This window comes from Lycium ferocissimum, unplaced genomic scaffold (genome assembly GCF_029784015.1).
Source record: "Lycium ferocissimum isolate CSIRO_LF1 unplaced genomic scaffold, AGI_CSIRO_Lferr_CH_V1 ctg3695, whole genome shotgun sequence".
NCBI lineage: Eukaryota > Viridiplantae > Streptophyta > Magnoliopsida > Solanales > Solanaceae > Lycium > Lycium ferocissimum.
The window spans coordinates 66370-137994 of record NW_026725465.1 but is presented as its reverse complement, the minus strand read 5'-3'; the positions used below and the strand labels follow the sequence as shown (position 1 = coordinate 137994).

The 71625-nt window shown below is 35.0% G+C and overlaps 2 protein-coding genes and 1 long non-coding RNA gene across 10 annotated transcripts; all 3 read left to right on the top strand.

Annotated features, from left to right (window-relative positions):
- Positions 1 to 15797: 15797 nt before the first annotated feature.
- LOC132044136 (mitochondrial import inner membrane translocase subunit PAM16 like 2-like) lies at positions 15798 to 32211 on the top strand. Of its 8 annotated transcripts, none has more exons than XM_059434631.1 (6): positions 15798 to 15919; positions 28737 to 28787; positions 29224 to 29320; positions 30704 to 30791; positions 31095 to 31225; positions 31310 to 32211. In XM_059434631.1, exons 4-6 carry the CDS (start codon positions 30734 to 30736, stop codon positions 31430 to 31432), a joined length of 312 nt encoding a protein of 103 aa, XP_059290614.1. In that variant the 5' UTR covers positions 15798 to 15919; positions 28737 to 28787; positions 29224 to 29320; positions 30704 to 30733; the 3' UTR covers positions 31433 to 32211. The 8 variants fall into 8 exon arrangements, with proteins under 8 accessions (XP_059290614.1, XP_059290608.1, XP_059290613.1 ...); XM_059434632.1 differs by lacking the exon at positions 15798 to 15919 and adding an exon at positions 17612 to 17851; XM_059434625.1 differs by lacking the exon at positions 29224 to 29320.
- A 24975-nt stretch (positions 32212 to 57186) lies between these two features.
- On the top strand, positions 57187 to 64922 carry LOC132044131 (basic leucine zipper 9). Its single transcript, XM_059434621.1, has 6 exons — positions 57187 to 57535; positions 60478 to 60595; positions 61574 to 61730; positions 62615 to 62690; positions 63370 to 63495; positions 64360 to 64922. Exons 1-6 carry the CDS (start codon positions 57284 to 57286, stop codon positions 64684 to 64686), a joined length of 1056 nt encoding a protein of 351 aa, XP_059290604.1. The 5' UTR covers positions 57187 to 57283; the 3' UTR covers positions 64687 to 64922.
- Positions 64923 to 69964: 5042 nt separating this feature from the next.
- Positions 69965 to 71526, top strand: LOC132044135 (uncharacterized). Its single transcript, XR_009412040.1, has 3 exons — positions 69965 to 70056; positions 70328 to 71003; positions 71172 to 71526. It is a non-coding gene; the product is annotated as an uncharacterized LOC132044135 (long non-coding RNA).
- The last annotated feature ends 99 nt before the right edge of the window (positions 71527 to 71625 follow it).

Genomic DNA, 71625 nt, shown 5'->3' with positions numbered 1-71625 from the left:
ATTTTACCAATTAGATTTTTAAGGATTTTCCCTTAAATCCAGAATTCTAGGGCCTTCTAAGGGAATTTTCCATATATCTCTAGAATCTTTCCATACTATCAAGTCTTCCCATATTATCAAGTCTTCCTTTTATGTAACCATTCCACATGCCAAATATGTGTATCAAGTGGCACCTATGTGGTATGATGAAATGGTGGGTCATCATACTGAGATTTTCTTAGGACACATAGTTGCTCAAAGGATATAAACAGGCTGAAGCTTTGAAGGGTATAAAGTAGTCATACATCCAGATGGGAGGTTTACTAGCTCTAGAGGATTTTCTGGTTTCAGGATCAGGACTAAGACTTGGTAGTTAAGAAAAAGTGGGAGTAGAAGAAGAATCTTGTTCAGATGTTGAGGTGATACACGAGTTTGGAGAAGGCTCACACACATCAGAGATCACTGTAGTAGGCTGAGTAGAAGTAAAACGAGCTAGAATCTCATATTCAGGCAAGTTAATAACAGGAAAAACTGGAGAAGGAGTAGTATGAATATGTTTAAAAGGAAACACATCCTCTTGGAAAACAGTGTTTTTGCTTACAAAAAACACTTAGGTACATAATTCGTAGAGAATGTAGCCTTTTTTAGTAGAGGAGTTAGTAAGATGGAAAGCATGAATTGCTCTAGGACTGAATTTATCATGTTTTCTTAAGGAAGTTGGATGACACAAGCTACCAAACACCCTGAGATGGTGAAGAGATGGAGATCTAGAAATAGTTTTTCAAATGAAGAAATATCTTTCAACGGAGGAGTAGGTAACCTATTGAGAAGATAGACTACAATGGATACACATTCACCCCAAAACCTCAGAGGAACACCAGCCTGAAACCTTAGAGCCCTGGCCATATCTAGGATAGATCTATGTCTCCTCTATACCACTCCATTTTATTAAGGAGTATATACACATGAGCTTTGATGTAAAATACCTTTATACTTGAGTAAACATCAAACATTCTCATTCAAAAACTCAGTGCCATTATCAGTCCTTAGACACTTAACTTCCGTACCAAACTGAGTCCTGACAGACAGCAGGAATTCTTTCAAGACAACAATCACATCAGCTTTAGTAGTGAGTAAAAAGATCCAAATGTATTTAGAACAATCATCAAGTAGTGTAAAAAAATACCTCATTCCATTATGAGTAGGGACTCTATAAGGTCCCTATACATCAGCATGAACTAGGTCAAACACACAAGTAGAAACATTATGACTCATTGGAAAAGGACTCTTAGTTTGTTTAGCAATAGGACACACATTACAAACATCAGTAAACTTCTCATTTTTTAGATAAGGAATACATCTGACAACTCTCAGAGGAGCATGTCCTAACCTCTTATGCCATAAGGAACTAGTATTATACAGCTTAGTAATGCTAAAACTAGTGCTAGCATGCACAGTATTAGAACTAGCCTGCTATGAAGTTTTATTCCTGGCTGTTTGTTGATGAACCTTATTCCTGATTATATATGTATTGGTCAGTCTGCACTATCAGCTTTGAGAGTATTGGTCGATGCACTATCATCTTTGAGAATGTAGAGGCCATCTTTCTCTCTACGAATCCCCATCACCTTCCCACTTGAGAGTTCCTGAAACACACAAAAATAAGGAAAGAATAGAACTGCACAATCTAATTCCTTTGCGATTTTTGACACTAATAGCAGGATGTACTTGACTCCTGGTATATAGAGTACATTCTGAACATATTTTCTCCCTTTTGACTAATTTGCACTTGTTCTCCTATAGGTAACTGTACCTTATGTTTATTCAGTCCAGTCAATTCTTCTAGTTTACTGAGAAGGTTAATATTGTGAACCATATGATTTGATTCCCCAGTATCAACTATCAGGTTTTTTTCAACTAGATTAGACATAAGAGCAATGATAGTACCTGATGTACCAAATGTTCTTGCAGAATCAAACTTAGCTGTGTTTGCTACTGCATCAACCATCTTTCCTTTTCCTTTGCCTAGCATGTTGAGGATTTGAGAGTGCTATTCTGAGGTAAATGGTGGAACTGATGGAAGTGTTGTGTTATACTGGGAAGGCAGAGGAGCATTGTTGACCTGAGGAGGATACTGAGCTGCATATCCCTGATCATCTAAGGATAGGTTACCAGTATTGGTAACATTGTTAGCATAGGTGTTGAAGTGCCCTCCTTTCTTTGTGTATTTGTTGTCTGATGGAGAACCATGTAATTAGTAACAATTATCCTTGGTATGACCCCTAAACTTGCAATGCTCACAGTATAGAGATGACTTTCCAAAGTTGTTTCTAGACCTGAAACCACTATTATCTCCTCTATTATTTGACATTTTGTTACTCAGCATAGCAAACTCATTCAAACTTCCATAACTACCACCATGATTGGTATAGCCTCCAACGTTTTGAATCTTGTTACTTATCAAGGCAGATTCACTACTCTCACCTTGAGAGAACATGTTGTTTCCCTGTAGATTCTTTCTTTGACTTTCAACATTTATGATCATGGTATAGGCTTGATTGATATTAAGTAAAGGAGAAGTCATCAGAACTAGTGTTTTAAAAGGTGGGGCATTTTACATATGCCTCGACGAGGCGTAAGTCCCGAGGCACGAGGCGTAAGCCCCATGGGTATTTAATTTTTAGTATTTCAAAATGTCACGACCCAACCCGCCATGATTGGCACTCACGCTAACTCCTAGTGGGCGAACCAATACGTCTAACCAACCATCTACTCTTTCAAGTCCATTTTTATTTAACCAATTCATAACAGTTAAACACAAGATAAATTAAAAATAGTCATGCCATAAAATAATAACGTAAATGCGGAAGTCCTAACTATTACAATCCCAAAATTTGAAAGTCACCGTACAAGGACTCTAATCCAAAACATATCTAAGGAGTTCAAACTATCTAAAACAAATAAACATCAATGTATGGAATGGAATAGACATTAGATAAAGAAGATCTTCGGGCGGCCTGGCATGGATAGAAGCTCACCCTCAACTCATCGGCAAATGGCCTCGGCCAAACGCGAGGTCGGGCAGCGATCTTTGGATCCGCGTCGCACTCAAAAGAATGCGACAGGTAGTATCGGACAAACACTATGTACCGGTAAATATCATAGGCCGACTAAGATTAGTATCATGTATGAATCATAAAATCAATAAAATAGAAAGACCAGTCAACAACACATAATCAAATAGCCCAACAACAAGTCAACCAATGATATTAACAATCAAGTCACCCAATGATATCAAAATCAAGTTAACGAAAGCAAACCGAAATAGGTCTCCAACACATTCTCACTACTCAGTCACTGATCACTCGTGTACATACATGTTAATTGGTGTCATTGCCCAATAGTCATGACCTGCAGGGGACCTATGGTGTCCATGTACCACTCATTCCGGAACGAACCTAGAACCATGAGCTCACAACTAGGCCACATCCTCACCCCCGATCAAATGTGCCTTTTCATATCTATACATATCTATTGTCACATCGCTTTCAATAATCGATTTATCAATTTGTACACCTCATTTCGCAGAAGATCATATTAGCTTCTCACCACAAATATCATAAGCCCGTAGGTCACAACATATCGAATAAAGGGCACTAAGCCCATTATAATCACTCAATCAATAACATATAGGAATTTCAACCACACACATTATGTTCGGACTAGACATGTTTTCTCCTATCAATTTCATAGTACATACAATCAACTAATTAAAGTCTAACTTAAGTAAACTGTAACCTACCTCAACTGCAGAGCCGGAATAATGCGAATCACTCTGCTATAGCCTTTCCCTTCCGTAAAGCCTCGAAATGCTCAAAGTCTAGAAATAAAATGCTAAATAAGTTACAAACACTCTAGTCAACAATATCAATACAATAAACACCCTTCCACCTTACCCCTTTCTAATGGGTGAATGATCAATAGGCGTAAATCATCCAAACATTGGCCTTAGTAGTCACAAACTGTCAATTCATAAGGTTATTTAATCGAGTTATCTCTTACAAGCAGTTTCTATGGTTAAGCTACCATTTTTATGAAACCCGAAGTCTCAATTCACTTAGTTCATATCTCTAATGGTTCAATTCTTGATTAGAAAGTGATAACCCAAGCCTTTAGATGATAATTCCATAATAACAATCATAACCCACCAACTACTGAAAGTCTATTAAGTTCTAGGGTTACTATTCCCAATTAACCACTGTAGACCCATTAGAAGGATGATAGTCTTAGAGATGAGCGCATAATGAAAGAAGGAATGGTTGAGAATTATCTCTCAAGAATATTCTTGCCCTAGCTTAGAATTTTGCCCTAAGTGCTCCTTGGAAACTGTGTTGGAGTTTTATGAATAAAGAATTCGGAACTAAATGTTTAAAAATTGGGATTCTGTCCCCGTCGACTGCTGCGGTGATCAAACCGTAGCTGCAGCGGTCCCGTTATAGCGGGCAAGTGCCCGCTGTAGCAAATCAAATCTAAAACTCTCCTCCGCTGTGGCGGGCGTGGTTTCGCTACATGTGCCTGACACACCCAAAACCCGACTGACCATTGCGGAGAGATGTCTATCGCTACAGCGGTACCACTAAACTAGTGAGCTCGCTAATTTTCACAGTTTTTCACTCTACCACACAACACTTCCCCCGAGGCCTCACAACATAACAAAACGTGCACATTAATGTAAAAACATGATATAGACTCACTCATGGCCTCGGAATTCCCAACGGAGGTCTAATTTCCTACATCACTTCCCAATAGACTCAACACAACCAAACAATAATCACAACAAGCCAAATTTTCAGTTCTTAGACTTCTGCCTTTGAGTTCTATTAGCTCATTCTATCCTTGGTTGTATTTGGTGAGGCGATCCTAGATTTTCCATAATGACCAGGAGGGTCGTTACATCAGATACCAATTAAAGCACCGTTCGTTCCTGAACGGAAAAGGATGAGGAATCTAGGGAAAAGGTACCTGTCTAGGCGAAAAGTTGAGGATACTTGCTATGCATATCCGATTCTGTTTCCCAAGTAGCTTCCTCAATCGAGCGAATCTTCCACTGAACTTTTACAGAGTCTATTTCCTTCGATCTCAACTTACGAACGTCTCTATCTAAAATAGCAATCGGCTCTTCCTCATATGTCAAGTTCTCATCTAGTAATACTGAATCCCAACAGATTATATACGAACCATCACCATGATACCTCTTCAACATCGAAACATGAAATACCGGATGAACGCCTGATAAGCCCGGAGGTAAAGCCAACTCATAAGCTACCTCCCCTACACGCTTGAGAATCTCAAATGGCCCAATGAATCTCGGGCTAAGCTTGCCCCTCTTCCCAAACCTCATAACACCCTTTATGGGTGAGACTTTCAACAACACTTTCTCTCCCTCCCCAAACTCAAGATCTCGGATCTTTCGATCCACATACTCCTTTTGCCTACTCTGTGCTGCCAAAAGCTTAGCTTAAATCACCTTCACCTTCTCTAAGGGCTCTCTCATAAAGTCCGTACTCCATGGTCTCACCTCAAACGCATCGAACCAATCAATAGGAGACCTACATCTCCTCCCATACAACGCCTTAAATGGAGCCATATCGATGCTCGAGTGGTAACTATTGTTATACGCGAACTCTGCCAATGGTAAGAATTGATCCCAATGACCACCGAAGTCTATCACACAAGCCCGAAGCATATCCTCAAGAACCTGAATAGTCCACTCAGACTACCTGTCAGTCTGAGGGTGGAAAGATGTACTAAAGTCCAATATGGCACCCAATTCCTCATGCATATGCTTCCAAAACCGAGATGTTAACGTTGTGCCTTAGTCTGACACGATGAAAATAGGAACCCCATGTAACTTAACAACCTCATGAATGTAGATCTTGGCTAATTTCTCTGCGTCATAAGTTACTCGGACCGAAATAAAGTGAGCAGACTTAGTTAACCTGTCGACAATAACCAGTATAGAATCAAACTTCCCCAACGTCTTTGGAAGACCAACCATGAAATCCATTGTTATTCTTTCCCACTTTCACTCAGGAATGGGCATCCTCTGAAGTATACCCCTAGGTTTCTGATGTTCATACTTCACCTATTGGCAGTTCAAACACTGAGCAATAAACTCCACTATGTTACGCTTCATCCTAGCCCACCAGTAATGTTGTCTCAGATCTCGGTACATCTTAGTAGCGCCAGGATGAACGGAATACCTCAAATTGTGAGCCTCTGCTACCTTTGAGTTTCTATTAGCTCATTCTACCCTTGGGAAGGTTCTATTTGGTAAGGCGATCCTAGATTTTCCATAAGGACCGAGAGGGTCGTTACATATAAAATAATATAATTACAATAAATATTTTTAAATAGGTAAAATTACATAAAAAAATAAAAGAAAACTATAAATAAATGAAAAAATAATATATATTATATATATAGATATGTTTGATCCTCACGAAATACTAATTAAAGTAATCGATTATACACCACTTACAATTTGTAATTATATATAACATAATTTTACAAGTATAAACGATGCAATGAAATAAAAGCTATTATGAACTGCAAATTCCTCTTTCTCATAAGTAGTGCCTCTCCTTCTCTACTACCGTAGCTGTCGGAAATAGCGAATTTGACTTAACTTTAACATCTTAACTTTCAAACAATGAAAAAATCTTAACTTCTTAAAACAATATTACTATCAAACTATTCATTTTATCTCCCTATAAGCAAACAATCAATAAAGCTTTATCAGTATTATAATTAAAACGTAATTCCCTCATGAATAAAATAAAATTACTTTCAAATAGCGAAATAATAAAATATGACAATTTTGATACATAGGACAAAAGACCAATGATAAGTGAAAATGTACAATTCGGCTATGTATTTTTAAAAGAAATATTAAGTGATATTCACCCTCACGATGTTCTCGAATAGTAAATATGCAATATTACGACTTGTTATTTGATTTACACCCCCCAATCTTCTTATTTCTATAGATGAAAAACTATTAAGTATCATTCATTTATTAAAGAATTATGAGGGTCAACGATTTTAATTAAAGAATCTAACATAAAGTTTGTGTAAGAACTGTTAGGCGAGCCCCGAACGTTGGGCATTAGGCATGTTTAGGGCATCCAGTCGGGCGCTTAGGGCATAAGCCTCACATGAACTAAGCCTCGCACGTGAGCTCGGGGCGTTTTGCCAGTGCCCCGCCCCAAGACGAGCCCCGAGACGAGTCCTGAAACTGTCTTTTAAAATGCTGATCAATACTTGACTTCTAGCATGATCATAAGACTCATTCAGTCCCATGAGAAACTGCCACAACTTGTGTAGTTGAAAATGTTCACCGTACTGTTTGGACTCTGGACAAGGACATGAGGGAGGAGGAACCAATGCACCAAACTCATCCCATAACTCCCTAAGTCTAGTGAAGTATACTGATACAGAGGAAGTACCTTGAGCGAAAGCCACAATCTCCCTATGCAAATAGAACGCACTAGAAGCATTAACCTTATCGAATCTCTCTCTCGGATCTTCCCACACAGTGTGAGCATCAGAACCGTAAATCACAGCACTAACCAAATTCTTTGAAATTGTGTTTGTTGACACCCGATTTTGTCCCGCCTTTTCCCAAAATTTTATTTGCGAATAGTCATGTATATTTCACCACAATTATTTGCTCCTATTAATATAGTCGTTTTTCACTGTCCAACTATAGCCATCACTTGTTATCGTTGTTGTTGTTATTATTATTATTTTCATCATATCACCCTCGTTTAATATTATGATTGTCGTGATCACTTTTAACTTTCCTATTTATCATCTTACGCGAAAATGCATCGCATTTTTTTTAATTACTGTCGGACTTTATAAAGGTATCGCACAACTATTACGATATCATTAAATCCCTCTTTATTAGGCAATATTTTAGTACGCGTTAATATATAATTGACTAAGGAGTGACTATCCTTTAAATTTGCAAGTCAAAGAATTGAAGGGAGGAAAGAAGGTCCACGATCGAGGCCCATATGTTCAGTTATCTATGGCCCAAATCTGCTTTAATATTCAGCCCAAACCAAGCCAAATTCGGATCAGCCCAAAAGTCCTCCAAAGCCACTATTCAAGAATTAATCTGGACCATTCAATAAAAAACGATCGGACGGTCACTATTAGGTCCCATGTTTTAACTCAGTTAGGGTTCTTTGATGAGAGACCTGCGGCGCCCCTCATCTTCTCCCTCTCTCTCATTTTCCTCTTTCAAAGCCTTGCCAAACATCATCCATTGAAAATGAAATTTTGTCTTGCCATTTTCGTGTAAAAGACTGCTTTCCCAGACGCCTCTCTGACTCATGTTTCCATTTTCACGCTTCAAGGTGCTTGGAATCTCTTCGTTCCAGTCAAAGTACCACCTTTCCGGGAAATACTGAATCGATCACATGGTGGTCCGCGAGTCCGTCCAAATAGGTCAACGTTCACTTTGAACAGATTTTGAATGGATTTCAAAAAGGGTCTCAAATCCCGCCCAAGCTTAAACCCTAGTCCCATTCTATAAATACCAAGTTTAAGAACCATTTTCGAGAGAGGTTTTTTTGGGAACGGCGAGGATCTGACTCCCTAAAAAGAGTTATAGTTGTAGCTTTTACAAAGAAAAGAAAAGAAAAGAGCAAAATAGTCAATCAATTACTCCATTTCCATTCTGCGTTTGAGATTTATTTAGAGGATTCGGGTTCGTCGCGTTCGAGCATAAATCCAAGACCGGGAAACCCCAGTTTCACTGCACCTGAAGAAGGTGATTTTCCCTCCTTTAAGTCATTTTCTTCAATTTTCCGATGTGTTTTTGTGTTTTATTTAGTTCAAATATGTGTTACTTAGTTTATTTTGGGTCATTAGCAGGCTGGGTAGTTTAATCCATTAGTCATGTAAATACTTAACATCCGTTGAAGTGTCTGTACGTCTATCGTGGTTTAGTCAAATTTTGCTATGACATGTTTAGGCAGTTCAGTTTAGTTTAGTTGCATCATTCTTGTTTGGATGATTTGAAGTTTAATTAGTTTGTCGGCTAAGACGTGCTAATGATTGGTTTTGATTGGTATGTATAGCAAAACATGTTTTATATTGACCAGCTTCAGTTTGTTTATTTAGGCGTACGAATGGTTTAATCAGATAACCATACGTATATGAAGATTAACCTGGATTTATTTGTTCAAAGCAAGCTCTGTTTGTGATCTGTTTAGTTTATATGGATTAAGTCAACAGGAATGGATAGTTTCAATACATCGTTGGTTCTGAATTTGTTCTAAGTGTGTGTTAGCTTGACCCTGTCTGCTGTCCTGTTGTGGAGGAATAAGTAATAAAGTTTGTTGGGCATTCACGATGAGAAATGTAGCCTCATGGTCTAAAAGGTGATATTAGGAACATAATCTCTGATGTCTTTGTCGCCATCGGTTGATTTCTGGTGTGATTGTCCATATGTAAACAGTCTTTCAAAACATGATCAGTTTATCAAGCTGTCCAATTTCAGTCTGGTTTGTAGGATATTTAGGTGCTTCCTAGGCTTTAATGGTTGTTGGGATGTTCTTCTGAATGTAGCTGAGTGTTTGATGGTCCTAACAATATGTGTTAAAAACGAGTAAATGGTTGCTGTCTGGATTTGCTTTGAATAAACAAACCATACACCTCTTGTTTCTACTTCTTTAATACTGTTTTCTCTTGGGCATGCAGTTGAAGTTCCAATTTCTGTCTGCTTTCTTCACTAAAGATTGGTTATTAATGTAGCATAATAGTTTTGAGGGTTTCAAATGTTCGGTTTCTCATCAGTTGTATGTGAAGTATGAACTATTGCCTTTTAGCCATTCTAGTTCATTAGATGATAAAATACTGCCCTTGGACAGATGCATTATGTTCTGGTTAATAACTATACTGTTTCAGAACTTAGGAGCATGTGTATCTGTCCTGTCTTGATTCAACTTAGTAAATTCCTTGAAGCGTCGATCATTATTGTCCTGTAATGTCCATGGTTTGATGAATATCTTAAGTGTATTGCATTCCAGCATGTTAAGTTCATGATAGATGTTTAAGTTTAGAAGGTGTACGGTTAAAAGTCTATATGCTATTCTCAAATTTCAATGTGGTAGTGCAGTCTTATCAGAACCTGGTTGAGCCTAAAGTCCAGTCTTTTTTTTTAGATTTGGTCATGATGTGGAGCTTGAAAACAGGCTATACTTAGGGGAATATGCCTCTGCAAACCAATGAAATATTTGAATACGCCAAAAGCTAGCTGGAATATCGCATGTGTTCTCATGAAATGATTTATGCTAAGATAGGTTTTAACTGACGGCTGTTCATAATTTATGTCCTCTGGTAATCCCATACATGTTTAAATATATCGTATTTTGGTAGAATGCGTGTTTAGATGTTTAAACTTGCCAAGAAGGTCGAGTATTGGTACTTTGTCCAAAGATTTATGCGAGAATGATAACATCGTATCATATCACTTAAGAAATGCATGCCTTTAGGAACAGTTGAAGTAGAAATGCTCGTCATAAGTTGTCTAAAATTCACCATAAAATCTGATGCACTGTATTAAATCTAAAGACATATCACAGACATCTATCTGTTTGGTTTACTTTATTATCATGGGGAACATTATAGTTGTGATTTTCGTATAAAGGTATGGCATCTCCGGAATATATTGTTTGACTTAAGTAGAATATCCACGCTTACTACAATAGCACCATTATTGCATATCATCTTTTAGAATGAGGTGTTTAATAACATTTTTTTTCGGTAACCCTGCCTCTCTTTTATTTATTCAGATATACATGGTATATACACAATCTACTGATTTACTTTGAGTTTGTATTTTTGTATGTTTGACCTTATTCCTTGATTATATGCTAATCCTTTTCCTTTTCTTTTTATGCATGACCACCGCATACGAGTCCGAGGGACTCGCTCTTCTCCCGAATTCGGTGTTGGGCTAAAAGCCCAACGCAATCTGTCATCTCTGCTCGAACCTCTGTCCACAGCAAAATGGAAAATAAAATTCTGGGCCGAGGCCCAATAGCGGAAACAGTCCACAGCAGTTATTAAAGTTGTTATTGGGCCGAAGCCCAGCAGCAGCCCTTGAATGCAGCATTTTAACCAAAAAAAAAAACGTGGGCATAGCCCACTCCCACCAGCAGCACAATCAGCTGAGCCCATTTTGATATCATTTGCTCCTTGGTTTCGTTTTTATGTATTTGTGCAGCTAACCTTTTACTTGTTTGTTTCCTTAGCTAAATGAACCCTAGTAGACTAGTATGGAATTTAGCTCTAGTTAAAGGGTAGTTAATTTAAGAAAGACCGATTAATTCCATAAGCTTCATTTTCCTTTTATGTCAAAACTATTTATAGCATCTAATAATTATTTTACTTATTAATTTGCAAATAGCGTAACTATGTACTTGAGTCAATGGAATCATATTTTATTCTTACTATCTTAAAATTTCAAAACGCTAATAATACACAAATATAAATTCAAGAACTTTTTATAAATAATTTCTTCAAGATTTATCAAATTATACATATTTTAGCCGAATACAACTAAATAAAGTCAGAGGAAGAAAACTCATTACTTTTATGCATTTTATTTAAAAAATAAGTCTAGATTTTCTATACCACTTACTCATATAATATAATTCATCTCAAGTTTAAATTGGCTAGTCTTTTTTCTTAAAAGCTTCTAATTATGTGAAATTTATTCATATTTTGCAAGTTTCAATGGAATTATTATTCCAAAACTTAGCAACATTTGTAAGTTTATTTTTGGCATCTGAAGTTTCTTTTTACGTAAGATTATTACATTTGGTACAAGCTTCTCTCTAAATAGCATTTTTAAAGCCTTAGCAATATTTATGAGTATTATTTAAACAGCATCATTATATTCTTTCTCCAAAACTTTAACAACCTTTATAAGTCTTGTTTTGAAATAATATTTAAAATCCTCTTTTATGCAAATTATTATATTTTTTTCTAAGATCTTATTTTAAGCAACATTCTTATATTTCCCCTAAATACTCTTAGCAACACTTCTTAGCCTTTTTTTTGAAATTTAAAGCACCTTATTTAGCATTAATTAATTAACCTAAGTTTGGCCGGTAAACCGTGATTAACGGATTCTAGAGGATGCCTAACCATTTCCCTTTAGGATAATTAGAACCCTTACCTAGAATTGAAAATTAAGCAGATCATTAACGGAGGTTTAGTTAGATTCACCTTAGTTAATAATTAGGTGCCCTAATTCACCTTAAAATCAATTAGGTGGCGACTCCTTAAAATAAAGCAAAATAGGAATCACCAAAATGTTATACTCATATTTTAACCCGTCTAAATGGGGTATAACAGTGTTCATAATCCATGATAACACAATCGCATTACATCTATTCCAAAGCTCATGGAAACGAGCATCATAATTTTCCTTGCGACAGGTTCGCAAAATAAAACCTAGTTTATTTTTGCCTAACAGTGCAATTTTCAGAGATTTACTCCATAACGAGTAGTTTTCAGAACCTTGAAGCTTTATAGAGATGAGAACTGAACCTTGTGTATCCGAAGGAAGAATGTAAAGAGGATGATTGTGGTGTACGTCATCAGTTTGCTATGAATTTTGATTCCGAGTTTGACTTATAACTCCAATTGCGCCATTGGTGGATTCATCTACTGGTGCCATTGTTAAACCTTGATTTGAAATAATCTAACACAAACAACAATCAAATCAACTGAAAATTGATGAAGAAACTTGAATTTAAATCGATTGAACTGAGATCGCAAATCACGAGTTTTCTACGAATTAAATCGCACGGAAATTTCTTACGAACAGAGAGTTCATCTCAACTTCAACTATACTGAGCTAATAGCAGGTTTAACTTGGATGCTCTGATACCATGTTAAGGAGCTCAGATATGGAAGCATTAATGGAGATGAAATCTTAGAGAGGAAGAAAGGAGAGAAAATATCTCATTATGTGTATTGATGAAAATGAAAATGTACAACTGTATATCCTAACTGCCTAGTATATATATATATATATATATATATATATATATATATATATATATATACAAACTTAAGGGACATACTCACTAAAATATCTAGCCAACTAATCAAGTGTAACTAACTCAACTAATTCTAACTAATTACATTAGTGATTTCACTTAAGTTACATCACTGGGCACACAGTCTCCTACAGAAAGTTTTGGAATAATTACATATTGAAGACAGTACATTAAAAAAGAAGAACCTGGAGAAAATTCATGCTCATAGAGAAATTTTAAAAAAAATGAAGAGTAAAAAAGGTGCCTTCTAGCTCCACTGCCAAAGAATGATCAACATGCTAATTTTTCAAATAACGGTTGGAGGCTTGGAGCCCTACCAAAACTTAATGGGTGCACGAATATTCAAAACGGGAATTTGGCATAAATAATTTCCATCAAGGAATTAGATCAAGTGAGATGCATCGGGGCATCAACATATTAGTAGAATTGTCTGATATCAAGGTTTTATGATTCAAGCTTGTAAAATTAAGATCTCTTGAGAATAAACATACATTAGAACTAATTAGATAAAAGGCAATTTCAATATAATGTCTTGATGTTTGTAGTAGTGGGGTTATTTAAATGATATTCAATACTCCTACATCCTATTATGTGACATCATTTGACTTGGCATAATTTATTTATTTATTTAAAAAAAAAGACTTTTGAAATGAATGGTTTATAATAAATCTTAGATATTTGTGTGGCTATAAATAATTTCATTAAGGGTAAAAGGGTAATTTTAAAATTAAGTTGTTTTTAATTATAAAAAGGTGACATTTGCATCAAACTTAAGTATTTGCAAATTTCATACTAAAACAAGGTTGATCAAATATAATAATTTCAACTTTCATAACACGGGCCATTACTCTCTAGTTATTTTTTTTTGTTAATAGAAGCCAATATAGGATTACATGAGTCAGTTGTAAAATTTCATTACACTCATTGCTCATCTGTGACAATAGGTACAAACTTAGTACTTATAAATACTTTTAAGGGAAAAGGGTCAAATATACCCCTCTACTTTGGTTTATTGGTCAGATATACCCTCCGTTAGCAAAAGTAATCAAATATACCCCTCTGTTAGCCAAAGTACACAAATATACCCCTGAATGGATGGAAAATCTCAAATCGCCCAAATTACCCATTTAACAAAAATCACCCATGCCCCATCACTTAGACCCGACTAGGACCCACAAAAAAAAAAAAAAAAAAAAAAAAATAATAATAATAATAATAATAATAATAATAAATAAATAAATAAAAAAACATTTGAAGCAAAAATAAGAAAATAAAATATCAAATACTTTTGAAAATATTTTAATTACTAAATCTTGTACTAATATATGTTGTTATAACATTTTTGAGATCACCATTTCTCCTTGTCAACAATTCTTTTTCTCTCTCATTTGCAAAACCCATTTTGAGAACCCAATAATTTGAATCAATTCAGATTTGGTATTATAATTTATTCCTTTTTCAAGTTATCTTTTTCATTATATTTTTTGGGTGTCTGCTATTTTTTTGTCCCAATTAACCAGTTTTTTCAAATCATAATGTTGTTGCAGAAATTATCAAAATGGTGAGATTAGAAAGAAAATGGGGTTTGTGATGACAAGTTTTATAGTTGCAGTGGGACTTATTGCATCCTTTGGTGCTGGAATATGATGTAACAAAGGACCATCCACTAACCAGATTAGGTCGCATAGAGGGGTATATTAGGGTGGGGGTAAATAATTTTGTGGGTCGGGTCAGATCTAAGTGATGGGGCATGGGTAATTTTTATTAAATAGGTAATTTGGGATGATTACTTAAGAAAAAAGTACTCTTGAAAAGACTAAAGGCTCAGGATGAGTGTTTGGGTAACAAAGCCGAGGAGGGTGTAGTCAAGGAGAGAACTCCCGAGGAGAGTGATTTGGCTCATAGAAGCGAGGATCTGGAAGAGAGGGTCAACTATGGCAGTGACTGAGGGGGACTTGTTCTGTGATAAACAAATGACTGCTCCCCCCCCAAAAAAAGAAGAGAGACTTGCTAGAAATGTGCTTGGTTGTTGACCAAGAAAGAAAGAAATGGGAGTTTCGACTACTTTAGCTAACGGAGAGTATATTTGACCAATAAACTAAAGTAGAGGGTATATTTGACCCTTTTCCCTACTTTTAAAGTATTTTTCAACTTGTATGCATAATTTGAGCCAAAAATAGTGAGAAACTGCTAATCAGATAAGTTGAATCGACATAGAGTTTAAGAAATAATTGGAAATTTTTAAAATTTGTGGTTTAAAACATATCATAACATTTGTTTAGTTATAAAACTTTAGAACTTATAACCTTAAATATGCCTAATAATTGTATAATTATAAAAAAAAATCTCAATATAGTAAAATAAAAAGAAATAATTTCGATAATATACAATACAACATAAAATATTACATTCATGTAGCCATATTTTAAATTTACATCCGCATAATCATTTTTTTTTTTTGCAAAGATAGTTTATACATACGATATATAACACTACACACTATACACTTACAGTAGACAGTGTATAAACCTTATATAAAAGTGTATAAAAGGGCAATTTCAGGTAATTGTAGAAATATGGACCATTTCGGATAAGTATTTTCTCTAAACAGACATAGGTGTTATTTTTCCAAATAAAAAATTAATTTTTTTTTTTTTTTTTTTTTTTTTAAATTTTGAAGTGTATCATTCATCCTAAAATGGGTAAAGGAAAACAAAAAACACACAAATAAGTCTGGTTCGTGAAGCAAGAAATATAAATTGGAATTTTCATTCAATTACAACAATCTCAAGGTATGTTTCGAATTGAGTTGTGGGTGACATTCTTGATTTCTCAATTGTATGTTTGGTTTTTTTTTTTTCCTTTAATTTTTATGTTCTCAATTGTGGCTATTGATTAATGAAATGATTTAAGCAAATATTTCAATAGAAATTAAAAAATGATTTCAAGGAGGATGAAACACATATATAGTACTAAGAACTGAACCCCCAAAACCCAACATCTGTTTCCTTTTTTTTTTTTTTTTTTTTTTTTTTTTTGTATACTTGAAAATTGTCTAATTATGATTGCAATCTAATTATGATTGCACAATACTCCGTCCGGTTCAAAAAGAGTGTCCACTTAGCCTTTATTTTTTGGTTAAAAAAGAGTGTCCACTTACCAAATCAAAAAACAATTAACCTTATTCTTTCAGATTTTCCTTTATTAAGTGTTAAGTGACCAAATCCCAATACACATTTAATTAGGGGCAGTTTAGTCAAATTATCTATTTTTGCCTAATCTTTGTAGTTCCTTGCTTGTTGAGTTCCTGTTACTTTCTGTTGTCTCTTGTACTTCGATTACCATATTAGATTGCTGCATTTATTGTTACTTATCTTCATAATGCTTATTTATAGTATTTTGCCATGGCTCCTTTACTTTCATCAATTCTTGTTTGGCCTTTTTCTCCTACTGTCTCTTGAGCCGAGGGTCTTTCAGAAACAGTCTCCGCACCTTTCAAGGTAGAGATAAGGTATGCGTTCATTCTACCAGACCCCACTTCGTGGACTACACTGTGTGTTGTTTTTGTATCTATTTTTGCTTAGGAGTTAGTATTTTCTTAAGGGGTGTGCAAATGGCTAAGTGGACACTCTTTTTGAAATGGAGGGAGTAGCAACTTTGTATATGGAGACTAGTGTTTCTTTTGATAATCGTGGTGTTCGGGCCAGCTTGAGCGCACGTCGACTTATTTCACTGGTTACCTGCTAGCTTTGTCCACCGACATAGGTACCGAGTATCTCTGTAGCTCTATCCACTAAGGCTTGGACAAAAAAGAAGAAATCACCTAGTGTTTTTGCATCCATTTGGATTTTAACCTGAGACTTCATGATCCTCAGTTCTTTATTGACCATTAGGTCACATCCTTGGTGCTAGATGAAGATTAGTTTCTTGTTGTAAGTGGATAGATAGATTGGACCTCAAGGGTCGAGTCTAAAGAAACTTCTAAATGAATGCTCAATTCATAACATAAAATTTCAAGAGTTTGACTGCATATTATGAGCATTGTGTTTCTAGGTACAGGTTGGTGATAAATGAGATGATTAATCGTATTTTTCAGTTCGCCAAAGTTTCAACCATTTGTTATATTTGATCCCAAATCTGATGCCTAAATCTGTTGAATCTCGAAATTTATGTGGACTTATTTGAGGAGCTATTATACAAAGTCATTCTATGTCACTTACCTTAAATCACATAGAATCAGTTTTTTGTGTAACAGAATATTATTGTAGAGGACAAGAAATTGGGATTTAGGAGTAGTATGTATTGCAGATGCTTTATTTTTCTACATTTTGAGATCAGACGTAATTTCTTGTTTTTCCAAAAATGAAAATTTGGCAATGTTTCACAGATGTCTACTCTTCTATGTGGTTGATTACTTGTTCTGTAACCCCTTTCCTCTCGTTTGAGGTGTTAGAACTTAGAACCAAGATAGTAAAATCTTGAAGTTTGTAAAACTGAAGTATCTTCAAAAAAATTCAAAACAGATATATAACATCAAATTGTTGGAACTGGATATAATATCTTCTATTGTTGGACTATCTACGAAATTGTTATAACAACAACAATAATCATTTCATGCTTAGAGGCACGTAAATATGCTTTTCGAAGGTAGCTGAAGTCTCCTCTTCGGGCAGAGGGAAGAATAATGACAACAGATTTCCGCGATTGAACTAAACCACACCAAGGTAGCATTCAAGAACGCTATTCTTCTATTCTTGAATCTAGGATTTCACCTTCTGACCGATGTCTCTCTTTTGTTTTCAAATAATTTCTTTTCTCATTTTTGTTTTTCAAATGAAAGAACTCCTATTTATAGGCTAAGATATCTTGAAAGACTTGACCAACATTAATTAGAGTTCATGGCATCGGCAAGTTTTTCGGCAGCCTTGGCGTTTTGCACCCTAAGTGCCTCTCTTTCATCATCTGCAGCTCAGAAGGCGGCTTCAAGCGCAGCAATGCTCTCGTCCTGGTGCTTGATCGTGTCTCTGGCCTTGACCAGGCCTATCTCCAGAGCAACCCGCTCTTCGTCCTTCGAGCGCACTTCAGCCTTAAGAGCCCGGACCTCCTCGTCCAACTTCGACTCTCCACGCTGGCATTTTGTTCAGAAGGCCAGCGCTTCTTTAGCTCATTTAATTCGGAGTGAAGTTGGCTGGCCTCTCGGCTGCACGCCTCCTTTTCTTGGTTAACTTGAGCAAGTTCCACCTCCAGGGTTGAGCACCGCTTCTTTGCCGAGTCCAGGTCCGCCATCCATTGCTCCTTTTCCTCAAGGTACCTCTGAAGGCCTCAGACTCAAGCACATTGCTCTAAAGAGAAGACAGAAGAATCGTGAGATAGGAGAAAGCAAAGGAAGTGTAAATAAATAATTAAAAAATTAAAGAAATTTGGACTTATCCTGGCAGAAGCGTGCATTGCCTCATTCATAAGGCACTTGGTCGCCACCTTTCGCATTTTCTCTCGGTCCCGGTGTGCGGCTAGTTCCTTCAGATAGTTGGCAAGCCCAACCGGTTCGGAAAGGAACTTGATATTGGCTGGGACCTCCAAAGTGATTGAGCGTTTGCTGGTGGAAGTAGGAGCCGGAATGGCGACGGGGCCAGAGGAAGTCCTTGAGTGGGGCCGAGTAAAAGAAGAAGAGGGTGGCACAGATATATTCAAAGGCCCAACGGAGAGGTTCCCCGGAGCAGGGTGACTACCTGGCGGCCTAGCAGTCGGCATAAGAGCCATCGGATCCTTGAGTCCAGATTCGCCAAAAAGAGCTTCAATCTCACCAGGCTGGGTGACTCGCACCGGGGAGCTGTCCTCACGATTGGCAGCCAGAATTTCTTCCTTGTCATCCTCAACAATCACAGTGTCGGGCACTTCATCCCGGAGACGAGATTGGATTGCGGGGTTCTCGATGCAGGGGCTGCTTTCACTTGTTCCCGGTTGATAAGCCTTTTTCTTTGACATCGTCCACTTTGGCTTGGGACTGGAAGAAGGAGTCTCATCGGTTGTGGAGACAGCAGCCCTACGTCTCTTGTGGGCTATCACCCTGTTTGGTTCTTCTTCAGCCTCCTCCATGTTGAGGAAATCAACCTGGGCATGAGAACCCGAAGCATTTTTGAAATATAGCCCTGAAAAATCCAATTCAAAGTTAAGTCGAAGGCATGAAAAAGAAGAGAACAGAAGAAAAGTGCATAAGAGAAGTACTATGATTTTTGGGCTTCCAGTTCTTTAGTTGATTGATGCGCTTCCAGGTCCGAGTAATAGGGAGAGTTAGGATTTTCTGTACCCAGCTCCCGAGGTCGGTAACCGGATGGGGAGTCCACACTGCGGCTGAAACAAAGAGTAAACATAAACATTTATATATAAAGTGGTAATTTTCGCTTGGTTGGTGGTGAAAGATTCACTTTTAACTCAGAAGAATTTAAGGAGAACGGGATTTCATTTATGCTCAAGATGTTATTTATGTGGGCAGAATTCAGAGACAATTAACCATTAACCATCTGTTTTTACATTGCAAGTTTACCAGTTAGTTATGGGATTTGTTCACAAGCTTTAGAAGTATAAGGTGGACAATGCCAGGGAGAACCTCTGATGCTCTGATAAGCTGGAATTCGGAGTGGAATAGCAGCACAAACAGAGATAGATGGAGAATTGTCCCTGCAACAATTTGGTGGACAATTTGGAAGGATATGAACTCTAGATATTTCAATGATACTAGTAGTTCCTTACAAAGGATTAAGATGAATTGTATTCTTATGTTTTGTTATTGGTGTAAATCAAAGTATATAGATGATCCAGTTTCTGTTATAGATATTCTAGGGTCCTTATGAGATGATATAGGCCAGTGGGTTTGTCTCTAGTTTATACTTTTGGTTAGGATCCAAAAAAAAAAAAAAAAAAAAAAACAGTGAACTCTAGATATTTCAATGATACTAGTAGTTCCTTACAAAGGATTAAGATGAATTGTATTCTTATGTTTTGTTATTGGTGTAAATCAAAGTATATAGATGATCCAGTTTCTGTTATAGATATTCTAGGGTCCTTATGAGATGATATAGGCCAGTGGGTTTGTCTCTAGTTTATACTTTTGGTTAGGATCCACTGATATTTTAAAAAAAAAAAAAAAAAAAAACACAGTTTCTTCGTTCATTTTGGTTTCCAACACTCTGTGTTGATGATTAATATACTGTCTGTTACCTTGTCAAAAAAAAAAAAAAAGATTAAAAGGCAGTAAAGAAGCGAAGCCTTTGAATGTGAAGACAGGTACTTACGATCGGGATTCCACAACTCCAGGAAGGGCATATTGCCTGCGGGAATGATGCTGGTCGTAGAAACTATCACAAACCTCTCCATCCAACCCCGATCGCTGCCATCATCGGTTTTGGAGAAGATGGCCATTCTACCTCGGGCAGTCAAAGTAAAGACTCCTCCTCGAAAGACCTTCGGAACATACAGGCTGATCAGGTGGTTGAAAGTGAAAGGTAACTAGGCCTCGTCGGCAGTCTGAGAACATCGAATACCTCCAAACGCGGTCCTAAGCCAAGCAAACCCCGTACCGAACACGAGAAATCGATAATAAACTCCTCGATTGAAGGCTCAAACCCTAGGGTGAAAGGATAGGTGTAAATGTAAGAGCAACCCATCCTTTCGTAGGTGATCCGTTCATGCTCCTTGGTGGCATATAGCTGGATCTTATCCTCCCATTTACAATGCGTACGTGTACGACCGCAGAACGTCGATTCGATCACCGATGGTAATCCCGCTAGCTTGCCTAGGTATGTTAGTCCAGTTTTCGACACCGGGTTTTGGGATCAAGCGATGGCGCCTTCACTAAAAACCCACTTTGAGGGCACGATCATAGCGGTCGTAGGCTCGCTAGGTTCATCTTTCTTGGCCTTCTTCTTCGCCCGAAAGAGGCCCTTCCCGCGAAGGCTCCTCGGTCAAGCACCGGTGGAGCCACTGGGCTCTCAAACCACCGTGTACGACGGTGCAAACTCGTCTCCAGAAAGGGTGAAGGGGTGAGTAGACATGAGGGTAACGAACGTAGAAACACAACAAAGAAGAAAAAAAAGTTGTGGTGAGGTGGTTTCCGGCGAAGCTACGACGAACACAAAGAAGATGAAAAAGTTGAATAGAGTCGAGAAAAAGCTGAGAAATTTTGAAAATGCAAAGGAGCAAAAGAGGAAGAGAAGGAGCTTATAAGGGTTTCAGAATGGCAAGGGTCATTATTGCCTTAATAACTGGTCGGATTGGTAGGGAAAATCTGATTCTATTCTTTTAATAAATCTATAGACTTTTTGGTTGGACTGAATAGGAAAATTCCTGATAGATTAATTGATATGTTTTTGTGGAGGAGATAGTGATTAATTTCTCTTCATCTAGACTATTTTGGTTGGACTATGTAGAATTACTCTTGGAATTCACGCCTCTAAGTGCCAAGCGGAGGCCGATTCGATAAGTTTTAGACAGAAAAAAATCTTATAATATTTCGATAAAAGGATTTAGGGCACATGGTCATAAGGTGATAGTATTTCGATTTTCACCTGAATATGGTAATGAGTGTGATGATATTTCTACTTCATTCAATGAACTCCTTAGTTCAAGATTCACTCATTAAGTAGCTAATAATTTAAGATGCCTTCATTAACTAATGGTTCAAGTCTAAAGGACGTCATTATTGATGAATGTTATTAGATTAGTTGGTGTTTCATGTGCAAAGAATCAGGGGAAGACTTAGATCACCTACTCTTACATTGCCGTGTAGCATCTTCGCTATGGGAGGAGTTGATGAGATGGTTTGGTTTTGAGTGGGTAATGCCGAGAATTGTGAAAGAAACCTTGTTTAGCTGGGCCTGTAGAAGACGGAGGAGGAGATGCAGGGCATGTGAAGTTGCTCCTTTAGCATTGATGTGGACCGTATGGAGTGAGAGGAACAAGAGAGCTTTTGATGGAATGGAGAAAGATATCGTACACTTGAGAAATAGCCTCTTTTCCCTTATTTCTTTTTGGTGCACCCATGAGGTCACTTTTTTATAGATGATTGGGCGACTTTCATAGAAAATCATGTATTCTTGTAGGATTTTCTACTTTTTGGTATACTTCTTGTATACGGGCTAGTTAATGCTTGATGGAAGGCATGGTGAGTATGAATGATAGAAATGTTCAGACCGATAAGGAACTTTTAGAGATCAAGCAAGCTCTTGGAGGAATGTGACAGAATGAAAAAGAAGTTGAGAATGCCAGAGCTGAATTTCTGTTGGTGGAGATTGTTCTGGAGATGTTAGACAAGGAAATTCTGGAAAGGAATTCCAGAATGGGTAAGCTGTGAATGGGAATTTCCATGGTAGTTATCTTACTAGTTTTTCCAGGTTAGATTTTCCTAACTTTTATGGGCAAGATCTAAGAACTTGGTTATACAAGGTGGACCAATTCTATTCTATGGATGAGGTTCCTTATGACCAAAGGGTGAAGGTCACTTCTATCCATTTAGATGGTGAAGCTATAGCATGGCATAGATCTTACATTAAGTCCAGAGGTGCTACTTCAGATCCTACTTGGACTGAGTGCATTTTGGCCCTTGATGAGAGGTTTGGAGATGGATTTGAAGATCCAATGGAGGCCATTAAAAGTCTGCAGCAAACTGGTACTGTGAGAGAATACCAATCTGAGTTTGATAGATTGTTGACTGGTGTTAACCTGTCAAATGAATGCAATCAGTTGCTTCTTAGGAGGGTTGAAACCTGAGCTAAACAAGTCTATCAGGATCCAAACAACTAGAACCTTATTGCAGGCTTATAAAATTGCTAAGCTGCAAGAGGAAGTTTTTGAAGCACAAGCTGTATCTTGGGGTATTAGTAAACCTTCTAGCAAACAACAGACTCCCATTTTACCAACTCCACATATTCCTAAATACCAAAAGTCCAATCCACCTAACAATTCCTTCAGAAAACCTTTTGAACCATATAACAGACCTAACAAATTTCGTGAAGGAAATTATTAACTGCTGCTGAAATGGATGAAAAGAGTGCTAAAGGGTTGTGTTTTCTTTGTGATGAAAAGAATGTGCATGGTCACATTTGCAAAGCTAAGAAACAGCTCTTCTTGGTAGAAGTTCTTAAAGATGGAGAGGTGCACATTGATGCACCAGAGGAGGAGGAAATGATGCAAGTGGAAAGAGTTGGAAATACTGATGAATGTATGACTATTTATTTGCAAGCCTTCACTGGGGTTACAGGATACCAGACCATTAGGGTGACTGGTTATCATGTAAAGAAATCATTACAAGTGTTGATTGATACTGGCAGTACACACAACTTTATTGATGAAGAAGTTGCAAAGAAATTGGGGTTCCAATTTAGTCCTATCATGGAACAATCTGTGAGTGTTGCTGATGGAAGGAAGGTTCAAACTGCTGTAGTTTGTACAAATCTTCAATGGTTGCTACAAGGAACCACTCTTTCCTCTGATTTCCTTCTATTACCACTAGGGAATGCTGACATAGTTCTAGATGTGCAGTGGTTGAACACCTTAGGCAGAATTCTTTTTGATTTCCAGAATATAACTATTAAGTTTGTTAGATGCTGTGCGTCCACCAAACAGTATATGAGGGACCTGGTTGTGTACCAGTTCCCTTATGCAGTGCAGTACAAGAATCAACACAAGATTTTTACGTGGAAAACTCCTTGCTCAAGGGATTAAAAACCATGACCTACTCCAATAGGATTTGAACTTCACTACACGAGCAACTTCAGGTTACAACTCTATCGTAAGCTAGGAACTAACTCCCATAATCCCTTACTCTTACAATAACGCTTATGTAACTTAGGAACTAACTCCCATAGTCCTTCAACCCTTGCAATACTCCGATTGCAAGCAACTGCACTTAGCAAACTCTAGCTAAGGACCACTAATACACTTAGACTAATCCTAGCCTAATGTACCACTCAACAACTTGAAGAAACACACTTCCAACAAGCACACTTTGAGAATTTAAGATACCTACAAACAGCTTCTAAACAAGAAGAGTAGGTTTTCAGTTTAAGCACAAATGAACAAAGATTTATAACAACCTAAAGAACATAGACTAAACACATATCGGTTCTTCAGCTTGAAAGTAAATTTGTTCTTGAGAGATCTTGAAAACTTGTGTCGGCAGCTTTGCACAATTTAGATTAGGTTTTCAAGTCTACCAAATATGTTGCCATCATGTTGTATATATGGTGGGAGCATGTGGGGTGAAAAGAGACCACTCTTTAATTTTTACCTAAAGCATGGGCCAACTCACAGCTGTACTTGTGTGCAGCAAGTGGCTCGGCTTTACAGTTGTTTCTGCTGACAGTGCAAGGTGCACAGAGAGCAGATTACAGACCAGGTCTCTATCTGGTTCTGAAACAGTTTGACAATCATCAAAACACGAATGCACTTGGGACTATCAGAGTTTGTACATCAAGGCAAGAAACATGTCTTGAGAGGAACTACTACTCAACTCAAAATAGCTAAGGCAAAAGCATTGAATAAGAGGACTGAGGATCAGGCCCAAGTTTTCATGCTGACATTGATTTCACAGGACATACTAAAAATGCAATGTAACAGTATCCAAGCTACACAAGGTACTGAAATTCCTCCTGTGTTGGATTCATTGATGAAACAGTACAAATGCATTTTTGAGGTTCCAACCACCCTTCCTCCATAGAGGACCATTTGATCATAGAATTCCACTTATAGATTCAGCTAATCCTGTCAGTAAAAGACCATACAGATACCCAGGGGTAAAGAAGGATATTATTGAAAAACTTGTGCAGGAAATGATGGACCAAGGTGTGACTCAACATAGCACCGGTGTGTTAGTGGGGAAAAAGGATGGGAGTTGGAGGCTTTGTGTTGACTATAGGGACTTGAATCACTTGACTGTGAAGGAAAAGTTTCCTATTCCAATAATAGAGGAGTTCTTGGATGAGTTGGGTGGAGCTGAGGTATTCTCTAAGATTGATCTTAGAGCTGGATATCACCAATTGAGAATGGATGAGGCAGACAAACACAAGACAACATTCAAGACTCATGAAGGGCATTATGAATTTCTGGTCATGCCTTTTGTCTTGACAAATGCACCCTCTTCCTTCCAAAGCCTTATGAATCTGTTTTTAAACCTCTCCCTAGGAAATCTGTCCTTGTCTTTTGATGATACATTGATTTATAGTAAGGACATGTCAACTCATGTTAGCCATTTAGAAGTAATTATGCAGAAACAACAGTTGTATGCTAAGGGTTCTAAATGTTCTTTTGGAGTACCAAAAGTAGAGTACTTAGGCCATTTTATCAGTGCACAAGGGGTAGCTACTAGGGGTAGCTACTGATCCTAAGAAAATTTCAGCTGTACAAGACTGGTTGATATCAACTACTATGAAACAATTGAGGGGGTTTCTTGGGTTGGCAGGATATTATAGGAGATTTTTCAAGGGGTTTGGTTCTATTGCTAAACCTCTAAATGAGTTATTGCAGAAGGACAAGTTCAGTTGGAGTGACACTGCTACTGCAGCATTCAACAAACTCAAAGATGCATTAGTTTCTACCCCAGTATTAGCTATGCCAGACTATACTAAGCCATTCATTATTGAGACTGATGCTAGTGGATTAGGAATTGGTGCTGTCTTAATGCAGCAAAGGCATCCAATTGCCTATATCAGCAAATCATTAGCTCCTAAGCACCAAGCCATGTGTGTTTATGATAGAGAGCTGTTGGCACTTATATTTGCTGTTACTAAATGGGTCTCATTATTTGTTGGGAAATCACTTTATTGTACCCCATATACAAGAAGTATACAAAGCAAAAGTGAGAGTTGTACAAAGTGTCTTTCTGATCTCCATGAAACTTAACCTATCTATGATATTTGAATAAATATGTGATCCAGAAACGGCATGATTTTCACAATTTGGGACCATGGAACCCGTTATTTATGTTAATGACATAGTCTCAGGTTTTTCAAATGCCAATGAAGTTTTTACTTATGGGTAGTTTGAACTTCTGTTTTATGGCAAACACAAAATGGTTTAAAGAAATGCTCCATGAGTTTCATCTTAAGGGACATTTGAGGAGACAATCCAAGCTAGAAGCTATGTAGGATTGACAAAGAGAGGAAGGCAATATGAGAACTACGACATTGTGTATCTTTTGGATTGTCCGAAATGAAAGGAATAGAAGAATGTTCCATAAGAGAGAAAGTGTAGCATTTTGTTCACTTCTTTGGTGTAAAGAGAAAATCTTTAGTTGTATAGATGATTTGGTAGCTTGCTAGTTAACTGTGGTTGAGCCGCTCGTAATCCTTTGTACCTATTTTTCATACCAACTTGGCGTGTTTAATTAAGAAATTCTTCGACTTATCATAAAGAAAATTCTGACATTTGGGTGGGGTTAAATAAGGTATCTGTCTATCTGATAGGAAACTAACATTTTTTCTTATATTATATGATGTAAGAGTTTTCTCTGTAACCTTCGGATTAGTTCTTTATTAGAAACCTCAAAAATTTCAGTAACTTAGTGACTTTTTTGCGAGACTATTCCCATCTGCACCTTCTTCTAGGTTTACTTGTTATCATGATTATTGCTTGGATTTTTTTTTTGGATGAAGTAAGTTGATTGTATTAATAACAAAAGCATCAAGCAGATGCAGAGATTACAAAATAAGGTATTGAACAGCTCCAGGCTAAGAGGCAAAAAGAAAGACTATCATAAGCCTAAGGAGCTGATGAAATCCACAAAAAGGCCAGCATTATACATAGGAATAAGGTTGGACCAACAGAAGAGAAACCAAACATCTGGCAGTTGAGATGCCATCAGAGCACCTTTGGTTCCTTTCAATCCATAGGCACCACAAAATAGAGGCAGGAACCGTAGACTAGATTTTTCTTGATGGGCTTCTCAACTTTCCGAAGACTCCAGCTGAGAAAGGCTTCCCTAACAGTGCTTGGCATAGTCCAAACAAAGAAAAAACATGGACCGTAAATTTGCTGCAATAGGGCAGTGAAGAAACAAGTGGTTGACTGTTTCAGCACTACAGAGACACAGCTAACATCTATTAGCTAGCTGAAACATCTTCCTCATGAGATTATCTTTTGTGAAACATGCATTATTGCGAGCTAACCAGCTGAAAACACAAATTTTTTGGGCAGTTTGATCTTCCATATAAGTTTCCAAGGTCACTAATCAATCAAATCTTTGTTAGAGCTCAAAACCTTGTAGTCAGCAATAATAGCGAGGACTCATTCGTTTTCATTAAGATTAAGATATCTGAATCTGAATGCAAATCTGAATGATTAAGATGTTGTCTCTATATCTGAACACTGAATAATTAAGACTGTTTGTTTTCAACATCTGAATGTGCATAATGTATTTATTTAAACATAATAAATGTACAATTAAAAACAAAGTAACTAAATATTAGAAAATAAATATATACAATATAAAAATATTATTTGATAAAAATATGAAACATTTATGTTTGCTAGTAATGGTGGAGATGCTTTGTCGTGGTGGTGGTGATAGTTGTGATGGTGGAGCTAGTTGATGTTAGTAATTGACGGTGTTGGTGGTGGTGGTTGAAGAACGTGTGGTGCTTGACGAAGGTGTTGGTGGTAGTTGGCGGCGGCAGTAGTTATGAAAGTAGAGGTGGTTGGTAGTAAGGATTGGCCGTTGTGATGGTGGTGACTGATAATAGTGGCGGCGATGGCGGTGGTGGCTATTGATATAATTATAATGATGGAGGTGGTAGGTGTGATGGTAGAGGTGGTTAGTGGTGGTGGCTAGTGGTTGGCGGCAGTGGTGATTGTAATGGCAGAGATGGTTAGTGGTGGTCGTGTAGGGTGGGTGGGATGGTGGTGGTGTGGTGGGGTTGGGGGTTGGTGGGGTGGGTGTCAGTTGGTGGTGGTGGGGGTTGGGTGAGGGCTGGGGTTTGAGCTAGTGGTAAAAAATATCCATACAAAACACCTCTTAATGATATAAGACTTTGTTCTAGATCTTAATGATTAAGACCGATGTAGACCAAATAAGTGCTTAGATCTTAATGTAAACAAATGCACTTAATGGCCTAAGGTCTGAACCATTCAGATCCCCTTTAAAGCCTGAGTATGTTCCTCCCCTGCTGCTGCCCCAACTGAGTGCTTTGATGGTTTAGTAGCCTATTCTGAATACAGGCAAGAAGAGAAACAAGGTCTTCGATCTCCCAGTCATTCAGGTTCCTTGTAAGGGACAAGTCATTGAAACTGGAAAACAATTGTAGAAAATTGTTTGGGAAAAGAGAGAATTTGAATAAAATGCAAATTGTGGATGGATGATTAAGACTACCTTTACATTAGTTTACATAGTCTCTGCTTGTATAGTGGACAAGTTAATTGTTCTGTTTGCAGCATGATTTTGTTTTATTTGCAGCTTTCTTGGTTTCTTCACTGTCTTCAGAACTCATGGATGATTTGCATGATGTGCAAATGCTTAACTCTTGATGTTTGAATTCTTGGTTGATATTCATTCTCTATGGCTATCTCTGTCTTTTTAAGGACAGTTACAAGCTTTTGATCTGGTAATTGGTCTCCCTGTAGGTTCATTTCCAGTTTCCTGATTCGGATTATCTTGCACCAAACTTCACAATGGTAAGCCACAGCTTTTACTCCTGTTAATTTTTGTCTAAAAAACATTAAGCCCTTCCCTGTTACAATTGGATTTCCCTTATAAATAATACTCAGTATCATTGTGTTGTCAGTTTGTCTGGCCAACAAAGTCTAATATATGTACCATTCTTCTATATGTACTCAGAAATGCATTTCAATAGCTATTATATCTGATAATTGTTTTTTATTAGATTTGGTTCTCGTTTCTACTCTTCAATTATACGAACTTGAAAGCCTTATGAGTTTTTGTTGCATCTCTGTATGTTTTTATACATGCAAAATTTGCTTGCAAAAGAGAAGAATGCAAAAATGGTAGATCTTCCTTGTAAAGCAGATTCAAAAAACATGTTTAATTGATATTCAGGCTGGAGAGAAAGGATTACTGGTTTGTCTAAGGTTTTCTCATTTTTCTTATTAGGTGTGTGTGGGAGAGGGGTTTTAAGATATCCATAGCAGCATTTGGAATGATTCGAAAGATATATGCTACTCAAGCTAAAAGATGTGCTGGTTACTAGGTTATCAGCACACTCACAGTAATACAAATTTCATGGCACTAGATATATGCATTACTTTGGTAAATAGAATTGGATGGGAATGGATTTAGTATAGTTTTTCTCTTCTCCATTTCTTTTATTATTCTCATGTGAGTAACTGTTCAAGTATTTGTAGTCAGTAGTCATCTAGGTTTTTGTGTCGTAGCCAAGGAGACGGGTCATTTGAAAAAAGAATGAAGACTCAATCTTGGGTCTGTTTTCCGGTTCAAGTTCTAAGAAAAGTATCCAAAGTTTCCATTTTTGATTGAATTCCGTCTAGTAAGCCTCGAGATCTTCCAGATGCTGTTGAGAATTGTCATTAACCAATCATGTATCGGACGCACCATCCCTTGAAGTAAGTAAAGGGCGCAAAGATGCGGATTTGACCCGCATCCTCTTTCTTTTTCTTTAAATAGAGAAAGTGGTGGCTAGATTCGCGTTCCCTTTCCAGAATATCAAGGATTTCAAAGATCTTTCATACTGTGCCCAATCCCGAAATTGGTTCTATACATTTCTACCCTGGTACAATTGTTCATCTCGGAGTTTATTCTTTTCCACTTAGAGAAGCTATCTCTTCCCTTACAGTGGTTTCCTGATCTATAGTGTGACACCTAGGTAAATCTCATCTCGACAAAACACAGGAGAGATGCTAGGTAGATAAGGAAGTAACCTAGACCCTAGTGATACGATTTAAAATCTTGCAGGCCTAGGTCCAAACGGATCACTAGTGGGCAGGCTGTTACGGATGGTATCAAAGTCACTCCACGTGCAACCCTAGGCGACAGTGGGGAACCTCAGCGTTCATGGGAGTTTAGGCGCATTTCATATCTTTAAGATGATGGTGCGCAAACCTCAGCGAGGATGCTTGAGTCCCTAAATCCCACATCGGCAAAACATGGGAAAGAGATGTTGGGTATATAAGGATGCAAGCCTTACACCTTAGTGATGCGTTTTAAACCTGTGCGAAAAGGATGCAAGCCTTACACCTTAGTGATGCATTTTAAACCTGTGCGAACCTAGGCAAGGTGGACAATATTACTAGCGGACAGGGCTGTTACATATAGGTGGAAGAAAATTTGTGCTATGGTCATATCCCCTCAAGCCAAGAGGAAACGGAAACACAATGAAACATAACAAATCAGAAGAATTGTGCTTGGATAGAAATTCTTGCTTCCAACACAAATTCACCATTGAACGTGGTTATTTTGGGTCATAAGCTTGAACGGTGTCCCAGTTTTTGGAAATGAGTTCCTTTTCTTTTTCCATGTACTCTCCTGAACATAGTGGTCACTACATATTTAGAGATGTTAAAGCAAACAAGACCTAATCTGAATATCGCACTAAGAATTCATGTTCTTGCCACAGGCTGCGAAAATCCTTGCTAATTTAATTGTCATGGGCTCGACAATATTAGCGAGGTCTTTTGTTCAAGCATATCGTCAGGCACTGGCAAGTAAGTATCTAACCTACACGTTTTCCTCTCATCTTGCAATAAATTGATAAGTGACTAATCTGGAGAGTCTGGTACAAATAAGCATTGTAGCAACTATTGCAGCATTCTTGTTTTTTACATCTGACATTGTTAATTAAACATACCATGAATCAGCAATGAGCATTTCATTACTCTAATGCTTCATTCCAACAAATGGGTCTATCAATTTATTCACCTCATTATGTCACTTGAGTATCATTTGGTCTGATTATCTTGCTCTGAGGGCATAATTCATTCTTATACTTCATCCCCAAATGATGGCAGATGCCTCTAAGAATGGGGTTGCTCAAGAAGCAGTACAGAATATCAAAAGAGCTAGTAAAACGATGACTGAAGCAGAGGCAAGGCAGATTCTTGGTGTCACTGAGAATTCATCATGGGAAGAAATCGTCCAGGTTTGTCTAATGTAATGATCTTTTTGTATTTGATGCTGATGTTTGCATTACACGTGACCTCAAATTTGCTTGTTCTTTCTGTAGAGATATGATAATTTGTTTGACCAAAACGCTAAAATTGGAAGCTTCTACCTTCAGTCAAAGGTTCATAGAGCTAAAGAGTGTTTGGAAGCAATTCACCAACCTAAAGAACCAGACGAAAAATAAACAACTTTGTTCAGAATGTTTAATGTATAGCTCTGCTGCATAGTTGGTTTACCAACCTATAGTCAGTTTGTAGGATTTTGTGAAAAAACTATAAATTCCTTCTGATGGAGGAAGCATTTTTTTTTTTTTTTTTTTTGCTATAGTAACTCGAGGTTCCTATTCAAGTTTCACCAGTGGTATCTGGAATATACAAAAACATTGTACAATAGCTGTATTTATAAAAGGTTAACCACTTATCTAACCAATGTAAAGTGAATGTCACTTTCCACCTTTATTCTGGTAAATATTCGAGGAGATGATCGATATTGCAGGAGCAATTTTGATCTTGTTAGAGCGAAGTATAAACTTTCAAGTGCGTGGAAGTTGGAACAAGTATATGTTGACTGTGTCTTGAATTTTAGTGGACTGAAAAGCTGGGAATCTATATTGCTATCGAAGGTTGAGGACCAGTAAAGAAAAAACTCAGGATCAGACATATTTTGACAGTTCGCAATCAGAGCTCGATCGCTCACTGATCGCAGAAGAAGAACTGCAATGCTATTGTGGTCAGAGCGCGGTTGTGGAAGAAGTCCTGCAGGTCACGTCATGCCTGCGGGCAGCTTGGTTAGAGCGCGATCACTTGACGTAAATTTGAATCCTGTTATATTTTTGTCTATTTTCAATGCCCATTGAACATGTATGTTTGGGAAATTCTTGGATATTTAAAAAGAATTGTAATTGGGCATATCTTGTATTGTTTGTTTCTTTGATTTTGCAAAACTCTCTCTGCTTTTGCACGTGGGCTTGGTAGACTCTTGTTAAATCTTTGTGTTTTTTTTTTTTCTATTTCTTTTGTATATGATTGTATGCTAGTTAAGCACTGGTATTCTGCAATAAAGTGCTTATGTTACTTGGTTGATCAGAAATTTTCTCCAGCAACTTTTTGTATTTGATCATCAAGAAATCCTCAAGGGCAGCGGCACACGGTTCGAGACATTTTTCTCTAGTAATATTTTCCCCTCTTTTTAGCGATCCTTTGATTTATAATCAAGAAATTGTAATGCAAAGCTTGTGATGCGGTGACTAATAGTGCAAGGATTGTTATCTAGTGAGTAATAATGCATGGATTGTTATCTAGTGAGTAATAATGCATGGATTGTTATATGTTGAATTAGGGGTGTACATGGACCGGGTTGGTTTGAATTTTTCAAATACCAAATCAAACCAATTGCGTTGGGTTTTTAAATGGGTAAACTACGTATATATACATATTAAGGACAAATGTTTACGAAACGCGACGATAGTTTTCTATTTACAAAACATAACATCACAAAACCTATACAAATACACATTTTACCCAAAAAAACCATTCCAACACCCAAATGGTACCACCGCTAATGGTCTTTCCGCTGGCGAGGGTTTCGTCCATCCTCCGACGGTGGAATCCACCGGAGCTTTGGCAGAGAACCAGCCAGATCTGGTGGCGGAGGGAAGAGGATAGCCGGGGTGGTGGCGTGGTGCTGCTAACGACATTGCTTCAACGGCGAAACGCCGGAATAGACAAACACGGCCAGATCTAAATATTTCCAGTGAGCATGAAAATATGTGTGAATCGTGTATGAAAGTTGTATGAATATACGTACTGTATTCATACACTTCGGCGTGGTGCTGTTAACGGCGAAAAGTCGGAGCAACGCCGGATATCTGGTGGCAGAGGGAAGAGGATAGCGGGGGTGGCGGCGTGGTGCTGTTAACGGTGTTGCTTCAATGGCGAAATGCCGGAAGAGACAAACACGACCAGATTTGACTATTTTCCGGTGAGCATGAAAAATATGTGTAAATCGTGTATGAAAGTTATATGAATATACGTACTGTATTCATAAACTAATCATACACTTTGCAGAGAAAATAAAATTTTCTAGACTCAATATACTTGACTTCATACAGTATTCATACACTGTCAAGTTTTGTAATTATTCTTTATGTTTTGTAAATAAGGAAAACTATCATCACGTTTCGTAAATATTTCTCCTTAATATGTATATATATACGTAGTTTTCCCTTTTTAAATTTATAAACCAAATCAAATCAATAAATTTGGGTTTTTCGGATTTTTTTTCGGAAAAGTTTTCATACAAAACATATAACTTTTACTTCAACTATTTCTTTAGTCCTAGTAAAATACAACTATATAATTAAGATGTTTTTAAAGAAAATTACACAAAATGTGAGATGAGTGATGATATTGTATTAAAATATTGAACAAAAAAGATAATAAAGTCGGTTAAGAATAAATATTGCTAATTACTAAGCCATAAAGAAAATGACCATAATCTAAAAATACGAAGTCCTGCTAAAATAAGTACGGCTAATAAGTTTAATTACATGACAAAGCAAAAAAAATTAAGTTATGTATTTTCACTCTCTAAACCAATTATGCAAAAACTAAATAATAGATATCCGACATTATTGTCATTCCTAGTGTTAGAATTGAATTGTTTTTGTTAGTTAGAATTGAATTTCTTTTGTTAGCATTAGTGTTAAGTTAGTTTTGGTTTGGACTTTATTTGAGCTACTAACATCCATGGGATATAAAACTTATTGACATTCAAAATTCTAAGTTCAAGCTTGAAATAATATGACAAAAGAGAAAACTATGAAAAAAAATTAAGAAATATTTATAAATTACATTACAAATAAATATTTTTATGTATAAAATATTTTAAAAATTGAATACATATAATGTCGGGTTGGTTTGGTTCGGTTTGAATTTTTTTTTTAGCTAAAACCAAACCAAACCAAACCAATTATGGTCGGGTTTTTTTTTTCCAACACCAAACTAAGTCAAACCAAACCACTAGTCGAAAATTTTCTCGGTTTGACTCGATTTATCGGTTTGGTGCAGTTTGTCGGTTCTCTTTGTACACCCCTATGTTGAATAATGAATCAGGATGTTCTATAGGGATTGCTCAACTTAATAATATTTTTATGTTAAGAGACTCTTATTCACGTCTTGTTAATATGTGTACTATTATTTTATATTTCAGCCTCTCTACCTCCTAAGACAGGAATTAGGTCTGCGTACGCTCTATCCTCCAAGACCTTACCTGTGGATTACACTGAGTACGTTGTTGTTGTTGATTCTAGCATAAGTTATGTCCTTTTAGTAATATGACATTAGGTTTTCAATATTAAACTATACTACTATAACTAAGCTTTAGTCCTAAATAAGTTGGGGCTGACTTATGTATTCTCAATGATCATATTTCATCATTTAAATTCAACTCAGGCAAACATTTTCCATATTTAACTATGCATGATCTTATTTCACATGTTATCCTGTATACAGTGATAAATTTTGATTCTAGCATAAGTTATACCCTTATTAGTATAATAATGTCGGATTTTCAGTATTAAATCTTATAATCTTGCATTAGTCATGTGGAGATTTTATTAGCATACAATTTTATACCAAAAGCAAATGCTCTATAAGTAATTCAGAGTTTTTTTTAATTTTTTGTCGAGATTAAATCATTTATTCTTCAAACCAAACAACCCTTTATTTTACTTCATCTATAATAAATGGTGAAGCATCAAGAAGTTGAAGATCTCTTCTATCTTCTAAATATGCCCTAGTTTAGGGTCATAGCTCTAACAGAAAAACAAAACAAAACAAAGCCATTAGCATCACTTGGACAAAAACAAAAACAAAAAAGAGAAACTAAAAGAGAAAAGATAGAAAAGGACATGTTTTCATCATGCCCACTTTCTTTCTCAATTCTCATACCATAAACAAAAAAGAGAAAGTAACTTTCATTCACTTTCTCATTCATCATTCCATTCTCTATTACCAAATTCAGGTCTATTTTGGAGTGAGAGGAAAAAAAAAGAACAGATAAAGATGTTAAGTCATCAAAGTTTTCCATGTTTACTTTTTTGGACCCATATGTAGTGTGTCATCAAAGAGCCAATAGCTGAAGACTACATGTAGAAAGAGGTTAGGTACTTACAAGCTACTCCAAAAGCATTAAAGCCCTATGAAGATAGAAAAAGAAATTAAAGTTAAACCACTTGTTTAACAAATAAAAGTAAGTTTGGGAGTCTTTATTGAAGTACATAAAGTTACTTCAATTGAAAAATCTTTCTTTAATAATTACTTCCTTTATCATTTTACCTCCATATTGTAACATAAAGTAAGGACTGGTCTAAAATGAGACTAAATTTAGTGGAGAGGTCGACAAGAATCGTACTTAACTTGCGACGTAATTGTTGTTGCATTATAAAATAAGGACAACAATTTAAATGAGTATATTATTTTTCGGGAAATTTTGAAGTTTGTATAAAAAAATATTCTTATGATCTTGATAATTCCATTTTCAATTAATGAAGATAAAAATCATTCCCTTTGATTCTTTTTACTTGGCTCTTATTGTCCTGACACTTCCCTTAAGAAGTTATTTATTATGGGTTTGTTTTACTAAATTATCCTTATTAATTATTCTTTGAAATTTTAAGTTGTAGTACTAGTACATTATGTAGTTGCTTAATAATAAGAGTAATTTTTAAAGAAAATAATAAGTTTCTCTTAATTTGCTCAAATAAATAAATAAACATCAATTTTTAATATAAAGAATACGTAGAAAAAAGAACAGAGGATGTACAATAATTCTCTTCATTTGTTTTTCAAACATTATTTCGATATTTCAAAAGTAAACATTTGGTTCAACAACTGGTATTTATAAATACTGAACTTCAGTATTTAAAATATTGCTAATAGTGAAATAACGATTTTCACTCACAAATCTTCTAATGTTTTGTCTAAAAGTGAAATTCATATCTACACGTTACTTAACTTTCGGGAATTTTCTTCTGATTTCAATTTTCTGATACTCTTTTCTTAAATTTAACTTTGAATATTCTTTTCTTAACTTCAACCATATTGTCCTAAAGCCTAGTGATTATTTCAATTTCTAATTGAGCAACCTTTATTCAACACGACATTCGACTTTTAAGTACAACTTTGGATCTATAGCAGCCTTTCAAGGGGCGGTGCAAGTCCCAATCAAGGCCCACTTATTTACAAAAATAGCCTCAATGTTTGTCCTATTTGCGTATTGACCCTTGATTCTTTTTTGGGCAAAGGTGCAAATATACCCCTCAACTTTGCGATTTAGAGCAGATATATACCGTTAAAAAAGTGATGTATCTTGCGGGTACAAAATGATGCAAATATATCCCTGTCCTTACACAAATAATGCAAATATATCCTTTTCGCTAACGACATTTTTTTAAAAAATTATTTAGCTTATTTTTTAATTAAAAAAATGTCATGTGGCTTTAAAAAAAAAGTCTACCTATTTTTCTTTAGTAGACATATTTTTCTAATGCCACATTGTAATTTTTTTTTGGTGGTCGGGTCTGGTTCATTTAAAAAAATATCTTTGTGGCTTTGAAAAAATAAGTCTACCCATTTTTTTAAACGAACCACACCCGACCTACCAGAAAAAAATTATTATGTGGCTTTAAAAAAAAAATTCTACTCAAAAAAAATGAGTAGACTTTTTTTTTAAAGCCACATGATATTTTTTTTAATTAAAAATTAAACTAAATGATTTTTAAAAAACTTCCGTCAACAAAAAAGGTATAGTTGCACCATTTTGTAACGGCAGGAGTATATTTACACCACTTTTATGATAGGAGGATATATCTGCTCTAAATCGCAAAGTTGAGGGGTATAATTGCACCTTTTCTCTTTTTTTTTTTTTTTAATTATTGGAAAATGAGCCAAAAAATACAAAACACCACAAAAGCCTTATCTCTCCTACTAGGCATGTTATGTCATTTTAAAGCCCTTTTTTTTTAATTAATAAACCTATTTAACTCATATTCATCAAACCCATTTAACTTAACCCATATCTTATACCCGATAAAAATGACTGGTTAAAAAGCAGCAAAGGAACGAACTTTAGCTCTAACCTTTTTTTTTTCGATTTAAGTTAATATAAAGGTGACAAATGTGAAATAATGGTGGTAATTTAATTTTGGCTTAATGCATATGCAACCCCCTAAACTTGTCCCTTTTTTTCATTTTGACACTTCAACTAAGTGTTGTTCCTATTGAACCCTTGAACTTGGCCTCAAGTGTGTCTATCAAACACAATCCGACTTATATAATAGTATATATGGTGAGTTTCATTTTTTTTTTTAGCCTCGCAACCTACGTGAAAAATTCAACCAATTAAAACACTCCACCTATTTTAATTATACACATCAGATAGGAAGAAGTGTGCTATTGTGTTATACAAGTGAAGAACCACCACTTAAACCAATCAAATAGCAAAACTGGAAAATAAGAAATCAAAATTGGAAACTAAAATTGAAAATGAAAACTAAAAACTAAAACTGAAAAATAAGAAACCAAAACTGGATAATAAAAATCTAAAACTGGAAAATAAAAACTGAAAAATAGGAAACCAAAACTAGAAACTAAACTGAAAACTAAAAAATCAAAATCAAAACTTAACATCTGATGTGTATAATTAAAATGGTTGGGATGTTTTAATTGGTTGGATTTTCCCCATAGGATGTGACTGACATTCACGCGCAAGGCTAAAAAAATTTAAAACTCACCATATATGTTATGTAAATAGGATTGTGTTTGATAGACACACTTGAGACCAAGTTCAGGGATTCAATAGAAACAACACTTAGTTGAAATGCCAAAATAAAAATAAAATAAAAAGACAAATTTAGGGGGCCGTATATGCATTAAGCCTTTAATTTTTGTAGTGCCTGAAAAATGAAGAGGTGCTAGGCCTAGCTATATATTTGGGTTCTCAATCTTCAGTCATGAAATGAAAGATTATGCAGTAGAGTCTAACATGTAATTGCCAAGAAAGTAGCCCAGGTTGACTACACAGAATCACTTGCTAAATTTTTGGAAAAGCTCACCAACCTCACCAACCTAAGTAAAAGTTGAACAGTTTGAAGTGAAGATCGATTGAGAACCCTATATAACTAGGAATCCGTGACTTAAGTAGCACAAAAAATAAAAAGTTGAACCAAACTAGTACAAAAAAAAAAAAAATACATTAGTAGTAGTCACGCACGAAATTCGTGCGTGAAAGGACTAAACTGCAAAACACAAGCTTTCCACACACGTTTCACACATTTTGTGCATGAATAAGTCAATATATACGACCCCATCTTCCCCACCGCACCCGACTTGCTCCCTTCCCCACCGCCATTAAAGCCCCATTTCGGTGGTCCCACCCCCTTAAAACGGTAATTTCGTTATTTTTCAATCCAAAACTCAATATTCTTGTGATATCGTGTAAAACAAGTTTCTAAGGTTGGATTTCGGAATAGAGGCGTAGAACACATTTCAAAAACTCAAAAAAAGCTTCAATCTAGGTATTTCACTACGAATTTTCTATTACATTATTAAATATATTATTACCCTAAGCATGGTCATTGTATTACTGTGATGGATTACTCGTTTTGCGCATTTTTTTTTTTTGCGTTTTTGGGCAGTCCGTACCACTGTTGGGACTGCCCATTTTTCCCTTTTTTTTAAATTTGTTTATCCATTGTTAATTAGTTAATTATTTATTGCTTGTTTATTTAGTATTTGTTAATTTTCGATTAGCGACTTAAGTATTTGTTAATTGTTAGACTAGCTATTTCAATTGTTAGACTGGCTAATTATTTATTTAGTTTTTGTTAAGCCAATTGTTTATTTGTTAATAATTTCTTAATTGTTTCATTAGTTAATTAATTATTTAATTGTTAAATATACGATAATAATTTATTAATTTTTTGATTAGTTACTTAATTATTTATTTATTAAATATATGATAATAACTTGTTAATTATTTGATTAGTTAGTTAGTTGTTTATTTATTAATTATTTATACTAATTGTATGCTAACTAATTGTTAATTATTTGACTTATCTTTATATTTTAGGATTGAAAACCCTTAGTTTAGGATTCATAACCCGTAGCTTAGGATTGAAAACCCTTAATATAATTTTCTATAAAAGATTACATAACTAATATTACTTATTAATGATTTATTTAAAATACGTAAAACAGATGGGTCACCACAATCCTTAATAAAATTTTCGATAAAAGATTACATAACTAATACTAATACTACTTAATGATTGATTTAAAATGCGTAAAATAGATGGATCACCACCCTCTTGATCCGGGGCCCTTCGACCGAGAGTTACTGTATCTTCAGCCCGAGCATAGGTCGCAACATATATGGCCATCCGACCGGCAGCCTGAGTCTCAGGTCCGTACCCGATTAGGGGGACTCGGCACGGGAGATCTTAGGCGCCGCCCCCCACATCCTCGTGTCCCGGATATACTACGTCGGGGCGGTATCTATCGGCGCGTCGAAGTTGGTCGGGTGCGAAGACGATAGGTCACTAGTGACGGCATTGATTGAGAGGTGGCGACCGGAGACGCACGCATTTCATCTCTCGCACGGCCGAGGCTACCATTACCCTTCGTGATGTGGAGGTCATTTATGGGCGCGCGGTGTTGATGGACGCCCATTGTATATTGAGGAGCCTCCCGTCGCCGCCTTATTGGGATGAGTTGATTAGGCTCACCCGGTTTCGCGCTCCGAACGGTCATATTTCCGGCCGCGGCTTTTTGTTGTCGGCCCACGCTCACTTGCGCCTCGCGGACATGCGGATCCGATTGGAGAGGACACGCCCTCCCGATGTTGACCGACGTGCGCGTCTATACCTACTCACTATCATATTCTCGGCCATCCCATTCCCGAACACTTCAGTTCCGCATGAGCTTGAGGCATCTTCGGTATATCGACGATCTCGCGCGAGACAGATGTTATAGTTGGGGCGCCGCCGTGTTTGGGCTACATGTATCGAGGATTCTCGCCGATGTTCTGGGCACGAGGGTAGAGGTCCCCGCATTTGCTCGCTCCTTCAGGTAATATATTTAAGTGTGTGTAATTAAACACAAAATATATATTTTTTAAAACGACGACTAATAATTTTTTTTTTAAATGACTATATCAGATATGGGTGTGGACTAGGTTGAGACCTTTTCAGCCCATACCGGCTGACCCTCCCGCTGACTATCTTACTGTCCCGATGCCATACGCGCGGAGATGGTCGCGAGGCGTACGCCGACGTATGGAGATGCACCACAGCCTTCTCCCGTTTAGGGATCAGCTAGACCGCATGACGGCGCAGACGGTATGTTCATATTTTGGATCCACACGCTAGACCACATAGCTACTATTTTAGTCTTTTGTTGTTAACTAGTTTAATTCTTTTTACAAGCTTTTATATGGACGCCATATGATCATATTTTGGATGAGCTGCCGGCATTTTGTGGCGGTCGGACATGCGGATGTCGCGGTGTCCATCGATACATATGGATATCGTTGAGTATCACGCGCCCGACCGCATATTACGGCGCTTCGGTATGTACGCAATATGCCCGCGGCTACGGTTTGGGAGCATGACCACTATGCGAGGGACGAGCGTGCGGGCGTCGATGATGCATGGCGACTCCCCGTATGCGGCGGCGAGTCCGAGTTGGGATGTGAGGATGGTGAGCCTAGCGGTGGTCGGACATGTCACTCCCATCCACGTGTGTAGAGTGGTACGTGCGGATCACTCACATCATTATTGGCAACCCCTCTAGGCGTCGTCCAGATGGCCTAGGATATATAGCTCTTGCAGGAGCGTACGAGGCGCTGGTAAGTTTTATTAGTCTTAAACTTAAACCATCGTCTTATGTATTACTTTACAAATTTATTCAATTGTTAATATTTGCAAACATATGTGGTACGGACCGTTCAGACGATGCGCTATGAGAGCACTGCCGGTACGGAGGCCCCCGAGACGGCGGAGTATGCAAAGACGGATGATTGAGCTTGCTTTGACAACACACCACGCATGACAATTTCAGGAATCTATGACACATAAAGGCTTGATTTGACAATACGTTGCTGCATTATTTGACCGTTTTGTATTGCGCACCATTTTAATGCGCACTATAAATATTGATTTGACAACACACCACGTATGACGATTTCAGGAATCTATTTAACATGAAGGCTTGACGAGTGAAAAACTCATCAATTGCATAAGTCTAAGTCTTACAAGTCATAAAAAAAAATCAAACTTCATTGAAAAAATGTCTCAAAATGCTTCAACTGTTAAGGTTTCACTATTTTGGGATGGAGATATTGTCGAGGACAATTACTCCATTCGTTATAGTATCAAACCAAAAGCCCATGTTAAATTCCAACAACTTTAAATTATGAAACACTAGTCAGTTACATGCACAAAAGAATGAAAACTACACCCACTGAGATTGGAATCTCAATAATTGGCAGATATTCACAAACAATATCAAACGGTGTAGTGCGTTATGGCATGCACAATATCAACGATGATGAATCTTTGAGTGATTATTTGGGATCGCCGGAAGAATATCGTGATTTAGTATTCATTAATGTTCTTGAGATGTATGTTGAAAAGATACCTCGGGAAGAAATCCCTCAAATCCGGCTATTCATGGTAACACGTATGGGGGACTTTAGTTCTTATGGAGACATTTTGAGTGGTCGAGTGCGCCGAAAATCTAAGCCAGCAATTTAATCAAGCTTACAATGAAAATTGGTAAATATGGATTTTTTATATTATTATTATGTGTAGTAGCATGTGTTTGTTGCCTACGACATCAAGCTCCTAATTGCAATAGGAATGGATGCCAATGGGTCAATATTTCCTCTTGCTTTCGCAATTGCCGCTAATGAGAGCAACGACACATGGGGGATCTTTTTGACCCATTTGAAAACTCATGTTATTAAGGATCGTACGAGCATATACGTGCTTTCGATCGTCATAAAGCATATTGCACAATATGGATAATTTACCGGGGTGGCGACCTCCTTTTGTTTACCGTATTTATTGTTTAAGGCACTTGAAGGAAAATTTGCAATCAACGTTTCACAATGGCACTCTAAACAAATTGATGTGGGAGGCTGCGATGGAGCATCAACAACGAAAATAGGCTGCAAAAATGGATCTGATCAGGGCAGTGAGTGAACCCGCATACATTTGGTTGATGAAACTCGATGTTGAAAAATGGACGCTTCATGCTGATGGAGGAAAAAGATGGGGCATGCTCATAACAAACAGCTCAGAGTCTTTCAATGGCTTGGCGAAATACGCTCGAGGACTACCGTCACCGCAATGGTGAGAATGACTTTCAAGCGGTGGTGGAGCGATTTGTTGTTAGGACAAGCGGTGCGGAGCGATATTAGCCGACCGCGGGACATGAATGCCAAAGCCCTTCAAAACTATGGAGCATTATAGAAAAAAATATGAGCGTCACCAAATGATCGAGTATGACCCAATTCAACATATGTATGAAGTTAGGACGGGTTATTACAACGGTAAGGGCGGAAACGTGCATACCGTTTATGAAGCAACAAGAACATGCACTTGTGGTAAGTGGCAAATGTACCACATGCTGTGTTCTCATGTTGTCAAGTGCTTCGAGAGAATGAGAAAAACGGTAACAAATTATGCGGCGGGGGAATACAAGGTCCACAGTTACCTTAGAGCATATTTCGGCCAATTCCACCCACTTGGTAATGAAGCTTATTGTCACGACCCAACCCCGTAGGCCGTGACTGGTGCCCGATCTGGGCACCCAAACGTATCTACCAACACTATCTCCAAACATAACGAGCGCGAACAAATATATAACAGAAGCCGATAAGGCTATATTTCAAATTTATATAATTTCCAGAAAAATTTCGGCAGAGTTTCCTTTGTTTTATGGACTGACCAAAATAACCACACGCACACAGAAAATACCAGCAAAGGCCACACAGGGCCAACAAAAGATCATATACATAAGCGGACCGGCCGCCGCGGCTAATGGGATCTCCCAACACACCGAGTATACAAACACAATCATACGGAAGTAGGCACAACCCACAAAATATGTCCACGGACCTCTAGACAGACGGACGAGAATCATATGACGGACGGGGCCCCGCCGTACCCAAATAGTCCAAATATACATAAGGATAAACATGACGAAATATATACCAAAATGTACGCTCCGATCAAAGGGAGCAATCCAATATAGAGAGAGTGTGGCCCTCGGTGGAGGATCACCAATGTCCGTACTCATGCGGGGCATGAAACGCAGCCCCCGAAGAAAGGGGGTCAGTACGAAAGAAGTACTGAGTATGTAAAGCATCGAGTACAGAAATCCAAACCATAAACAAAATAAAAAAATACGGAAAGGAAATATCGGATTAATACGACAAAGTCTGTACTGAGGACATATGTACATAATGCAAATCAAAATCATGCATAACGCCGGAATGTGGTCACCACTCCGACACCGGTGCCACACACACACAAGATACTCCGGAAAGGTTTCAAATCCCGTACAAACCCCAAACATATCGTATCACACATAACATATCGCGACATACCGCGTCAACAAAACAAATCATATCATCCGCCATATCACAACATAACTCCATATACGGTGGCCGGCCTATGGCGAGGTCTCGAAATCGAAACACAACATACTGCCGAATTTATCGTAAGACGCACGATTACAAAGCCGGCCCGGGAACCGGTGAACGAAGTCATAATAAGGCACGAGCGGAGTCGTGAGCAAACAATGCAATTGTATGTCAAAATGGCCTTTCAAAACTTGGTTACTTCATAAGTTAGTTCGTTAACCAAAATGGTCAAATAATTAATTAGTACGGATGTTTATTTCACAAAATATTTCCAAAGTGGTACGTATGGCTCCAAAACATAGCCTAGTATTTCATAGGGTTCAAAACATTATTTCATAAGGGACAATTACAAAATCGAAGATTCTTTATCGAAGCTTACCCAAAGAGAGATCCTGGTAGGACAAATAAGGCAACTCGGGGTTAGCGGGCCCACCTCGGGTCAAGTCGAGGTGGCAACCATAATTTATGGACGTTTAGAGTCTATAAGATCATACATAAAGATTTCAAAGTAAGCTGATCACCTTTACCTAGGTTTCGGACGTTTGATTGCTTTCTAGCCAAAATAGAATCACTAGGCTTAATTGAATGAATAGTAGCCATTTTATAGATCGGATTTCAAGGAGCAGAATTGCTCCCGGGGTTCCGATATCAACCTAACATACTAAGGCATGCCAAAAGAAAGGAGTGGGGAGCTTTACATACCTTAGATACGTCTTACGCTCGCCCAAAACTCAAGTCCCGTTTCGCTCAGAATCTGCAAATGGTCAAAGCTACCAATTAGAGGTTTCAAGGCTTAAGAGTTCAGTTAACTTTGTTTTTGGTCTGCCGGAATTTCGGCAGCACTTCCCCTATATATAACATTCCCCGAGAATTATCTCGGCTCAAAATATCAACAACAACAACCCAACAACATCAATAATCATTATAAATTACATTATGGCACAAATGGTCTTCCTTCTACACAATTCAACAATTTTCATCCAAACTTCACACTAGCCAACTAATATCAACATTTTTCATATTCGTTAACTAATTCAATATTATTCAAACACATTCCAATAACGTTCCAAACGATATTCATAAATTCAAGCATTCCGCCAATTTCCATATTCCATCCAACTCTTCCATAAACACAACAAAGCTTCCAAATCACATTGTCTTTCTTCCAAACTCATCAACAACAATCATAATTCACATTTGGAACCTTACTTTCATCATTGTATAAAATCATGTAAAATTCTCATAGATTCCCATAATTACATAAAAGCAATCCCAATGTCAATTCAAGTCATTAAACCTTTATTTACATTACTAAGATCACAACAACACAACTAACAAACTAATTGAACTTGAATTCATTTCATTTCTACAACCCTATGGCACACGGCCAAACACACCTCCCCCCCACACACACGCCATGCACACACACACCATACTTACATAATTCTCGTCTAATCCTAATCATTATAACATATACACTTATTCCATAACATAAAACATGAAATTCATACCTTTTCTTCAATTTTCAACTCTCCACCAACGTGCTCCTTTTTCTTAGCTAATTATATTACGTCGAAGAGCGTCTTGAGCTTGTTATAAATTCAAGAAGAACAAGATTTTTGGATTGGAAACAAGACTTGGAAAATTTATTTTTTTCTCTCAAGGGGGGTTCGGCCGAATGGCCTTTCTCCTTTGCTCTCAATTTTTTTTTGTTTTGCTAAGTGTTTTCTTGAACTTTCTATGGATACACATGGATATATATTGTTGATTAATGGTCACATGAAAATCACATGACCATTTAAATGGGGTTTGGGCCAAGCCTCTTGGCCGGCCACCCCCTCAACTTGGGCCTTAAATTTTTGTTCAATTTTTCTTGGCCCAATTCATTAAAATTCTCGTTTTGTAATTTCCGAAACTAATTTCCAAAATTCCAAATTTGCCCTCGGCCTTCTCCGACGTCTTTACACCAATAATTTCATAAACGACATAAGCGTATTAACTAAAATCAAATTATTGCCTTCTAACACACAAGTCTTAATTATTCTCATGATTTCCAAATTATGCCAAAACACGGGACATAACACTTATTGGCCAAACGAGTCGTTTTTGATGGTTGCTAACAAGGATTACATTAGAAAATTGGGCATTAACTCACGGAGTCGTAGACCCAATCAAATGGATGTTAGTGAAAGAACTTACTCTCGCAAGTGCTCTATATGTAAGCAATATGGCCATGACAAGCGTTCGTGTGGGCAACAAGGCCGTGGTAGTATAAGTCTCGAAGTAATAAAGCCTCTAGAACTTGAAGATTGTATTGTTATTGTAATTTATTATTGTATTACTTTGAATTAGTATTGTAATTAAATGGAATGAATTATTTTTTAATTAGTATAAACCTCTCGTATTGGATGAATTATTATTAAATCAAATATTTAAATTTGTACATTCAAATATAATAAAACACTTAAATCAAAACCCTATAAATATTACAAGTTTCAAAACTTACTTCGGGGCACTTTAGAACCCCTAAAATGACGATCCAAACGTTTAGGTGGACCTGATATAATGAGCCGACATTATTGTATGCAAAAAAAAGATATTAAGTTTTATATAAAATATTGATATTTTGGGGTTTTGAAACATGACTAATCTTTGCCCAAAGTATGGAAAAAAATGTGATTGGAAAGGTAACGCAAAAAAAAAAAAAAAAAAAACAGTTGACAATATCTACGCACAAAATTCGTGCGTGAATACTACTAATGTAATTTTTTTTTTTTTTTTTTTGCACTAGTTTGGTTCAACTTTTTATTTTTTGTGCTATTAAAGTCGCGGATTCATATAACTAGCGTACATCTTCATTTTTTAAGGCACTATAGAAATTAAACTAATTATTTTACATGTGTCACCTTAATATTAACTTAAATCGAAAAAAAAAAGTTAAGAGCTAAAGTTCGTTCATTTGTTGCGTTTTAACCCGTCATTTTTTATCATGTATAAGACAGTGGTGGATTCAGGATTTTCATTCAAGGGGTTCGAAAAAATAACAAAAGCTAAATAAAAAAAAATGTTATTGATGGGAATCGAACCTAGGACGCTAGAGACAATTTTGAACAACTTGGACCACTTAAGCTAACTTTTTGCATATGCTCAGAGTGTTCAAAAGTTAATATATGTACATAAACACAGAAAATCTATCCTATATATACGCTGTAATTTTTTACCGAGGGTATTCGGGTGAACACCCTCATCTCCACTTAGATCCACCCCGGTATAAGATATGGGTTGAGTTAAATGGATTTGATGAATATGAGTTAAATAAGTTTTGTGAATTAAAAAATTGGGCTTTAATATGACATGACATGCCAAGTAGGAGAGAAGGCTTTTGAGATGTTTTGTATTTTTTGAGGAAAATAGTGATAGTTGAATGACTTTGTAGTCCTAAAAGAAAGAAAAGTGATTTTAAGAGATAATTTCCAAAACTTGGGTGACCATCTAGGGAATTAACTAAGCCAGTTGACTAACGGCTAGGACGTTTTTGAGCCAAAAATGTAATTGAGGTAAAGTTAACCTCTTCCTTTGACCTTTTTCTGTTATTCATTTGTGTTTAATACCTGTATTGGAGCCCGACTAAATCTAAATTCACGCTAAAAGATCGTACATTAAAGCGTAAAGTGGTTCCGTAACAAAGAACCTTTTGATATCATCACTTTCCCAGATGATGGACTCTCCTTTTTCGTTTTGTTTAACAACATGGAAAAAATTATGAATATGTACTATGATCGTATAAGGAAATTTAATAATATCCATATAGTTCTATCGACTATAACATGCGATTTACTATATTTTTTAGATTATCAAAACGTACTTGATATATCAAAACATATTTAATATATAAGTTACATGTTAGATTAATTAATTTGATCAGATGCTACAGAAAAATTATCCATCAACCATGCAAAAGATTAAGCTAAAAAATGTATTTTGGTCACATCAACCAAGTGGCTTTTTTGTGTTGATAGTGCCTATCACCATACGTAATTCCTCTTATGGCAACAAGTATATTCCCATTGAAAGTTTGAACGAACTTGGTTGTAAGTTCCTTCTTCTTCTATTTTGATGAATAAAATTTAGTTAGTTCATGATATTAATTTATAAAATGAAAAAAGATTAGCTCAAGAATTATGTTTTATTTGGAAGAAAACCCTTTTAGTTCAACAAAAATACATGATTAGTTAGCTCAAGTTATTAAGTTTTTTCATTTCTACTTTTTGTTATTGTATTACATAAGGGAAGGAGAAGGAGGATTATGAAAAATTGATTATCGAATACACACCTCTTGTGTGATTGACACTGAACTATAAGCTCATTTTCGAAAAAAGGACAGGAGTTTGGTATTTCTTAACATTCTTTGTTGGAAAAAGTCATAAAATCTACGTACTGATTGGGAAAAATTAGTTACAAATTTAAACTTTTAGGAATCTTTGCAGAAAATTTAATAAAAGTATTTTGCTTATACAAAATTATAAAGTCAATTAGATAGGTCTTTGGAGAATACCAACAAGGTTTATTCATTTGTTCAATTCCGTCTTTTCAAAGACAAGGTTGGAAGAATTCATTTATGACTTAACTTTATTAATTAAGTCATAAATTAATAAATTACTTAAAATACATTATGCTAAATATCTGACTATTTAAATTTCTTAAATATCAAAATTATCATTCTGTCTAAATGTCACATAAGCGAAAATAGTAGAAGCAATACGCATTGATGGTACATAAATAAAGTCCCATCAGTCTAATGCATTTATAAATTATCACCTTCCCAAAATAAAATTGGAAATTAAGATAGAATAAGAAGTTGGGTATCATTTTTGAAAGGCCAAAGTCATAGATGGACCCTGAACTTATCCTGATTTTTTATTTAGACCCCTTAACTGAAACGTTGACCATCTGGACCCTCGAATATAAGATAAATTGTGTCATTTGAACCCCTCGTGCCAGCTGGGCACACGCGTGTAATCCATTTGCAGTGACATGGAAAAATAGACCAATAAAAATAAGCAATGTCAACAAAAAAAAATTAATTTAAGAAAAATTAATTTTAAAATCTATTTAAATAATTTTAAAAAAATCTGAAAAACCCAACCCATCCTCTCCGATAGCCCACTTCATCGCTGCCACTGCCTCCGTCGCCCCCGCCACCTCCTTCCCCGCCGCTGCCGCCGCCGCTGCTTCAAAATCTATTTAAATAATTAAAAAAATGGTGCCTTTTTGTCGGAGAAATATTTAAATAGATTTTGAAGTGGAGTAGCGGCAGAGGCGGCGGCGGCAGTGGCGATGGCGGAGGCAGTGGCGGCGGCAAAGTGGGCTATCGGAGAGGATGGGTTGGGTTTTTCAATTTTTTTAATTATTTAATAGATTTTAAAATAGAGTAATTAATTTTTAATGATTAAAAATTAAAAAAAAAATTTGGTAACTCACGCTCTGTTTAAAGCGATTACCTTTGCATCGAACGCGTGTGCCCAGCTGACACGAGGGGTTCAAATGGCACATTTTATCTTATGTTTGAGGATCCAGATAGTCAATGTTTCAATTAAGGGGTCTAAATGAAAAATCAGGACAAGTTCAGAAGTTCATCTATACTTTGGCCTTTTTGAAAATACGCTCTTTAAAAATCTTAATGATTAAGAATCAAAACAGTCAAAAAAGTAGTAGATCCCAATGGTAATATAAATACTAAGGAAAGCAAAAGTTACAAGTTGGTGTCATATCTTTGCTTTTTTGCTTTTCAATTATTTCTTATTTATTGTTTTTCTTGGATATTGTGGGACTATGAAATGCTAGCTAGGGCAGAAAAAGGTTAATCAATGTGCAATGAATGAGTGGTGGGAGATCTTAGGAATGAAATCACAAGACAAATTAAAGTCACATTTAACCCTCAAATCCCCCCGCCCCCCCTCCCCACGCCGCCACCGCCCCTCCTCCCACAACAAAAAAAAATTCCTCCCAAACCTTTTGTTTTCTTTTGTTTCTATGTTTATTGATCTATGTAGAGTTTTGTATTTAAACATTTAAAGTGCTTTTCTGCAAACCAAAATCTTTTCTGAAAATAAAAAAGGAAATATCCTGTGATTGTTTCGATCCCCCAAAAAAAAAAAAAAAAAGATTATTCGTTTGTTTGAGAGTCATATTTTGATCATATTACACCAATTTCATTCAAAAACTAATATTGGAAACACTGTTTGAACTCAACATTTTTCATTTAATTTATTTCTCATGTAATTTAAAGCACTAAATTTTATTTTATGATAAATAAATTATTTTATCCATTATGCTAAAAATAAAATAAATCCTTAATTGACAGACTAAACAAGTTATTAAATTTGGATTATAATATTTTTTCATATGCAACGAACATTTGGAGGAAAGTTTACAGAAATATTGATTTTTAGCATTTGATGTTACTCTTTTTCTAATTATAGGGATAATTTATGGACTTTATCTAAGTAAATAGGCTTTGATCTTTTGAGATAAAGTTCCTCAAATGATATAAATGCTAATCTTTTATAAGTTTTGTGGTACCTTTCAAAGTAGATCATGATTGAAATTACTCTAGTTTTCTCAGTAAACGTATAATAATTTAATTTATTTCATTCTATTTTATTATTTTCATAACCATGTAACGTTATAATTGCTGTACTCAGCTAATTAACGTTATAATTATTGTACTCAGCTAATTAAGTATTTTACAAATTGATAATTAATTAATTCCAGCAGCATCCACTTAATTCAAAAAATCCCACAGCTGTACAGCAGCAAAACAAATTAAGCCAAATTTCAAAATACTAAACAACCAAAAATGAATGAACTTGTGTAGTTCTTTTTAAAATCACTTGGTATCCAAAATTCGTTAACTCAAGTAATTCGAATTATGTAGTGCAAAATTTGTTAAAGGAGAAAACATTTAAATACGAGACCTTCATTTAAAAATAAAAAAGGATCATATTCATCTTATCACCACAATATCCTTAATGGTATCAGTGGGACATTTTCTTCCGCAAGAAGGTGAAATTCTTCGTTGAAATGGTAGAATGAATGGGACATACATGATGTGCATGTTGATTACAAAATATAGATAAAGATCAAATAAAATTATTATATTACAACTAGTACAGTGATAATAATAAAAGCTCCAGTTGGAAGAGTAGAAACTTCCATTTGATATTTCTTTAATACTAACCTTTTAATAACTTTTTACTATATGCTCACATGACCTTTCTCCCCCTTCTTTCTTGTTGTTCATATCTATTATTGGATAAGACGACAACATATACACACGTACATTCTCGAAGCACTTGATGAAAGCTAAGTTCATAAAGTTAGAAATTTCTACCAGCTTTTATTTGTTTTTAGCATGTTGGTTAGCTACTGTTTTAGGTTAGCAGCCCTAAATTTTTCTGATACATACTCTGATTATGTAAAGAAAATTATTCCAGTAACGTAATTTTACTTGTTATACCATGTTATTTACCCTATGTTCCAAGCATTGTCACATCTCAAAATTGGAATCAGATGTGATTGACATCTAATTTGTACTACCCATAGTATAAGATCTTAGCAGAGCAGTAAAATCAAATAAAATTCTTATTTATAAATATTGGAAAACTGAATAAAAATTCTATTGTAACAACTAACAACGTCTGAACAACTAATTTATCACTAAGTCATTAGTCTCTACAGACTAAAATTTGAATACAAAGTTTACGGGACATTTAGGAATACTGAAAATGTCTAAAATCATGGAAGATCTGATAGAAATTTAGCTATAGCTAGGAAGAAGCAATGGAACTCAACATTTTGATCTACGATTCTCATCACCTAAAAATCTCAACACCTGCCATACGAAGGAGGTAGGCGTAAACGGGCTAAGTACCACTGATAGCTAGGGTACCTGGTATGTCTCGTTGACAACTCCAAAGCAAGGGAACAAGACTTCTTTAGGCTAATCAAATATAATTAATGAAAGCGCGATAAAGAAGTACTAGTAATTTGTATATTTAACACTGAAATTTGTAAGCTAAAACTGAATTTGAGATCTCAGTTATATTCTAAATCTGATTTATTTGATAGCATTTATTCTGAAAAAGTCTCACAAACAATGACACTAGCAAGTGTGGGTAGTTGACCCTAGTTCTGGCGTCACTCACGCTTGGGGAGGTTGGTCACTTCTCTCAACCTGAAAGAATCACGCGTTAGCACCTGGCAGTGTGCAATAGCTAACCAGACTTCGAGGTACTCAACCCTGGGGAGGTTGACTATTTCTCCCATGCGGAATGTAATCACATTTATCTGAGTCTGAACTGAATTTGAGCAATACAATCAATTGCACACACAACAGGTAATTAAATCAAATTATGCAATTCAATTATTTTATGATATTTTGATTGTCTATAACCTTGTGTAACTAGTTTCATTCTGAATTTCCTTCTGAAGTATCTATAGATAACAGTTTGAATTCATCGAACTTAGGAGAGTATGCTTCAACTAGTCAAATCTTCACATCGCTGTTAATGGCTTCATATTGTTTCCACTCATTATAAACTCTCTTTGAACGAAGACTTCACAAATCCTAGGTTATGGGTCCCTTGAAGAATTATTTATTGAATTCTTGGTGAAAATCTGAAATTGGGGGACTTAATGATGTTAACTAATGTTAATGTTTGCAGATTAACTCAACTCCGTGGCCTTACTTTAGGAGTATGTGATGAACCTTGGTCCATTTTCTTTCTAAAGCTCTCTAAAATGCTATAAAAGTATTTGAATTTCTCTCTTCTGAAATTATTGTTAATATCCTATGAAATTTGGGCTTGGGAAAATCTTGTGCCATGCATGTGCATCGCACAGGCAAACCTAGAATTTCTCCCAAATATTGTGTGACACACATTCACAGTACCAGGGCTAAGCCAAGATTTTTTCCAAGTGTTGTGCGACGCACAAACCATTGCACCGCTACATCGATCCGTTTCACTAAGTTTCACGTCATATTGTATGCCTGTTAACATATTTCAAACACTTTATATCCTCAAGTGAGTTTCAACTAGTTACTACATGTTACTGAACCTAACAAGTATCAAGTCATGTTTCTTAAAAAACATTTACCACTTACCTGCATAATAGATAATTTAACAAATAGTGTAAAATAATATTCCAGTTGTTCCAAAGATGTCATTGTTTCTTTATTAGTCTGTTTAAAAAGATAGTCATCCTTCTATATTTAGAAAATATAACTCAAAATTCTCATTTTACTCTTAGTAATTTACATTTATGAACACATCAATCTCATGATTTGTTTAAAAAAAAAAAATCTTAAATTTATGTACATATACATCATCAAATTACGTCACATAAATTAAAACACAAGAATTATACATTTCCTCAAAGAGTTAAAAGTGGATGTTATAAGCGATAAAGTTACCTTAGTAAGACCTCGTGCTCTCATTGCCTGCTCTAGTACTTTACTGTTCTCTATGATCTAATTAACAAAAGCAACATTATCTTTTCAAGTTATTTTCTACAATTCCGTTTCACAATTTTCCATCAATATGTGATTACGAACTAATAGATACTATTTAGATTACGAAAATCACTTGATTTCTAAGGGATCTTTACACAAATAGCTGGCTGAATACATTGTTTACTTTTTCCTAACCAATATACACGATTATATACATATTATACATGAATTATATATCTATTATACATCCGCCGGATGCGACTCTTTTATCGGAAAAAAGAGAGTTACCTTCTGTGAATATTCCTGATTGGCTACTGATTAGTCAGGTGATTTCTTTTTGGCCCTTTTTACACTGGGGTTTGGCATACTTTAGTTTTGGTGTGATAGCCACTTAGTGCGAATTAGATATAAGTGCGTCGTAAGTAAAATGACATTGACTAAATTAAATAAAATACAGATTTTCTTATAATAAATGAAATCTGAAATAACTCATGTTAAAACTGAAACTGAAAAATGTTGGTAATATTGTCACAATCCAAATTAGAAATTTTTACACTACATAAAAGCTCAATAAAATCCATAACAAAAAATAACTCTAAATTTTTTTTTCTTATAACTTTTAGCTATATGTGCAGTATATAATACATGCTACTTTTACATTAAGTGTACACTGGTGACAGCTATAAACTATTATGGTTAAACAGATGAAATTTTCAAACTAGGGATCGTGACCGATACTTAACGAGCTCATCTCACAGGCAGACCAGTACTACTAAGTGAGATTCAATTTATTCATAATAATTGAAAAATACATATAAATCATGCAGTATCAACTTACTTTTTTTTTTTTTTTTTTTTTTTTTTTAGACATAAACGTGAACATCAAATTAATCCACAATATTCATTTAAGAATCTATCAAGTATACGTGGAGTTTACAACTCTAGAATTTTCCCTAACATGCATGAAAGCCTTAATGGAAACGTAACGCCAATAGACAACCATGGAACCAATTGTGGGACTCACCATAAAGTTTGTTTCAAACTTTGAACATTTAATTAACTTCAATTTTACGGTTAACAAATTTAATTTGATCTCTTAAAACATACTAATAAGATAGGGGTGGATCTATTGACTTAGGGTGTGTTTGTTAGAGAGAAAAATATTTTTCAAAAATCATTTTTTTCATGTTTGATTGATCAGAATTTTTGAAAAATCTTTTTTCTAGAAAAATAAGTTCCTTAAAAATAATAATAAATGACTATCCTGGTGGCAATATGGAAATAATAAGCTTCATAAGTGACATCCACATTGACTGTTTTTTCCCGGCCTCAGCCCCATATTGTGCTGTATAGTATTTTGAAGAATTTTTTTTTAATCATATTGTATATACTGGCTTTGGCAGAGCTAAAGTGTGGATTCTTTGCTCATATAGATCTCTCTATTACCTAGGTAGCTTCTCTACCAAGTGGTTCCTCTATAGTACCTTACTAAATTCATTTTTTCTGTACCAAACTCCTTTAATATTTATTATGTACAACATGTATTTCCTAATGTTGTAACCTCCTTCCCAGTGAGTCAATGGTTTCATAAGTATGTGCAACACCAATCATATATATCATGGATAGAGGAGATCTAAGATTCAAATGTTATGGGTTTAATCTTTAAAGTTTTTAGCATTGAATTTATTGTACTTTTAAAATTATGGGTTCAGACCCTATTATGTATTGTATTTTTAACGAATTTTTACATATAAATTTATACTCTATGTCGAAGGTACTGGATTCAGATACTTGAATGCTACAATCGCACCTGATCACAGGGGGTTCATGTGAAAGGAATACTTAATGCACTACCGTGACTATCTGTTCAGGAACTTCTTATGACCTAATGTACCATGCATGGGCCTAGCTAGTTTCCCTTTCTTCCCTTATCTCATTAATACACCTTTCATATACAATTTATACTCCAAAAACTTTCTACCTAATCTAAGCTCTAAGTAACCGCTAACTTGTTGAAATTTCTTTAGAGTACTTCAAAATTTAAAAATATTTTTCGGACAAACAAATAATTTATGAAAAGGCGCTACTGGCCATTCTTAATCGAATACGTCTTTTCTTTGTGAAAATGTATAATCCAATCAATAAACTTTATGCTTGTTCTCATTCTACCTCTTGGCATTAGTAGCCTCGAATCAAATAATTTGAGATCCACAATAATGTTTCTCTCACCACACATCATATCAATGTTAACTTGACAATTGTTGTTATAAGCAAACGCCACCACAAACAAGTCCTCAAATGTAGGATGTAATTTTCCTCCTTTTTTCAGGTTTGGAACCGACGATGAAAAACTCTCATAAGGTGCAAAACTCACATAGGTGAAGCCAGTGGCGGAGCTAGGATTCCCGCCGAGGGGGTTCAAAATATAAAAAAGTAACATACGAAGAAGCCTAAGGGGGTTCCACATCTACTATATATACATAAAAAATAATTTTAACTTTATAAAAACAGTATTTTTTTCCACCAAGGGGATTCGGATGAACACCCTCGGCATAGTGTGGCTCTGCCACTGGGTGGAGCTAGCTAGTTGTTATTTAAAAAGGTAAAATTAATCAACAAAATTAAATGAGAAAAAAAAGAAAGGTAATAACGTAATTATATTTGAGATCCACAATAATGTTTCTCTCACCACACATCATATCAATGTTAACTTGACAATTGTTGTTATAAGCAAACGCCACCACAAACAAGTCCTCAAATGTAGGATGTAATTTTCCTCCTTTTTCGAGGTTTGGAACCGACGATGAAAAACTCTCATAAGGTGCAAAACTCACATAGGTGAAGCCAAGGCGGAGCTAGGATTCGTAGGGGGTTCAAAATATAAAAAAGTAACATACGAAGAAGCCTAAGGGGGTTCCACTTCTACTATATATACATAAAAAATAATTTTAACTTTATAAAAACAGTATTTTTTTCCACCAAGGGGATTCGGATGAACACCCTCGGCATAGTGTGGCTCCTCGCCTTTGGGTGGAAACTAGCTAGTTGTTATTTAAAAAGGTAAAATTAATCAACAAAATTAAATGAGAAAAAAAAGAAAGGTAATAACGTAATTATATTTGAGATCCACAATAATGTTTCTCTCACCACACATCATATCAATGTTAACTTGACAATTGTTGTTATAAGCAAACGCCACCACAAACAAGTCCTCAAATGTAGGATGTAATTTTCCTCCTTTTTTCAGGTTTGGAACCGACGATGAAAAACTCTCATAAGGTGCAAAACTCACATAGGTGAAGCCGATGGCGGAGCTGTGATTCCCGCCGAGGGGGGTTCAAAATATAAAAAAGTAACATACGAAAAGCACCAGGGGTTCCACATCTACTATATATACATAAAAAATAATTTTAACTTTATAAAAACATATTTTTTTTTCAACCAAGTTTCGGATGAACACCCTCGGCATAGTGTGGCTCTCTTGCCATGGGTGGAGCTAGCTAGTTGTTATTTAAAAAGGTAAAATTAATCAACAAAATTAAATGAGAAAAAAAAGAAAGGTAATAACGTAATTATAGCTCACCCCAAGGGTATAGAAGTAATTTTAAACTACAAAACAACTTTATCTGGTGAATTGATTCTTGGCTTTTCCTTTCATCAGGAACCTACTTTGGCTTTTCTGCCTTTTCTATATAATCATTCACTTGGCTTCTCTTCTGTTTCCCCCCCTTTCTTTTCTCCCCCCTACCCTCTCACTCTAAGTACTTCCTTGCTAGGTATCTTGATATTTTCTTCACTCCCTTTAGAAAAAATATGGAGAAGAAAATGGCTAACTTTGCTAGTAGAGACATGAAGAAAAGTTCTTCTTTATTGGATTTTGAGGACTACTTGAATCATAGCAAAACTTATGGTGAAGATGCAAAAATTGGTGATGGTTTTGGAGGAAGTGATCATCATCATCATCAAAATATCAACAATAATAACATTAATGACAATAATAATGTTCATGCCCAACTTTTTGGTGATATTTGTTCAGTTGCTCCTCCATTTACTATGAGAAATCAGGTTAGCAAACTTGCCTCTTAGAACTTCTAAAATACTTTTTTCTTAAAACTATAGTGTTTGGTTTAATTTTTTACGTCCCACCAGTATAAGTATGGGATAATTGTATCCACCAAAGAACAGATGTGAGTAATCATCTAGTGTAGTTGTCTTAGCTGAAATTTGAACTCAAAACCTTACAATTCTCAACCTACTTCATTGACCACTAGATCACAACCTTAGGTGCGTTCTCAATTTTTATTTTTTTATTTTTTATTTTTTGTGTGTGTGTATGTACGTGTTGTTTCAAAATTTGTACAAGGAGGTTGTGTTTATAGTATTTCTTTTCATGTCTTTCTTTTAGTTATGTAAGGAAAATTTATGTATTTTAATTTTAATAAATTATAAGAGAGATGATATGTTACCCAAATTTGAGACATTCGTCTGGACGATCGCTTGGAAAATGAATTTTCTTTTAATTAAGAATTTCTAGGAGATTGATAGTTTGGGAAAGAGTATTTTTTTTTTTCTTATCACATATGAAAATAGAACGAAAAAGGAGGAGAAATGAAAAGAAAGGAAAAAATAAAGAAAGAGATGATTAATGTTGAAGGAGAACGAGAATAAGAAGAGGGTGGGTTGATATTTAAAGAGAAGATGCTATAAAGATTTTGGAATCTGATTGGGTGAAATAAAGTACAGTTGGTGGTTTATTGTTTATTAAATAATTAAATTATGATAGACCCCTACTTTATAATGTTTACAAATATTAAATACAAAAGGGGCCATCTTTATTTGGGACGTGACTCTTTACTATTGGTGGTGTTCAAGTGATAGGTGACTGCAAAATCATATTTCTAATAAGTTTGTCTAAAAACTACTAGAGAATAATATTAATTGAATGATTATAGTTTAAAAAATTATTCAGGAAAAGTTCTAGGAAAGTTATGTTTAAATTTAATTTTTTTGAAAATGCAGGATTAAGAGTCTCGTAGTTATATGGGTTCTTATCCGCTTTTGATTACGTTTGTGAGAAAAAAAAAAAGATCTAATTAAATTAGCAGTGACATTCTAGATCTTTGAATATGAACTTTTGATTCCTCAAAAAAAAAAAAAAAAAGAATTGAGTTCTTAACACTATAATTTAAAATATGATATTTTGGTCACCTAAAAAGATACACGCAAACACAATATTCTTATCTAACATGTATAAATAAGGAGATTATAAGAACAAATTATAGTTCTGACAAACAAATTCCAAGTAGTTCTTCATTCTTTTTTTTAGAACAAAGGTTATGATTTTTTCTTTTTTTTCTTTACGTAATAAATTGTTTTCTTAATATATATTTTAAGTCCCTTTTCGTTTTTATTTTGAAGATACGTTTTCAACTGATTCCTGTCAGTTTCAGACCAAATCCACGGTGCTTAGGGAGGCATAAATCGATATATGACTTTTTTTAATTAATAAATTAAGGAAATAAAATAATGGTTGAGGGTCTATCTATAGTTAGTACTAATAAAGTGGGTATTTTTAAAATAATAATAATAATAATAATAAAGTGGGTTGAAGTACTGAATTTCCACGTTACTGTGAATGGTCGGTTTGCTGTGTAACTTTCAGGGGAATATATTTTATAATCCGACAAAAACTTAGCTGAAGAAAGTGATTGTATAGTTCTAAGTAATTGTTTTTTCTCAAAAAAAAAAAAAGTAATTGTTTTTTCTCAAAAAAAAAAAAAAAATTCTCTTTTTCTACTTTTTAAAGTGGGGAGTTGATTGGTTTATGCCTTTAATTAGGTTCTATGGGTAGTATGTGGTTTCGAGATTGTCTTAGTTCTTTGTATTATATCAAAAATTAGGTATAGATAGAGAATGACAGCATCAAAAACTAAGAAAAAAGAAACAATAATTATATATTCCTGTCTCTTTCATACCAAACACAAGTATAAAATAATTAAATAAAATAGAGTACACTTAAAAGTATAGTTTGAGAGAACTTATTTGGGCATTTTGAAGTTCCCTAGTGACATCTTCAAAAGATCCATTTTTTAGTAGTTTAGCAACACAAATGTCATTTTGAGTAACTCAATAATACAAGATAATAATTCAAATTTTGGTGATTATTTTTATTTCTTTTTCTAATAATCAAGAAATTCACAAGATTCAACTGTGCACAGTATGAAATTCAGTGGATAATATAAGGCTCTTTTACCTTTCTCTACTTAGATACCAAGCTTTTGACATCTGCTAGGTTTGAACTTGTGACATACCACATGACACGTTGTGCTTTTAGAACTAAACCGAATCGAGTAAAATTCACAAATAGGTACATTTTAACCCCTGTAATTGAAAACATTTTATGAAGTTTCAAGTTTCACAAATGAAACTTCTGGACCTTGAAACTCCACGACAATCTATATTTTAAACACAACAAAGACGTGGCTAGTGGGCATAAATTCTATGACCAAATTCCTAGGCTATTTTTAGTTCCTTGTGACCCTTGTGCTCTTACCACGAGATATGTGAATCATGATTTGAAATTTGATCGATATATTAATACTGGACTTTTAACCGAGGGCTCATAGGCAAAACTCGAACTCGTAATTATCACATCACACTTTGTACAATAGGTTTTTAAGTATATCAAAATGTTTCCATTGTATAATTTCTATTTTTCTTAATGAAAGATAGGCTATCTTGTTGAATAATGAAATAGCCATTCAAAGCTCTAAAAAGACACATCTATTTTAATGTTTTGGAAAATTCCTTCCTGATGATGCAACATAACCAATAATTTTGTAGAATCTGATTAATAAATTCAGAAGTAATATAAGTATTTGCATACTTATTGCAGTGGAAAATACTAAAGATAATTTTTTATTTAGTTAGTTAATCTAATTGAATTAATTCTACCTTTTCTATTTTCATACTACTTAAAAGTTTATTTGTTTATTTTGCAATGGCAGGAGATAGTAAATGATTTCTCAAATTGTGGACTGACAGACAAGACCCTTTGGTCTCCAAATCTTACTCCCAAGCAGTCCAGCATTTCTGTAACTGTGGATTCACAATCTTCAATATGTGGTATATTTGCTAATTGACCCTCTAAATTGATTGTCTTTATATATTGTGTTTGGTATAACAAGTGTCATTTTATTAAAAAAAATATATATATATCATTATGAGAAAGTCATTTTTTGATACTTTATTACCAAAAGTACTTTTGAAGGAAAAAAAATTCTATCAAGAGAAAAAAATAAAATCCCATGCTTATATACGGACGAACATCATTTCCCTTATAAGTATTTATTTCTTAATTGGGTTAATAATTTTTTGTCCCTCGATTATTGATAAATTCTAATTTTGCTTTTTGTGATATTTGACTAAGTTACTTAATCTTCGATTAGTTGAAATGTGCACTTTTGATCCCTTTGCTTGTTAATATTCACAAATTTACCATAATTATTAACCGTTCTACTACTTAATTTCTCATGTGTTATGTTAAGTTTGTATTGTTACTTCATGGTTGACGGTAATAATTATTCTTAAACTAATCTAAATATAACATGTTTTCTACGTAAAGGACTACAAACACACATATCAATTAATTTAAAATCAAATGTGCTTCGTCGTATCACAAGAATCAGACCCAAAATTTGTCACTAACTGAGGAACCTAAAATACGAGTATTACTTAAGATTTATGCCTAAATCTGAAACAGACTTGCTACATGATATACAAAAAGGACCTGTTATATGCATAAATCTATCACTAGCTCCAGTAAAACTTAAAAATTATCGTCGTTATATTTTAATAATCAAATTTCATAAATACACTGTCCAATTTGCTAATATTAGGCCTCACTTTGTGGGATTATACTGGGTATGTTATTGTATATCCTTATAATATAATTGTTTTAAGTAAATATTACTCACCAGCCAAATCAAGAAAACATCTTTATGAAAACACATTTTATTTTTTTATGAGATAACGTGTTTTTTTTTTTTTTTTGATTCTTTTTGGTTAAAATATTCTTGAATATTGACTGTATACAAATCTCAGCTGGGAGTCCAACACCAACTATTATGCCAAAAGTGAGAAACAATCAAACAATTGGAGCTACTACTGGGTCCTACCAATCAGATGATGATGACGTGGAGGGTGAAGTGGGCCCATGTGAACAAAGCACAGACCCATTGGACATCAGACGTTTGAGAAGGTGAATTTAATAATACTGTGCTAATTATATACTTACCCTCCGTCTTAATTTGTTTGACACTTTTTGCTTTTTGAGAATCAAACGAGTTATTCTTTGACCGTAATTTTTACATACTATGTCTTTTAAATATTTTAAATTATTAACTATGGTGACTTATAGTACTTTTTACGTAGTTTTCAAATATGTAAATTTTATTTCAAAAAATGTAAAGATTTTATGTTCAAACAAACGGTCAAAATTAAGAAATTTGACTCTCGAAAAGAGAAAAATGCCAAACAAATTGGGATAGAGGGAGCATGTATTTGTTATATATTAAGTATATACTGACAACGGCTACAAACTATTCCGGCAGGTGGGTAGTTTTTTTAACCGGCTGACTGAAAATGACAAATCTTAAGTTCCTATTTAGTTTTCCAAAAAAAATAAAAGTGAGTTATAAAATATCTAGACAATACTAAGAGCCTGTTTGGATGAGCTTAAAAAAAGCAGCTTAAACAGCTTATAAGCTGCTTTAGACAAGCTAAGTCAAACGGGTCCAATTATTTTTTTAGGCTTATTCTAAGCACAAAATGACTTATAAGCTGACCAGCCAAACACTCAAAAATTCAGCAACTTATAAGCCAATCCAAACGGGCTCTAACAAAACAAATAAAATTACTAGAATATGATTTTGAAAAATCATCATTAAAGATTTAAGTTAAATATATCGATAATATAAGCATTTTTAGATTCTTATCTTAATTTACTCTATTATTATAGCAGGTTTAGTTACCAATTAATGCTTATAATAAAAATTTACATGCAATAATTATTTTTAAGTGATCTGTAATTGATTCTAATTTGTCATTTGCTTATAATTTGAATATGGTGGTTTCAATTATCAGGCAAGAATCTAATAAGGAGTCTGCAAGGCGTTCGAGAAGAAGAAAGCAAGCACATTTAGCTGATCTTGAAAATCAGGTACGCAAATTATAGTAATATTAATTACTTCACTTTACTTATATAAGAATATATCTTTCTAGGAATCAAAAGGAAAAAGAGAGATTGGTCGAATATTTAATTTTATATGCTTTTATTTGTTAAAATAAAAGATAATATACAATTTATCTTTTAAAAATCAAATTCAATAATTAAAAAAAAAAGATTTTGGGAAATGAAAGTCTCGTTTTCGAGTCTATTTTTCATCACACTGTTGGAATCTTATCATGTCACTTGGTAATTTGATCGACATTGCACAACTACAGTATCATTCGCCCAATAATATTAATGAGCATTTTCCCAATACTTCAAAGAGTCTCTCATGGCCCAATTATTATTACAACATTCTCCGCATATCATCTCTAGCATCTTTTTTACTTTGTCTATAAATTTGTTTGTCTCTTCATATTAGTCTTTTATTCACATCTTGACTAATAAGTTAATAATTCTCCCATATATGGTCATCTAATTAATTTCTCAATCCATATATGCTTGTAAACTTTCTCATTACAAACTTTCATCCTAATCAGCAGTTTCAACTATGTATCAGGATCGCACTAATATTTATTGTAATATGAGTACATCATTAATATTAATTATTATATGAGTTCTCCTTCTTCTACAATTGTTTTTGAGGAATTTTTACATTGTTTTTTCCCAGGTTGATCAGTTTAGAGGTGAAAATGATTCATTGTTCAAGCAGCTACAAGATGCCACTCAACAATACAAAGAAGCTTTGACAAATAATAGAGTGCTCAAGTCAGATGTGGAAGCATTAAGAGCCAAAGTATTCTTCCTTCCCTTACACTCATTTTTCCATTTGAATGTTTCTTTTATGGTTTCCTTAAAGTAGAGGTTTAAATTTAGCGCGTATAGTTCATGCAACTCATTAAATTTAGACTAGTTGGGATGTGTATGTATTCAGGTAGAAATAACATTTACTAACCACTTTTCGACTTTAAAATAGAAAAATAGTCATTGTTGTACTGTTTCAAATTTGACAGGTGAAGCTTCAGGACATTATGAGTACGTAGTCATGTAGAAATAGCGTCCACCGGCCACTTTTCAACTGTTGTAATTGTGAAGTAGCCATTGTCGAGGAGTTTCAAATTCCACATGACAAACTCTATGAAAACGTGTTAAGAGTTTCTCCAATGAAATTTGAAATTTCAAGACAGTGCCTATTTTTCAATTATAGGAGTTGAAAAGTGGCTATTTGTGAATTTTACCCTCTATTCATTTGCATGTCAATTTGGGCCTAATCCAAGTTAGCTATGTAGCCCAAATTGAACCAAGTTATGTAAATATTTAATATATTTACTTATTTTTTGTGTTTGATTGATTAAACGTGGTCATAATTAAACAAACATAAATATATGAATAAAAAAATATAATTTTGAGTAGAGCGGGTTAGTTATGAAAGCCAAAATCGACCCGTACATCTAGATGCAAGTAAATTTTGAGTGTGTAATCACTCAACTTTTTTTAAACCATTCAACTTAGTTTAACCTGCCTATTTGACATCCCTACGGTCAAAAATACTTTTTTTTTTCTTTTGAGAAAAAACGCCATAGTTAATTAAAAGTCAATTTTATGTGATTCTTTTTGCATGATACATTTCTCAAAATTATTTTTCCATGCAATTACACAGGTGAAGTTGGCAGAGGACATGGTAGCCAGAGGTTCATTAACCTCAAGTTTAAGTAATCTCCTCCAGAATTACTTGAACACTCCTCAATCACTAGCTACCAACAATAACAATAATAATACTATGTGTCGTCTGGATAACATCTGTCCGACCATCAATGTTCCCGTTGAAGACTCGTGGAGTGCGATTTCTAGCCAGAATCCTATGATCGGAGTGGAAAATGTTAATGCATTCAACCGGAATTTCGAGAATGGAGCTATGAGTGATGCTGTTAGCTGTATTTCAGATGTATGGCCCTGGGAATCACATGTCCCTTCAATTTCAAAGTGAATTATGGATTTTAGTTACTTATATAAATATTATTATTGTGGTATTTATGTATGATTATAGACAATCATGATGTGATGATAATGAGTTGGTTTAATATCTTTGTATGTGTGACAGATCATAGTTGTAACAATTTCAGGACTTTGTGATTTGAACTCTTATATGTTTGTATTTGCCAACACTATGGACTTCAATTTATGTAGTATTATGATCTAGGAAATTTAATGGCTTTGATACTTTATTGGATAGTGTTATTCCAGTTTTACTTTTTATTATGGGAAAAGGGTCAAAAATACCCCTCTACTTTGGAAAAATGGCTAAAAATATCCTCCGAACTTATTTTGGGTCAAAAATACCCCTCTCATCCTTAAAGTTTTCAAATTTACCCATGTCTTGACGGAAATTATCCCCCAAAATAGCCCGAAATCATTATTTAAACCTGTTCCATCATTTAAACCCGAAATACCCCTCTACTTTGGAAAAATGGCTAAAAATATCCTCCGAACTTATTTTGGGTCAAAAATACCCCTCTCATCCTTAAAGTTTTCAAATATACCCATGTCTTGACGGAAATTATCCCCCAAAATAGCCCGAAATCATTATTTTTCCATCATTTAATCCATTCAACTTAGTTTAACCTGCCTATTTGACATCCCTACGGTCAAAAATACTTCTTTTTTTTTTCCTTTTGAGAAAAAACGCCATAGTTAATTAAAAGTCAATTTTATGTGATTCTTTTTGCATGATACATTTCTCAAAATTATTTTTCCATGCAATTACACAGGTGAAGTTGGCTGAGGACATGGTAGCCAGAGGTTCATTAACCTCAAGTTTAAGTAATCTCCTCCAGAATTACTTTAACACTCCTCAATCACTTGCTACCAACAATAACAATAACAATAATAATACTATGTGTCGTCTGGATAACATTTGTCCGACCATCAATGTTCCCGTAGAAGACTCGTGGAGTGCGATTTCTAGCCAGAATCCGATGATCGGAGTGGAAAATCTTAATGCATTCAACCGGAATTTCGAGAATGGAGCTATGAGTGATGCTGTTAGCTGTGTTTCAGATGTATGGCCCTGGGAATCACATGTCCCTTCAATTTCAAAGTGAATTATGGATTTTAGTTACTTATATAAATATTATTATTGTGGTATTTATGTATGATTATAGACAATCATGATGTGATGATAATGAGTTGGTTTAATATCTTTGTATGTGTGACAGATCATAGTTGTAACTATTTCAGGACTTTGCGATTTGAACTCTTATATGTTTGTATTTGCCAACACTATGAACTTCAATTTATGTAGTATTATGATCTAGAAAATCTAATGGCTTTGATACTTGATTGTATAGTGTTATTCCAGTTTTACTTTTTATTGTTGGTATACGAGTTGATACATTTAACCTGCAGGGTGTCAGATGGACGAATTATGTTAGTATTTGGATGGGTTAAAACGGATCAAGATAATATAATAAAAATAGAAGAAATTGCACGGTTAACCCTTCAAAGGGGATGGTCTTCAATTTTGATTGTTTTTAAAAAAAAAACCTTCAAAATCTAACTTATATCTAGCGGGGCCATAAATCCTTTAAGAGAACAAGTCAACTTGTAGAGGATATTATGATACAAAAATATAAATATATGACCCCCGAAAAGTTATTTTTATTGAGGCCAAAAATTAAGATCAGCACAAATTAGGGAAAAAAGTGCAATTTTTTTTTCCTACATATATATTAGGGAAGAAAACATAATTAGCCAAGCCCATAATCTATACAACTTAATCTAGCCCTAAAAGATAGTTTACAATAATTAGTCATACAGTAAATCTAATCGTATCAACCTAGCATAAGTCTAGGCAAAATATCCTCCATTTTTAAAGATCATGTCATTATCTTTTCTAATTAAAAAGATCTCTTTCCTTTTTTCTCATATTTTTTCAATTACTCAAATAAAAAAATACTATATGTCCTCTCTTTATTCCATTTCCGGTTACCCAAAATAAAATTAAAAACACAGATATATATATATATATATATATATATATATATGTGTATAATTTTTTGTCTGTGCTACGGGTATTTTCCTTTGCATGTATATTTTTTGTATAACTATATATAATTCGTGTATAAATATTACAAATGTATATTATTTTATGTTATATATACGTAATTTCCTAGATTTTCTTATAAATTATTTTATTTTCTATATAAGTAACTTGTACTTACAAATTAATAATAATTATGTAATTTTGATTGGATATACAACAGTAGCATTTATATATGAGTTATATACATTTATACACACCCGTACATGAAATAAAAATTTATACATGAATTATATACATTTATACACACATTGTACATGGAACGAAAATGTATACATGAGTTATATATATCTATCCACACATTATACATGAAACCAAAAACATTAGTTTCACGTATTATACACATGTTACATACTTGATATATACAATAATTATACATATTTTTGTGGAAATAAGAACTAGACAAAGTAATTAAAATATCAACGTATATAATATTCAACATCATATCCACATGAGAAAATTGTGTGAGATGGAAAGATATAGTAAAGAGATATATACGTATCCTTGTTTAAAGGGATAATGATCTAATTAGATTCTATACGTACCTAACCCCTAAAAAATTGTGATTAGAATTAAAATCCTATAATTACTCCTAACTATTTGACTGGCTAATACAAGTTAAAATCATGTGGAAGGTGGTTATAATGGGTTGATAAAAACAAAATATGTTTATATTGAGTTTAATTGTTAAATGGGCAGCTAATTGAGTTAATTATTCTATATTTCTACTATATAGAAGAGCCAAGTTTGGAACGACCAAGGGCAAAAGAGTCATTTTACTCTATCACAAAAAAATCTTTCTTGTACGGTTCTATTGCTCATTCCATCGCTCAGTGAAATTACCTTTGCTTTTTCTCTTTGCTCATTTCATTGTTTCTGTTTCTTTCTTTTTTATTTTCTTATTTTTTTATTTTGGTGACTAATTGTTCTCATAATTTTATATGGGTCGATTAATGTGAAACCTCAAAATGTAGGAAAGTTCCGGTCTTGAAAAAAATTCTCGCTTTGAGTTCAGTCCTTTTTAAATTTTGAGTACTTGTTCTTATAATTTTATGTGACTCTATTTATGTTAAACAAAATTGTTGTGGCATCTCAGATATTGGGAATTTAGTTTTACAACAACAACAACAACATACCCAGTATATTCTCATAATGGGAATGGAGGAGATGTACGTGTTTCTTTTATCTCTACCTTTAACATCTGGGGTGAGAGCTGCTTTCCGATGTATTCTTGATCCAAGAGAAAAATTCAGTTTTGAAGAGTGAAAAATCCTTCTTTATATTTTGAGTTTTAATAATGAAAGTTATGTGGATTTGATTTATGTGAAGAAAGAGTATTTTGGAAGCTTGGGTAGTACAAAGATTCAGTTCTTTATGAGTATAACGTTTATCTGGATTCTGCAAATTATCTCTAATGCTAACACTTATTTCTCCCGCTCCAATGTATCTGATCACATTAATAGACCATCTTGGCTGACTGCTACACACACGATGATGATGATTGGGATCACAAGTGGTGTTAATGCTAATAACCAATTAAGTCTTAGAGGACGATCAAGGGATGCTTCTGATAGACTGATACCTCATAAAGTGTTCGATAAATATATCAGGAAAATATTTCCTACTTCTTCAGAGGATAGCACAATACCAGCAACATATTGAAATAGAAGCCATTCTTTGTGCATGTGCCCCGCTAAGACGAGCAGAGTAACAGGCCCTTTAGTTTAGATTTCTAAGGTGGGGCTCTATGCATCTGATAGAGGTGCTTTCTTATTTATGAAATACTTTTCCAGACTCCAAACTCCAAACTATAACATATTGAGGTTTTCTTTTATTATCAAATTGTAAGAGCCTACTATTTCAGCAAGTTTGCCTCTCAAACTAGAGTTCATGTAACTTATGTCCTAATGCCTTTTGATTTAGATATCTGAAATATCTAAAACCACGAATTAGCATTCGATGCTGATCTATAAATTTTTTGTAATACTTAATGGATTCCTTTCTTAAAAAGTGTGTTTTTTTTTTTTTTTCTTTTTTTGTTTTTTTCAGGATTAACTCCAACATGTATAGTGATGAGGACAACGAGTAATATAAATCTCGATAATGATGAGATTTCTATATATAGAAGAGTGAACAATGGAACGACCAAGGGTAAAACGTAAATTCGCTCAGTGAAAAAAAATCTTCGTCACATTTACACCAACACAGACCCAATATGTATGTCTAGAAACATCCATTCATCTGTTCTCTCTTTCATATTTCTCAAGTGCCACCCTCTCAAAGAATGGTCTTTCAGTTTTCTCAAGTCTCAATGAACTTTTTCGGTTGGTTACAACGTCAAGTATGTTCATCTTTCAATTTTTGCCCAATTCTTATTCGTTTTTCCCCTTCATCTTCTTTTCAATCCTTGGCTTTTTCGGATCTTTTCAGATTCCTAAGATTGTTATCATTCTGTCTTTCCATAAGTTCGTCACCTGAACATAGAAGCATGGAACATTGAGTGGGAAAAAAACAATACAAAAATAGATGACCAAATAAAAAAGGGAAGGCTTCGTTATGTATAAAATGTAGAAGCGTGACTGAGAGTAGATAAAGATGAAAAAACAGATGATAGCAGTGTTTCAATATGGTGGGAATCATTATGGTAACTGTAGATCTTTGTAAGCAAGTTATGTTGGAATTATAGTGGGTTATGTCAAAACAGGGTTCGGGGATTGTATCGGACTTAAAATGGAAATTTGTATGCTCCGGTAACTGTGACTCAAGCAAATGAGCCCTGCTGCTTTGTGGCTTCTTATCTTTTTGTTTCTTTTATTTTTATTTTAATATTTCGTCGGTGATTTAATCTTTTTTAAAATGAAATATGGTAAAGACTTGATCTTGATACACTAATGCTGTGAATAGACAAGTGGTTGTGCATTCTGTTCGAGCAAGAAGAACGCAATTATGTGATTTTCTTACTTTGCCATTTAAAGAGTGTTCTTTGAGGGCCAGGAGTACTGCAAGATCTTTTTTCTATGTTAAACAACCATAATCTGTCTTACATTTCATAAAATTGTGGAAAGTTATATAGTACTTATTTTTGAGATTATTATGAAGAACTTTATCTAATGTGTGTTAGAAAGTCTTACTTCAAAAAGTAATTTGTGATATTTCATTGTGGACCGATTCTTCGATGCTCGATGAAACTTCCGATTGAAGACTACGCTTTATATAGCAAATGACCTTGCAAATAACCTTCTCAAGTGGTCTAATCAGGTTGGTATTTTGAATTAGATTATGCTTTGAGTTCTCTAGATATTACCTTTTTGTAAAGTGTTAGTGATAGAGAGTTTTCATGAAATGCTTAGATACGCTTTATCTTGAATGTTTAGAGACTTGTAGAAATGATAAATTTTTCACATTTGCCCGAAATGATGATTCCACCAACTTCCTAATTTTTTAAACACTGAACGTGACAATTTTAGCTCTCCTTAACGTTGCATCATTTTTTGGTACGCGATGGCTTTGTCTTCTATGGAAATTTCAGGATATGGTCCAATGAGATAGGAGTTTATAAAACTGCTGACAGATATTCTAGGCACCATGTTGGTTAATTACCCTTTAAATAACTTGTGCCTCCAGCCCTTTACATACTTCTTGACATGATAAGTTATGTCTATCGAGTAGACTACTCTGTCCTATTCTTTTTAGTTGGTCATATGCCTGTAATTGATTATGTTAAAAAGCTTTTGATAGTTCTATGCCTGTAATTGACTGTGTTAAAAAGCTTTTGATAGTTCTATTACATTAGCGTGGATAGCTTCTCGTATTCGCACGTAGTATGTCCATAAAAATAAAATGCTCTTCCTTTTAAATGTATCTCAGTTTTTGAAGACATCAATGTGGATGGGATATAACTTTAAGAGATATATTTGGAAGGAAGAACATTCTATTCTTCCAGACATATCTACAACGGGATTTCCTTTTCTAATTCATGGTCTTAACTGCTCTGAGTTCAGTTTGAGCTCGCATTTGCATTGACTAATGTACATGGACTTGCTACCTAGATACATTAACAGGGGTGACGAATTTTCTCTCATCTAACTGATTTAGCATTTTTCACTCTTCGATGGTTGAGATGGCTAAAACACTCAATATTGAGGCTCCCGACTTGTGTGTATGCCAAAGTCCCGTAACCAATGCATATGCACCGGCCGTTAGTGGTAAAAAAAAAAATAGACTTTTGTAGTTGTTCATAGAAGAATCTTCTAATATGCATTATTAAAGAGAAGGAATGTACTAAATGAACGACTGCAAAGATCCTGAAGACTTTTTGGTTGTACATGTTTGATTTAAATCATGTCATCCTTGTTTTTTCTGTTGTTATATAGCAGAGGAATGGAGAGATGACACAAGAGAAACAGCTTTGAGCCATTTTAAAAGTGCGGGACAACTTTTACTACACTTGATTGCACGGGTAGATGACGTGTAAGATTATCTTACACAAAATCTAGTCCATGTTGTATGTTACGTTGTTCGAGATTAGTTTGAAGATGCAACTCCCTTCTGGAAAAAGCGTGCATGAAGTAGTAATGTCTCTTCCAAATAATTCACATGAATATTCTTTTTTGGTATTTACACATGAATCTTCTTTCTATGATGTATCTTGTTACATTTATGTTTCAAAGGTGTGACAAAATACGTTTGTATTGTTGTATTGTTATTGCCTCTATTATTCTAAATAAAGTTCTATAAGTTTCAGCTTGCTTTTAGACGTTGAATTGGAAAAAATTTATCTAGATCTTTTTCAAAATGTCCCATTATAGAAATACAACAACTAAAATT

What these genes read in the sequence shown, in the direction of transcription:
- LOC132044136 (XM_059434624.1), top strand. Translation starts at nt 30,689, where the DNA reads ATGTTCTTGCCACAGGCTGCGAAAATCCTTGCTAATTTAATTGTCATG. An exon ending in ATATCGTCAGGCACTGGCAA is followed by an intron (nt 30,792 to 31,094) that starts GTAAGTATCTAA and finishes AAATGATGGCAG; the next exon opens with ATGCCTCTAAGAATGGGGTT. An exon ending in CATGGGAAGAAATCGTCCAG is followed by an intron (nt 31,226 to 31,309) that starts GTTTGTCTAATG and finishes TTCTTTCTGTAG; the next exon opens with AGATATGATAATTTGTTTGA.
- LOC132044131 (XM_059434621.1), top strand. Translation starts at nt 57,284, where the DNA reads ATGGAGAAGAAAATGGCTAACTTTGCTAGTAGAGACATGAAGAAAAGT. An exon ending in TTCACAATCTTCAATATGTG is followed by an intron (nt 60,596 to 61,573) that starts GTATATTTGCTA and finishes TACAAATCTCAG; the next exon opens with CTGGGAGTCCAACACCAACT. An exon ending in TAGCTGATCTTGAAAATCAG is followed by an intron (nt 62,691 to 63,369) that starts GTACGCAAATTA and finishes GTTTTTTCCCAG; the next exon opens with GTTGATCAGTTTAGAGGTGA.